Here is a 72,089-nt window from a genome sequence, read left to right as displayed (position 1 = left end):
GTACGTGCCCACATTACGCCTTTCAGGAATAGTGCCGCACTTATGACCGTCCGTAAATTTTGAGCCTGCGTCCCGTCACATTCCAAATTGCAAACCTGTTCCATCGATCAAAACCTAAACGGTTTCCCACTTAGGAGCGTATTAGTACTCGGTTATAAATACTACTATTCCAAGATGACTGCACATTCCTCCTCAACTCCTCATCCACAAAACAAACAAGTCATTCATCATCGTTCCCTTGTGTCTGCCATGGCTAGCGTGAGTTCTGGGTCGAGAGATTGCCACCAGGGATATGCGAGCATGGAAGCGGAAGCACGTGAGATGTCCCGCCTCGCCGCGAACGCAGCCGGCATGTCCCGCTGCACGGGCGTAGCAGCACAGAGGTCCTGCCGCGCCGCCGAAGCAACACGGAGGTCCCGTCGCGCCGTCGATGCAGCAGACTGGTCCGGCCGCACTGCGGAAGCAGAAGAGATGTCCCGCCGTGCCGCGAATGCAGCAGAGATGTCCTCCCGCGCCACGGCGGCCTGGGATAATGTCTCGCAGGCAGGCGAGGACTCTTACAGGCGCATGCATGCGATCGTCCGTAGCCAGATGGATCAGATCTCCGGCTGGGCGAGGTTGCAGGACGACATGAAAGCCTCTTTTGAACAGGCTACCTGCGTCATCCGGCAACTAAATGAGAGCAATGCGAAGCTCCGGGCCGAGCGCGACCTGCTGAGGGCGAAGATCGTCGGAAGTGCGGAGCAGCAGGAGGAGACCACTGCCTTTTGGAAGAGGACCGGTGTCATCGTTGAGAAACTTATGGACGAGAATGCCATGCCGCGCATCGAGCGCAGAAGGCTGGTCGAGGAATCTGTGGATGCTCTCAAGAAGCATCTTGAGGACAAGAAAGAGCTAATCGCCGCTCGCCGCGGAGACTAGTTCCCGCGGCCTGCAGCAATGCATCAAGAAAGTAGAGATCAGTGAGCCAGATCGTTGTCTTCCTTCTTCTTTTGCCCTTGTGTATTTCGGGCGTTGCTGCATGTGGCTTTTTTTAATTATGTTCCTAAATATGTAAGACAATTATTATCCACTGGCATCGTCCTTATATTCATCATGCTTGCTATAAGTCGCAGTCGATGCTATATAGGTCCGTCGGATCTTACATCAAGATCCGTGCAAAACTTTCTTTTTAGATTTTCATTTTTCTCTCTTAAATCTCAGTCTAGTGAGACATATAGCCACGCCGTAGAACAGGGGCTCGGGCGCCATTAATGGAGATGTTGGGAGGGAGGTGCACGGCGGGTAGCGGTCAAAGGGTTCTCCTCCCGATGAGCACTCGCAGGGGTCTGATCGCACGCCTCCCGTACTCAAATAGCTACCCCGCACGGCACCTCCTAGCCAATAAAAAAAGGGACGCGTGGCGGCACGTAATTGGTAAGTAGAACGCCCACGGTTTCAATAATACTTGTGTTTCTGATTTCTAACGTGACAACACTTGTTCCAAAATGACTTTGTTGATTGTTAATGTGTGCGCCTTCGCAAATTGGACAGAAAAATTACCACAGCATGTTGGTGCCATGTCATGACACCATGCCAAGTTTCATGATTTTCAGGCATGTTTTGGATTTACAGGAATTAAAAAACCAAGTTTCTCAATCTTTCCGGCCGAGCTACGAAGCCCAGATGTTTCACTTTCATTCCCATTTCTTGCATGGGACCTAGAAATTCAGCCAAGGACACACATGTGATTTTACAACCAACTTTGGTGCACTGGAGCATGTGCTTGTAGTTCAAATTTGTATTATGCACATTAAATGCCCAGAAACCCAATTAATGTATAAAAAAGGCCAAACAAACCCCGAAAAATTCCAAAATTAAACACAACACTCCTGTTGTTCTGTGTTGACACTAGAATTTTTTTAAAAGCAATACGAGGCAACAGATATCGTTTCGTCCCCAAAGGTGGCACGTTCCGTACCGAAACCATCACGCTTGTTGTGAGAAGCTCTGGTTTGTGAGAAGCTTATACCCAAACCTGTCCCCAAATGGGACAAATTTTTTACCACGGCATGTTGATGCCGCTCCATGATACCATGCCAAGTTTCATGAATTTCAGACGAGTTTTGGATTTACTAGATTTTAAAAACCAGGTATCTCAACGTTTTGCCGGCAATCACCAGTGCCCTGGTGTTTGAAATTCATTCCCATTTCTTGCATGGGACCTAAGCATGCACCCAAGGACACATATTTGATTTCTCAACCAATTTATATGCACTGGAGCATGCGCATGTATTTCAAATTTGAATTATGCACATTGAATGCCCAGAAACCCAATTAATGTATAAAAAAGGCCAAACGAACCCCGAAAAATTCCAAAATTAAACACAACACTCCTATTGTTCTATGTTGACACTAGAAATTTTTTGAAAGCAATAAGAGGCAACGGATATCGTTCCATCCCCAAAGGTGGCACGTTCCATACCGAAACCATCACCCTTGTTGTGAGAAGCTCTGGTTTGTGAGAAGCTTATACCCAAACCTGCCCCAAATGGGACAAATTTTTTACCACGGCATGTTGATGCCGCTCCATGATAGCATGCCAAGTTTCATGAATTTCAGACGAGTTATGGATTTACTAGAATTTAAAAACCAGGTATCTCAATGTTTTGCCGGCAATCAACAGTGCCCTGGTGTTTGAAATTCATTCCCTTTTCTTGCATGGGACCTAAGCATGCACCCAAGGACACAGATTTGATTTTTCAACCAATTTATATGCACTGGAGCATGTGCATGTATTTCAAATTTGAATTATGCACATTAAATGCCTAGAAACCCAATTAATGTATAAAAAAGGCCAAATGAACCCCGAAAAATTCCAAAATTAAACACAACACTCCTGTTGTTCTATGTTGACACTAGAATTTTTTTTGAAAGCAATAAGAGGCAACAGATATCGTTCCGTCCCCAAAGGTGGCACGTTCCCTATCGAAACCATCATGCTTGTTGTGAGAAGCTCTAGTTTGTGAGAAGCTTATACCCAAACCTGCCCCAAATGGGACAAATTTTTTACCACGACATGTTGATGCCGCTCCATGATAGCATGCCAAGTTTCATGAATTTCAGACGAGTTTTGGATTTAGTAGAATTTAAAATCCAGGTATCTCAACGTTTTGCCGGCAATCAACAGTGCCCTAGTGTTTGAATTTCATTCCCATTTCTAGCATGTGACCTAGAAAGTCACCCAAGGACACGGATTTGATTTTTCAACCAACTTTGGTGCACTGGAGCATGTGCATGTAGTTCAAATTTGAATAATGGACATTAAATGCCCAGAAACTCAATTAATGTATAAAAAAGGCCAAAGGAACCCCGAAGAATTCCAAAATTAAACACAACACTCCTGTTGTTCTATGTTGACACTAGAATTTTTTTGAAAGCAATAAGAGGCAACGGATATAGTTCTGTCCCCAAAGGTGGCACGTTCCCTACCGAAACCATCACGCTTGTTGTGAGAAGCTCTGGTTTGTGAGAAGCTTATACCCAAACCTGCCCCAAATGAGACAATTTTTTTACCACGGCATGTTGATGCCGCTCCATGATAGCATGCCAAGTTTCATGAATTTCAGATGAGTTTTGGATTTACTAGAATTTAAAAACTAGGCATCTCAACGTTTTGCCGGCAATCAACAGTGCCCTGGTGTTTGAATTTCATTCCCATTTCTTGCATGGGACCTAGAAATTCACCCAAGGACACATATGTGATTTTGCAACCAACTTTAGTGCACTGGAGCATGTGCTTGTAGTTCAAATTTGAATTATGCACATTAAATACCCAGAAACCCAATTAATGTATAAAAAAAGGCCAAACGAACCCCGAAAAATTCCAAAATTAAACACAACACTCCCGTTGTTCTATGTTGACACTAGAAATTTTTTGAAAGCAATAAGACGCAACTGCTATCGTTCCGTCCCCAAAGGTGGCACGTTCCTACCGAAACCATCACGCGTGTTGTGAGAAGCTCTGGAAGTTAAAAAACAGGTATCTCAACGTTTTGCCGGCAATCAGCAGTGCCCTGGTGTTTGAAATTCATTCCCTTTTCTTGCATGGGACCTGAGCATGCACATAGATTTGATTTTTCAACTAATTTATATGCACTGGAGCATGTGCATGTATTGCAAATTTGAATTATGCACATAAAATGCCTAGAAAACCCAGTAAATGTTTAAAAATGTCCAAACGAACCCCGAAAAATTCCAAAACTTAACACAACCCTCCTGTTGTTCTATGTTGGCACTAGAAATTTTTTGAAAGCAATAAGAGGCAACAGATATCGTTCCGTCCCCAAAGGTGGCACGTTCCCTATCGAAACCATCACGCTTGTTGTGAGAAGCTCTGGTTTGTGAGAAGCTTATACCCAAACCTGTCCCAAATGGGACAGAATTATTTACCATGGCATGTTGATGCCGCTCCATGATAGCATGCCAAGTTTCATGAATTTCAAACGAGTTTTGGATTTACTAGAATTCAAAAACCAGGTATCTCAATGTTTTGCCGGCAATCAACAGTGCCCTGGTGTTTGAAATTCATTCCCTTTTCTTGCATGGGACCTAAGCATGCACCTAAGGACACCAATTTATATGCACTGGAGCATGTGCATGTATTTCAAATTTGAATTATGCACATTAAATGCCAAGAAACCCAATTAATGTATAAAAAAGGCCAAACGAACCCCAAAAATTCCAAAATTAAACACAACACTCCTGTTGTTCTATGTTGACACTAGAATATTTTTGAAAGCAATAAGAGGCAACGGATATCGTTCCGTCCCCAAAGGTGGCACGTTCCGTACCGAAACCAACACGCTTGTTGTGAGAAGCTCTAGTTTGTGAGAAGCTTATACCCAAACCTACCCCAAATGGGACAATTTTTTTACCACGGCATGTTGATGCCGCTCCATGATAGCATGCCAATTTTCATGAATTTCAGACGAGTTTTGGATTTACTAGAATTTAAAAACAAGGCATCTCAACGTTTTGCCGGCAATCAACAGTGCCCTGGTGTTTGAATTTCATTTCCATTTCTTGCATGGGACCTAGAAATTCACCCAAGGACACACATGTGATTTCTCAACCAACTTTGGTGCACTGGAGCATGTGCTTGTAGTTCAAATTTGAATTATGGAAATTAAATGCCCAGAAACCCAATTAATGTATAAAAAAGGCCAAACGAACTCCGAAAAATTCCAAAATTAAACACAACACTCCTGTTGTTCTATGTTGACACTAGATTTTTTTTGAAAGCAATAAGAGGCAACGGATATCGTTTCATCCCCAAAGGAGGCACGTTCCGTACCGAAACCATCACACTTGTTGTGAGAAGCTATGGTCTGTGAGAAGCTTATACCCAAACCTGTCCTCAAATGGGAATTTTTTTACTACGACATGTTGATGCCGCTCCATGATACCATGCCAAGTTTCATGAATTTCAGGCGAGTTTTGGATTTACTAGAATTTAAAAACCAGGTATCTCAACATTTTACCGGCAATCACCAGTGCCCTGGTGTTTGAAATTCATTCCCATTTCTTGCATGGGACCTAAGCATGAACCCAAGGACACATATTTGATTTTTCAACCTATTTATATGCACCGGATCATGTGCATGTAGTTTAATTTTGAATTGTGCACCTGAAATGGCTAGAAAACCAGTTTAATGTATAAAATGTCCAAACGAACCCTGAATAATTCCAATTCTTTTACGACACACATATAGTTTCATGTTCACTGCAGATAAAAGGTCTAGCAATTCAAACACCGTCCATTGCCGCTGTGACCCCTTTATGTAATTCAAATCAAGATGAAAAATCAAGTAGATCCCACACAGCTTATTGTCACCAACAATGTGAGATGTAGTACAAAATATCCTGGAGCACCGTCGGTGTATAGTACGCCGACGGCTTACGCGAGAAGGTGCGTCAGCTACAGTCCACAGCCGGCGTGTCGAGCACACTAGCTCGCTCCCCAAATACTCCCGCCTCTGCATCCCTCGCAATCTCGAAAATATTACTGCCTCGTAATCTCGAAAATATCTACCGCCTGGAAGGTTTTAATGTTTGATAGCACACGATTAGTATGTGCGGACCGTGTGCGATGTCTGTTACTCCCGCTCTTCTTCAGTCCCTTGATTCAAATTTTCAGTAGCCCCGGCATTTTACTCCCGCCTCTGCATCCCTCGCAATCTCAAAAATATCTGCTCGCCCTTGATCCAAATTTTCAGTAGCCCCGCCTTGTTACTTCCGCCTAGTAAAATTTTCAGTTGCCGCAGTATTTCCTCAAACACCACCTTGCCCCCCCGCCCCCTCCACACACACCACAGAGTCCCCAAAACCTCCGCTCACACAGACACACACAACCCTCGAAACCATTGGTAGGTCACCGCCATCGCCGGCGCCTCCATCGTCAACCTCTGCATGTGTGCTGGGGAGCTCAAGGAGCCAATGGCCAAAAAGAGGTTTATCGCGGCCTTTTTTCCTGACACCGGCAAGGTGGCCGCCGAGGTGTCCCCGTTTCCTCCGCAGGCTTGATCCGCCGTTGCCGGTCCCCCGATCAGCCCGTCGCCGCGCCCCTACGCCGGTTCGAGGACTTCCCCGTCCTCCGTCGGACCCTGCAGCCGACGAGGTCCTACCTCGGGGTCCGGCAGCGGCGGTGGGGGACGTGGGTTGCCGAGATTACAGATCAGGAGACCCACACCCGCCAGTGGCTCGGTAGGTTCCACACGGGCGAGCTCGCGGCCATGGAGTACAACCGCTGGCAGGTCCGCTACCACGGCGTGACGGCTAGGCTCAATTTCCCCTTCAGCACACGGCCGAGCTCGCGTCCATGGAGTATGACCGCTGGCAGGTCCGCTACCACGGCGTGACGGCTAGGCTCAATTTCCCCTTCGGCACATGTTCGGTCGACCTTGTTCCGCCGGAGCCAGGGGTGGTGAGCTCGGCTATGGCGCCGGAGGACCGCAAGGGATGGGAGCGCCTCGAGGCCGAGGCCGCCGACGAGGCCTACATGCAAGAGCTCCGCCAGCAGCATCCAGAGCTAGTGGAGGCGGAGCGGGCGATCTTTGCCGGCGCGGAGGGCGGCGAGGTTATCGCGCTCTCCTCCGATGACGAGGTCAAAGGCGGCGATGACGGCGGCACGGAGGGCGGCGAGGTTATCGCGCTCTCCTCGGATGACGAGGTCGAAGGCGGCGGCAGCGCGGAGGGCATCGAGGTGGGCCCCGAGGACGAGGAGATCGATGTCGACGAGTGGAGGAGTGCCTTCCCCAACGACCCCGACAACGGCACCGACCCGGACCCGGCTCGCGGCACACTGTACATGACGAGGAAGGATTGACTCGACCTCTACTTTGACCGAAAGTAGTTTAGCTTAGTTTAAATTTATGTTTTATGTTCAGTTATGCAAAACTATCTATGTTTATGTTTGAATGCATGCTACTTTCGGTTGAACCTGCTTTGAACTTGATCAAATTGAAGCTTACAATGTTAATTTTAGGGGATCGATTAGAAAAGGCCAAAAATTGCTGGAGTGTATATATATATATATATATATATATATTCACTAAGGGTTTTAGTCCTTTAACTTTTAAAGGATCGGCTAGAGATGGCCTTATGACTTGTTTATTTCAGTTCTTCACAATGTGATACTCTATATATGCAACTATTTGCCGTGCAGTTCAATTTCATCAATAACAGTTTCAACAATACCACTATGAATTACGATATTTGGTTGCTGTTAAGGATATTGCAGTTAACATGCCTTTTTGTTTTTTTAACAATAACTAGTGTACTTTAGACCCGCACAATACCAGTTTGAATGACTATTTGCTTATTTTTAAATGTTATGCCTGATGCAGTTAACACACCTTTCCACTTCTTGTTTTGCTTAACTAGCGTGCTTAAGCCTGCACATGAAGCTATCATTTATAGATTATGTTGTCTACCATGGATATATTTGGTTGATGTTTATCCTGTTGTGCTTAACATGCCTTTATATGTACTCTTGCAGGACAATATTGAGAACAGTGTTGTTTTCCATTGAGGTTATTTTCATCGCATTGCTTATATGTACTCACTGTTCAGGATATCGGTAGCTGGTACCATATAGCCTGGGGCTGATAAGGGATTAATCGTCGAATCGGACATTTCACTGAATATATCTATAACCCATTTATCAGTAGGTTAACTAGGGCCATATTTAATATATCTGAGGCTACATAGCAACATACATTGTATTGAATGACTAAATATGCAATCCCAGGCTACATAGCAACAAGGAAGAGTGTTACCTTAATGTTCTGATGATGTCTAGATATACATGTAATAAAATCTTATATAATGGGATGGAGGGAGTGTTGTACTACATCATTTTTCAATTGTTGTTTAGCTTCTAATATTAACTTGGTGCTTTTAGGTACATATATCATTGCCAAAGTTCCACACTTCGACCCTTTCTGGGGCAATGAGATATTCATGAACCATCATCAAGTGAGGAAACTGATAAAGATTGTTACTAAAATGGGTCCAAAGACGTCAATCGAACTATTTGTTTACACTTTATGCAAGACAACAGTGAACTGCAGGATGGTAAGTAAGAACCATGTAGCCTTCTTTTTACTGCCCGTAATGAGTTGTGTTAGATGACAATGTCTGAATCTTTTTTCCTTTGCAGTGGACCCTGAAGCAGTTTACTCAAGATTACCTCTCAAACTACATGATTGGCGGCCGACCATCATAAGGGGCTGGACTAGAGTCCTGCATGCCTTCTGCATCCAGGAGAGCACAAGAGGCCCATTCCGCTTCACCTTGTTCAGCAACCGGAATGTTTGTCGCCTCTTTCTTTACCATCTGTAATACTACAAGTATAGAACCCTGGTTCATCATTCTTTATTTGGTGCTTATGTAATTCTTAAACATATGTACCTGTGAATCAAATAATGCATTGGTTGTTTGAACCTGATGGATATGAATAAAGCTAAAGCCTACTTTCAAGTTTAAATTAGGTACAATTTTAAATAGGAGCAATTAAATTAGGGCGAAATTACGGTGTGCAGGTCATTACGGCGCACACAGTTAATAAAGCACAGCGTGTGCGATATACATCATAATCCGACACGGTTCATAGAGAGGAAACATGTGTAACAATGCACACAGTTGCCATTTGCAAAGCGTGTGTGATGCCAGACAATATCGCATATGGTGCGGGAAAACTAAATGTGTGTGATTGTCTACCTATCGTACACGGTTTATAATCATGAAGTGTTTGTGATGTGCCAGGCATCGTAAAACTCCCGTGCCTGGAATCTGCCTGGAAAACTCCCGTGCCTGGAATCTGCCTGGATTTAGGTAGAACCACAAAACTCCGACTGTGATGGCAATGCGAGCACAAACGACTAGCAAGGATGAAGCTTTTGGGATATTCGATATATCGGAAACGGTTATATAGGGACAACTGTATGCATCAAGGCTCCCTATCCCCGACGGTTTCTAGGTCGTGTGGGAAGGACCCCCCTATCACCGTCACTCACTAGGCGACGGTTCCAAATGCCGTTGTAGAAAGGGGTTAAAAACCGTTTGTATAGCACCGACGCGTACTAGTGATAGAACTTTTATCATAGACTTCTCATGAATAAGTAACAATTCATCACAACATCGAAGTATAAAGCATAAACTCTATTGGAAACCAACAAACTATGTTCTCAGTGAACTTTGCAACTACAATTCATTATCTTTCCAGGAAGGGTCATGTATCAGAGCCTTTCAACAAGTCCACATACTCAACCATCATATAGTCTTCTATGATTGCTAACAGTCACCGCATACACATGAGCAAAACGTTTCAACCAGACACATAGAAAGATAGGGGCTTATAGTTTTGCCTCCCAACGTATTCACCTCATGGGTGATGTCAACAATAATAACTCATGCTACCCATATCCAACTGGATATATGTGCCTAGATCTTTCCTCACCACATGATGCTTGCCAAAAGAGAAAATAAAAAAAAGGAATAGAAAGAAGAACTTGACTCTTGCATAAAAGTAAATACATAAAAGTAAAAGATAGGCCCTTCGCAGAGGGAAGCAGAGGTTGCCATGCGCTTTTTGTTTGTACGCTCAATCCCTTAGTGCAAAAGAACGTCACATTATATTGCCCCTTGTGATAGCAATCTTTATTATGCAGTCTGTCGCTTTTATTCTTTGCCATCACAAGTTCGTACAACGCTCAATTTTCTCTTACACTAATTGATCTAACATTTTTAGAAGCAATTTTTATTGCCTTATTGCACCGATGACAACTTACTTGAAGGATCTTACTCAATCCTTAGGTAGGTATGGTGGACTCTTGAAAATAAGATTTGGGTTTAAGGGTTTTGGATGCACAAGTAATATCTCTACTTGGTGCGGAATTTTTGGATAGAAAAGATGGGGGGCAAGCACCACATGTTAAAGGATCTATGACAATATAACTTCTATGTGAATATGAGCAAACATAAATCATTACGTTGTCTTCCTTGTCCAACGTCAACAATTTTGGCATATAATATTGGGGGCTCACAATCACAAAAGATTTCCAAGATAGTATATTTGCATGTGAATCTTCTCTTCCCTTATTAATTCTTTCATGAATTGCATCATTGACCAATGCTATGTTTGTCAATCTCTAGTAAAATTTTCTACTTATACTTTTCCTTATGTGGTGTCATTACTTACCATAAGATTAGCATATGATCTTTTTCATTTATTTCCTTTCCTTTTATTGAAACAAGAAAGTAAAGAAAGCAAAACTCAAACTAAACTTTATTATATATCTCGCACACGATTACAAAGATAGATCGCTAAGCAAACTCTCGAAGAGAAAGGATCGAACTAAACTTTTATTCATCTAAAGCAAAAGATAACTATGGATCGAACTAAGATAAGTAAAGGCAAAAGATAGTGGGGGTGATACGATACCAGGGCACCTCCCCCAAGCTTGGCGAAAGCCAAGGGGAGTGCCCATACCCGATACTCAATTTTCTTTGGGTGATGAAGAAGAAGGTGGTGGTGATGAAGTGGTAGCGATCCTGTCCTCGGGTTTCCATGGCACAGGCTCACCATCATAAGAAGAGGAGTGAGTCTCGCGGGTCCTGCAACTGGCAGCCAAACTCATACCTTTAAACCTTGCTTCATATTCAAAGACTTGGTTTTGAAGTTCGTAGATCTGGCTCTGGAGGAAGTTGATTTGCTCGTTGAAGGAGAAGACAATGTGCTTCATGGACTTGCCATCCACCTTGAGATCACGGGTGTAGTCCGCGATCATTAGGTGATTGGCATTGAGTCCACGTTCCACCATCCCCTTGCACCGGAAGACTTCCTGCTCCATAGCTTCAAGCCTGGCCTCCACGGATCCAATCCCCTTGGGGCCTTGCACATCACGGATGTGGAGCACCCCTCACGCATCTGGATAGCTTGAGGGTGCTGCATCACCTCCCGCAAATATGGGTTGATGACGTTCTCGAAGAACTTGTCCTTGGAGGAGCTTGAAGCGACAATGGTGGATCAGATATGTCGGAAAACAACAAGGAAAATAAAACATGAGATTTCTCCGTGATACGATGGTCAATAGGTTCGGGGGGTATATAAAGATTTTTTATCTTGGGAAACAAGCATACGGAAGAAAACCGGAGTCCAGAAGGTACCCGAGGTGGGCACAACCCACCTGGGCGTCTTGTGCCCACCAGGGTCACCTTCATGGTAGTTTCTTAGTTTCCTAATTTTTTTATTCCAAAACTGACAAAAAATATTTTTGCGGATTTTTTGGAGTCCGTTTACTTACCGTATCACATACCTCCTCTTTTTCACGATTCCGGAGTGTTCCGGAAAGTTTCTTTTATGTGTTCTTCCGGTGTCATAGTTTGGATAATATTGCTTTCAACATTAATGGGCATACCTGAGATATAATGTTTTATTCGTTGCCCATTAACAACCTTCGGGTTAGTACCTTTGGCATTATTCATTTTGATAGCTCCAGATCGATAAACCTCCTCAATAACATAGGGTCCTTCCAATTTGGAGAGGAGTTTTCCTGCAAAGAATCTGAAACGAGAGTTGTACAAAATAACATATTCTTCAACCTTGAACTCACGCTTTTGGATTCTTTTATCATGCCATCTTTTAACTTTTTCTTTAAATAACTTGGCATTTTCATAAGCTTGGGTTCTCCATTCATCTAGTGAGCTAATATCAAATAACCTCTTCTCACCAGCAAGTTTGAAATCATAGGTGAGTTCTTTAATTGCCCAATATGCTTTATGTTCTAACTCAAGAGGCAAATGACAAGCTTTTTCATAAACCATTTTAGTAGGAGACATACCCATAGGACTTTTATATGTTGTTCTATAAGCCCAAAGTGCATCATCTAATTTCTTAGACCAGTTCTTCCGGGACCTATTGACAGTCCTTTGTAAAATTAATTTTATTTCTCTATTGCTAAGTTAAACTTGACCACTAGACTGAGGATGATAGGGTGATGCAATTCTATGGTTAACATCATACTTGGCAAGTATTTTACGGAAAGCACCATGAATAAAGTGTGAACCACCATCAGTCATTAAATATCTAGGGACTCCAAACCTTGGGAACATAACTTCCTTAAGCATTTTAATAGAGGTGTTGTGATCAACACTACTAGTTGGAATAGCTTCTACCCACTTAGTAACATAATCAACAGCAACCAAAATATGAGTATACCCATTAGAGGAAGGAAAAGTTCCCATGTAATCAGATCCCCAAACATCAAATGGTTCAACACCAAGTGAATAATTCATAGGCATTTCTTGACGCTTACCGATATTACCTATTCTTTGACATTCATCACAAGATGAGACAAACTTACGAGCATCCTTGAAGAGAGTAGGCCAATAAAATCCAGATTGCAATACCTTGTGAGCAGTTCTCTCTCCCGCATGTTGTCCTCCATAAGCTTCAGAGTGACATTTTCGTAGGATTTGTCCATGTTCATGCTCAGGTACACAATGTCTAATAATACCATCTACTCCTTTATAAAGATGTGGGTCATCCCAAAAGTAGTGTCTTAAATCACAGAAGAATTTTTTCTTTTGTTGGTATGTAAAGCTAGATGGTATGTATTTAGCAAAAATATAATTAGCATAGTCAGCATACCAAGGTGTACCATTAGAAAAATTTATTGCAGCTAATTGCTCATCAGGAAAACTATCATTAATAGGTTGTGGGTCATCAAGATTATTTTCAAGCCTAGACAAGTTATCAGCCAAGGGTTCTCATCTCCCTTTCTATCAGTGATATGCAAATCAAATTCTTGTAGCAAGAGAACCCACCTAATGAGTCTAGGTTTAGCATCTTTATTTTCCATAAGATATTTTATAGTAGCATGATCAGTGTGAACAATCACTTTAGAATCAACAATGTAAGATCTGAATTTATCACAAGCAAACACCACTGCTAAGAATTCTTTTTCAGTAGTAGCATAATTTCGTTGAGCACTGTCTAGAGTTTTACTAGCATAATGAATAACATTTAATTTCTTATCAACTCTTTGTCCTAGAACAGCACCAACAGCATAATCACTAGCATCACACATAATTTCAAAAGGCAAGTTCCAATCAGGTGGTTGAACAAAAGGTGCAGAAATTAAGGCTTTCTTGAGTGTTTCAAAGGCATCTAAGCAATCATCATAAAAAACAAATGGAATATCCTTTTGCAAAAGATTTGTAAGAGGCCTAGAAATTTTAGAGAAGTCTTTGATAAATCTCCTATAGAAACCAGCATGACCAAGGAAACTACGAATACCTTTGATATCTTTAGGACATGGCATTTTCTCGATTGCATCAACCTTAGCTTTGTCCACGTCAATACCTCTTTCAGAATTTTTTTGGCCCAAAACAATACCTTCGTTAACCATAAAGTGGCACTTCTCCCAATTCAAGACAAGATTTGTTTGCTCACATCTCTGCAGAACTCGATCAAGATTGCTTAAACAATCATCAAAAGACTTCCCATAAACAGAAAAGTCATCCATGAAAACTTCAACAATCTTTTCACAAAAGTCAGAGAATATAGCAGTCATACATCTTTGAAAGGTAGCAGGTGCGTTACATAAACCAAAAGGCATACATCTATAAGCATAAGTTCCAAAAGGGCAAGTAAAAGTGGTCTTTTCTTGATTAGGTTGAGAAACAGGTATTTGTGAAAAACCAGAATATCCTTCAAGGAAGCAAAAATGTGTGTGCTTAGATAATCTTTCTAGCATTTGATCAATAAAAGGCAGAGGGTAATGATCTTTTCTAGTTGCTTTGTTTAATTTTCTAAAATCAATTACCATTCTATAGCCTATAACAATTCTTTGTGGAATAAGTTCATTCTTATCATTAGGAACAACAGTAATACCTTCTTTCTTAGGGACACAATGAACAGGACTTACCCATCTACTATCAGCTATAGGATAGATTATACCTGCTTCCAGAAGTTCCGTTCTTACCACTATTTTCATCTTAGGATTTAACCGACGTTGGTGATCAACAACGGGTTTAGCATCAGGTCCATATTAATCTTGTGCTGACATAGAGTGGGACAAATGCCCTTAAGATCATCAAGAGTATATCCAATAGCAGCTCGGTGCTTCCTCAGAACTTTCAATAATCTTTCTTCTTCATGTTCTGAAAGGTTAGCACTAATAATAACAGGATAAATCTTTTTCTCATCGAGATAAGCAAATTTTCAAAGTGTCTGGGAATTGTTCGAATTCAAACACAGGATCATCTTTAGGTGGAGGAGGACCTCCTAGAGTTTCAATAGGCAAATTGTGTTTAAGCAGAGGACGTTGTTCAAACAAAATCTTATCTGTTTCACTTCTTTCATGCATTTGCATATCATTTTCATGGTCTAGCAAATATTGTTCTAAAGGATCAGTAGGAGGCACAACAATAGAAGCAAGACCAATAATTTCATCTTTACTAGGCAATTCTTTTTTATGAGGTTTTCTACTAAACTTGGAAAAATTAAATTCATGAGACTCATCACCAAAGCTAACACCGACAGTTTGTTTCTCACAATCTGTTTTAGAATTAACGGTGTTCTAGAAAGGCCTACCAAAGATAATGGGACAAAAGTCGTCTTGTGGGGAACCAAGAACAAGAAAATCAGTAGGGTATTTTATTTTCCCACACAAGACTTCAATCCCAAGTGGTGTGATGGTGTTTCTATTAGCAAGTTTAATAGTAACATCTATGTCTTCTATTTTAGTGGGTGCTATATCATTCATAATTTCCAGATATAAGGTAAAAGGAATAGCACTCACGCTAGCACCTATGTCACATAAACCATGATAACAGTGATCTCCTATTTTAACTAAGACAACAGGCATGCCAACAACAGGTCTATGTTTATCTTTTTCATCGGGTTTGGCAATTCTAGCTGCTTCATCACAGAAGTAAATAACATGCCCATCTATATTTTCAACCAAGAGATCCTTAACCATAGCAACACTAGGTTCTACCTTGATTTGTTCAGCTGGTTTAGGTGTTCTAATATAACTTTTATTGACCACAGTTGAAACTTTAGCATGTTCCTTTATCCTAACAGGGAAAGGTGGGTTTTCAATATAAGCAGTAGGAACAACTGGATCAACATTATAGATTATAGTTTCTTCTTTACTATTACTAGTCCTTTAATTTCTTCTTTAATAGGTGGGTCATATTTGAACCACTTCTCTTTAGGGAGATCAACATGAGTAGCAAAATATTCACAAAAGGAAGCTACTATCTCAGAGTCAAGTCCATATTTAGTGCTAAACTTTTGAAAAGCATCGGTATTCATAAAAGATTTAACACAATCATACTTAAGCTTAATACCTGACTCTTTACCTTCGTCGAGTTCCCAATCTTCAGAGTTGTGTTGAATTCTTTCCAAAAGATCCCACCGTAATTCAATAGTCTTCTTCATAAAGGAACCAGTACAAGAAGTCTCAAGCATGGATCGATCATCATGAGAAATACGAGCATAAAAATTATGAATGATAATTTCCTTCGAGAGCTCATGATTGGTGCATGAATATAACATTGACTTAAGCCTCCCCCAAGCTAGAGCGATACTTTCTCCTTCACGAGGCTAAAAATTATATATATAATTCCGATCACGATGAACTAGATGCATAGGATATTTTTTTGGTGAAACTCCAATTTCAATCAATTCCAATTCCAAGATCCAATATCATCACATAGCCTATACCACGCCAATTCTTTTCCCTTCCAAGATAAAGGGAAAACATTATTCTTAACTTCATCTCTGGGTAAACCTGCATGCTTAAACAATCCACAAATTTCTTCCACATATATCAAGTGTATATCACGATGTTCGGTTCCATCTCCTGCATAAGGATTAGCTAGCAGTTGTTCTATCATACCCGAAGGAATTTCATATTCAATATTTTCAGTAGGTGTGGTGGGTTGAGGGGTGACTAATTGTGGTTCCGGTTGAGGTGAAGATACCCCGAACAAACCCCTCAAAGGATTGTTTTCCTTAGTAACAAGTAACAGTAAATTTCAGCACGTTGTAATAATTTTTTCTTACCAATTTCCACTTACCAAGAGTGCTTCACTCCCCGGCAACGGTGCCAGAAAAGAGCCTTGATGACCCACAAGAATAGGGGATCAATCGTAGTCCTTTCGATAAGTAAGAGTGTCGAACGCAACAAGGAGCAGAAGGAAATGACAAGTGGTTTTCAGCAAGGTAATGTGTGCAAGCACTGAAATTGTAAGTAACGAGTAGTTTGATAGCAAGATAATTTGTAACGAGCAAGTAACGATAATAGTAACAAAAGTGCAGCAAGGTAGCCCAATCCTTTTGAGGCAAAGGACATGCCAAAACGGTCTCTTATGATAAGCAAAGCATTCTTGAGGGTACACGGGAATTTCATCTAGTCACTTTCATCATGTTAGTCTGATTGTGTTCGCTACTTTGATAATTTGATATGTGGGTGGATCAGCGCTTAGGTGTTGTTCTTACCTGAACAAACCTCCTACTTATGGTTAACCCCCTCGCAAGCGTCCGCAACTACGAGAAAAGTATTAAGAATAAATTCTAACCATAGCATTAAACTTTTGGATACAATCGGTCCCTTACGGAATAGCGCATGAACTAGGGTTTAAGCTTCTGTCACTCTCACAACTCATCATCTAATAACTACTCCATAATGCATTCCATTAGGCCCAAATATGGTGAAGTGTCATGTAGTCGACGTTCACATGACACCACTATGGGAATCACAACATACATACCATCAAAATATCGAACACATATAAAACTCACGTGATTACTTGCAACAAGATTTCTCCTGTGACCTCAAGAACAAAAGTAACTACTCACAAATGATAATCATGCTCAACATCAGAGGGGTATTAAATAGCATATTGGATCTGAACATATAATATTCCACCAAATAAACCATATAGTAATCAACTACAAGATCTAATCAACACTACTAGTCACCCACAAGTACCAATCTATAGTTCTGGTACAAAGATTGAACACAAGAGATGAACTAGGGTTTGAGAGGAGATGGTGTTGTTGAATATGTTGATGGAGATTGCCACCCCGCAAGATGGGAGAGTTGTTGGTGATGATGATGACGATGATTTCCCCCTCTAGGAGGGAAGTTCCCCCGGCGGAATAGCTCCGCCGGAGGGCAAAAGTGCTCCTGCCCAAGTTCCGCCTCGAGACGGCGGCGCTTCATCCCGAAAGTCCTCCTCTTATTTTTTTCAAGGCCAAAATGACTTACCAGAAGATGGGCATCGGAGGTGGGCTGGGCTGAGCACAACCCACCAGGGCGCGCCTGGGGGCCCAAGCGTGCCCTGGTGTCTTGTGCTCACCAGGTGGCCCCCTCCGGTTGTTATTTGCTGTAGTATTTCTTATTTATTGTATAAAAATTCCCCGTGAAGTTTTAGCGCATTTGGAGTTGTGCAGAATAGGTAGCCTGATGTAGCTTTTTCAGGTCCAGATTTCCAGCTGCCGGAATTCTCCCTCTTTGTGTGAACCTTGCATATTATGAGCGAAAAGGCATTAGAATTACTCCTAAAAGCATTATTATGCATAAAAACATTATAAATAACAGTAGGTAAACATGATGCAAAATGGACGTATCAGTTGCTCCTCAACAACCCTTCCTTCTTGCCCATTGGCTTGCGCGTTGGTTGGCTCCGAGACTGGGATTTCTCCCTGTCCACGGGTCACCCAAACCAAACAGAGCCGCCACCCTATCCCGCATAACCCGCAAGCTTCTCGCTGCATCCGGCGAGCTTCGGGCAATTATCAACGCACGCTCCCTCCATCCATCCAGCTCCACCAAATCCACACCAACACAGCCGACTACCATCAGCTGAGAAATCGAGATCGACGAAAAGCATTGGGAAGAACAAAGGCACTTTGAAAGGGGGACAACCAAGGAGGGAAGAACCGGAGATTGAAGAACAAGGGGAGACAGGAAAGGAACTGCAGGGGGCAGAGGAAGATGATGGGATTGCCTAGACGCTGGAATCAGGGAAGAAGATGGAAAGAACTGTTGGGGAACGTAGTAATTCAAAAAATTCCCTACGATCACGCAAGATCTATCTAGGAGAAGCATCGCAACGAGCGGGGAGAGTCTGTCCACGTACCCTCGTAGACCGAAAGCGGAAGCGTTTAGTAACACAGTTGATGTAGTCGAACGTCTTCACGATCCAACCGATCCAAGTACCGAACGTACGACACCTCCATGTTCAGCACACGTTCAACACGATGACGTCCCTCGAGCTCTTGATCCAGCAGAGGTTTGGGGGAGAGTTTCGTCAGCACGACGGCATGGCGACGGTGTTGATGAAGTTACCGGCGCAGGTGTCGGTGTCAAAACCGGCCGATCTCGGGTATGGGGTCTCGAACTGTGCGTCTGAGGATCAAAGGTAACAGGATATGGGGGACACGACGTTTACCTAGGTTCAGGCCCTCTTAATGGAGGTAATACCCTACTTCCTGCTTGATTGACTTTGATGAGTATAGGGGTTACAAGAGTTGATCTACTTCGAGATCGTAATGGCTAAACCCTAGATGTCTAGCCTGTATGATTTGTGATTACCCTTGCCTCTACGGACTAAACCCTCCGGTTTATATAGACACCGGAGGGGCCTAGGGTTGTACAGAGTCGGTTTACAGAGAAAGGAAACTTGATATCCGAACGCCAAGCTTTCCATCCACGCAAAGGAGAGTCCCATCCGGACACGGGGGAAGGCCTTCTATCTTGTCTCTTCACGGCCCATCAGTCCGGCCCATGTCACATAGCCCGTACGCCTGGGGACCCCCTAATCCAGAACTCCCTCAGTAGGCCCTGAACCAGGCTTCAATGACGATGTGTCCGGCGCGCAGATTGTATTCGACATTGCAAGGCGGGTTCCTCCTCCGAATGCTTCAAACCTGTTGAACAAGAGAACTATATCCGGCTCCGCATAACAGTTACAACCTGGAACCACAAGGGCGAAATACTTAAACAAAATAAGGCATGTCCACTGACAGCTTTTTCGGCGAGACGTCACGTCTGGCCTTATTATTATCTTGAACCGTTTTGTGGCCTCCTGCTGCGTGTTTCGAGGCGCGGCCTCCATTGACACGTCTTGTCAAAGTAGAGATCGTGTCCCCTTACTGCGGGATTCTCATCAATACGGGTTTGGGTAATCCAACCGTGCCGTCCGCACGACCCCTTGGGAATAGGCGAGTTTTAAGGCTCGTGAGGGGGCGCTTGATATTAACTGCCTTTATAAGGGGATAAGGACCCATCTTTTTACCCCACGCCTTCTTCTTCCTCAGCCTTTCCGTCCCTGAGCTCCAGTGCCCAAGTTTCAATCCTTTCCGCCCCCACCAAACACTCCAGCCATGTCCGGATCCGGCGCGCAGGGCAAGTGGATGGCTTCCTCTATTACGGAGAGGAACGTCAAGGAACTCCGGGAAGCGGGCTACTTGGCCGCGGACATCGCACATCGGCTTCCAGCCAAAAAGCAGACCATCCCTACTCCGTAGCCCAATGAGAGGGTAGTGTTCATCCCCCACTTTCTCCGCGGACTAGGGTTTCCCCTCCATCCTTTCGTCTACGGCCTCATGTTCTATTACGGGCTAGATTTCCATGATCTAGCCCCAAATTCCTTCCTCAACATTTCGGCGTTCATTGTCGTGTGTGAAGCATTCCTCCGCATCCCCCCACTTCGGCCTATGGCTCAAGGTCTTCAATGTGAAGCCGAAAGTGGTCGATGGTCAACACACGGAATGTGGCGGCGCCATGGTGAGCAAGCTCCCCAACGTCACCTGGCCAAAGGAGGCCTTCATGGAGACCGTGAAGGGATGGCAACAGGAGTGGTTCTACATCACGGAACCTCGTGATGCCACATGGGCCGCCACTCCTGAGTTCAAATCTGGGCCTCCGATGCGGCTTGCATCATGGATTAACAAAGGCCTGGATTGGGCGTTGTCCGACGAGGTGACGACGCTACAAAAGCGCATCAAGAGTATGATAGAGAAGGACACCAGTCTCGCCGACGTGATCCAGGTGATGCTTTTTCGCCGGATTCTCCCTTGCCAGCACCGGACTCTCCATATGTGGGAGTTCAATCCGGCCGGCCCTCGGACCCTGCAGTGATTCTTTGGCACGACGCACGAAGAGATCTGGAAGCTGCTTTTCAAGGCCCAGAAGTCGTGGCCGGAGATGACCGAAGACATCGGCCTCGACCGCGCTCATCCGGCCGCTCCAGTAAGTTTTATGATTTCCGAATATAACTTCGATTTGTAAACCCAAGGGGTATGCTGAGCTCTCCATTCTTCCCTCAGGGCTGGACAAAGAAGGCAGAGCGGATTCGATGTCCGGCTCCGTTACCCGAGGACCCAGCCATTCCCTGCTAACGAAGATGCTGGTCCCGGCGCCGTACCAGGCGCCGGAGAAGAATGCCAAGAAGAAGGGCTAGGAGGCCAAAAGTGGCCTTCGCCGTAAAGGTGCTTCGGACACGGTGTCTGGAGATACTGAAGCTCTCTCCTCTCATGAGGGAGATGAGGATGAAGAGGAGGAAGAAGAGAGCAACTCTCCTCTCAAGGAGGAGAAGAAGAAGTGGGCGGCCTCCGCTGATCCAGAGGCGTCCAAAAGGGGGGAGATATCCCACTCGGATGACTCAGATTCGCATGCCGAGGCCATCCCTCAGTGGCGCCCCAGGGCGAAGCCCCTAGCCGAATCGTAAGTATTCAAAGATACCACACACATGTCCGGCCTTTTGCAAATTGTAGGATAACGTATTATTTGCGTATTTCAGTCCGGCCCGTGATCTTCCCCAACAATCATCGTCTTTGGGGAACTCTTTGGCGCCGGAGATGATGGAGAGCGAGACGCCTCCGCGAACCTCTCCACCACATGCCGCAGATGACACTGAAGTGTTGTCCCAAAGGGCCTCTCCGGGCCAGGGAGGGGTGCGGAAGGCCGCTGAAACGGCGCCAGAGGGTAATGCCTCGGCTGCCGAAAACATGGGGGACACAACCCCCATGGAGACTGATGACGGGGGCCTGGACCAGTCCAGCTCCTAGCCGAATGCGACTCCGGAAACCCACAAGGCTCCGAAATCGGGCGAGCAGCCCCCTTTAAAGGAGGGGGGGAGCTCCGACTCCACCGATGACCTCCATCAATCCGGAGGCGCCGAACGTATTGAGGGAAGCACTTCAACGTGCTTCTGTCATGGGGGAGCACCGTACCTTGATGGGTACGGTGCCTGAGAAGGTTCAGTCTGCCAAAAGCGGACTGAATGGAGCTTTCAATGGCCTGCTAACAGGTTTTGAGGTATGTGATACAATGCTCTCAGCCGCTTTTCATATTGGAAAAATATGCCTGTATATAGAGAGTAGCCCCTGAGACTCTGTTCGGCTCTTCTAAAAAAGCGGGCCGGACAAAGGATCAAATATTCGCCGGAGATAACACGCTTATCTATTTTTGATAAACAGGCTTCACTGTTAGCGGCAGCAGCCAAGGACGCTGAAGTTTCCGAACTCCAGCAGAAACTGAAGCTGGCTGATGATGAGATCGGCCGTATTAACAAACGGTTCGATGAGGCCCAAGGTATGCTTTTAAAAGACCTCGTCCAAGCTTGAATTGTGATGCAAACTTAGAGTTTATGCTCATGTGCTGCTATGTGTTATGATTGTAGGTAATGCTACAGAGGTCGAGACCCTCAAGAATGCCCTTGCTGAAGCCAAGGAGGAGGCGAGGTCAAGCAAAGCAGCCGCAGACGAAGCGGCTGCAGATTTAAAGGCCGAACAGGACGCCCGCCGCCAATATGAGGAGAGGGTGACCGAAGTGGAGCAAGCGCTCCAGGATGCCGCCAACAAGTGTGAGTCCTTGGAGGAGAGTAATAAAGCCCAAGGGGCCAAACTCGCCAAGGCTCTTCAAGAGGAAAAGGAGGCGCGGACCGAGTCCCGGGTGGCTCGCGAGGAGATCAAGCAAGCCGGACAGATAGCGGCTGGAGCCTTTTCTTTTACAGAGTATATTTGGTGGTCGAAGATACGCTTTGCTGAATCGACTATGGAGTGCTCCAGACGCCTTTGCGGATCTCCCGAGGAGTGCTGTCGACGCCGCCCAGTATTTCCGGGCCCAAGAAGGGAACGCGACGGAGAAGCTCTTCTGGTCGCAGTACTTGGCGCCGGAGCGGCCAGTGCTGCTGAACAACCAGATGATGCAGCTGGCGGAGCTGCATAGGATGTCCGGTTTGGCCATGAAGGAGATCATAGTCCGGTTATGGCCAGCCGAACCTATTCCGAGCAGCTACTTCGGCCTGGTCAAGCGGCTCGGTGACGCCTTGCCCCGATTTGACGCTGTCAGGCGCTCGATGTGCATAGAAGGTGCGCGAATGGCTTTTGCCCGTGTCAAGATGCACTGGGCAAAGATGAAGGCTGCCGTCCTAGCGGTTGAGGGTCCGCCTGGAGGCAAGGACCACCGCAAGCCGGAGCGCTATTTCGAAGATGTCCTGGAAGGTGCCCGCTTGACAGAGGGCCAGTGCTCAAAGGACATCATGTTCGAATAAATGTATCCAACTGCTCGGACGATGTATTATAAACCAAGGCCTTGTAATATATTTATGGTTTTAGCTGAACTATTTTCCTCCTGTGCGGCTGTTTTTATCACTGAGATTTTTCCAGTCGTCGGCTTCAGCCCCCACGTAGATACTACGGGGTGTTCGGGATAGCACATAACCACACTTGACCCAACGTCTTGGTCCGTGAAGGAGGTGTTAGTGCGGCGAACCAGGCAATCGGACTATGCGGCTTTATCATTCTCACTTAGCCATAGGAGTTTGACAATGGGACTGTGAGATAGCCCCTGGTGCGTGTGCGGCTATCCGAACTTGGATGCATTAAGCACATGACTGGAAAGAGCCAGACCTTCATGTAATATGGATGAAATCACTAGAGATTTAGTAGGTCGCCGAATTGCTGACCAGCTCTCGCCGCATCATGACAGTTAGTTTTCGACTTTCACCACTGAGGTGTTTGACCGGACGAACCTGAAAAACAATCGCAGTAGTTCTCCCTTTACTACCTTAGCCGAACAAGCGGAACGTAAGGTGGTAATCACAGGAGCCGGGCAACCCAACTACTGACCAAAGACATGATTCGGAGGCGATGCATATAGTGCCATATTCGGGACGCCAAAGCATACTATAAAAGTGTTTGTACTTATTTTGTTTGAAAATATAAGTGGCCGGATAAAGCCCCTGGCGATCTGAATCGTGCCGAGGTATAAGCAACAATCTGACGTAAAGAGGGAATACAGATTAGGAAATAAGCCGATACCGAACAGGGTTGGGCGAAACTGTTTCCGTTATAGTCTGATTGATACGTCAAAACGTATTTTCACAGAGGATGCGATAAGCATCTAGGCTATTTTACATGCCGAACACAAGGGAAAGCAATATACATGTCCTAAAAAGGGGAAAATGATCTTGAAGATCCTTTGGATATTCTGCCGCACGTCTGCGCTGCTTGTCGCCTTGATGTGTGATCCTTTGAGAGGATAAACGATTGAGCATACATAAGGGGCCTGGAAAAAGGGCCCTTGGTACCATCAAAAAGTGATGTGGGTTGTAAAGAACCTGAAAAATAAGAAGAAGAAAAGAAAAGGATATGAAGGTCCGCATAGGGTCGAGCCGTATTGTGGACCTTGCTTTTGGTGTGCCTCCGTCCTTGCCCATGGTATTTTTAGTGCGTAGTTATGTACGCGCGGTACGTATGCTGTTATGAAGTTCGGGTTTTGACGGAGGCAGGATTGCTAATCTAGCTCTGGACGAGCCGGACTGTCAGTTTGTAGGGTAGACTGGACTCGTTTGACACTGTTCGGGGGCTTGGCTGCCGATGTAATATTCGTCTTAATGAGGCCACCCTGTACTTCGGCTGCAAGAGCCGCGATATGCTCCTCAGTACGGAGGGAGCGCTCCATGTTCCCATTGACTATTATGACGCCGCGTGGTCCGGGCATCTTGAGCTTTAGATAAGCATAGTGCAGGACTGCATTGAAGCGGGGAAACGCGATTCATCCAAGCAGTGCGTGATAGCCACTGCGGAAAGGGACGATGTCCAAAATCAAGTCTTCGCTTCGGAAGTTATCTGGTGAGCCGAAGACTACTTCCAGCGTTATGGACCCTGTGCAGCATGCCTCTACGCCGGGTATCACTCCTTTAAAGGTGGTTTTAGTGGGCTTGATCCTTGATGGGTCAATGCCCATTTTGCGGACAGTGTCCTGATAGAGCAGGTTAAGACTGCTACCGCCGTCCATACGGACTCACGTGAGATGGAATCCATCGATAATTGGATCGAGGACCAATGCTGCCGAACCTCCATGACGGATACTGGTCGGATGGTCTCTCGATCAAAGGTGATCGGGCAAGCCGACCATGGGTTGAATTTCGGGGTGACTGGCTCTATGGCGTAAACGTCCATGAGTGCGCGCTTGCGCTCCCTGAGGGAGTCCTGGATTAGGGGGTCCTCGGATAGCCGGACTATATACTTTAGCCGGACTGTTGGGCTATGAAGATACAAGATTGAACACTTCGTCCCGTGTCCGGATGGGACTCTCCTTGGCGGGGAAGGCAATCTTGACGAATACGGATATGTAGATCTCCTCCCTTGTAACCGACTCTGTGTAACCCTAGCCCCCTCCGTGTCTATATAAACCGGAGGGCTTAGTCCATAGGACAAGAACAACAATCATACCATAGGCTAGCTTATAGGGTTTAGCCTCTACGATCTCGTGGTAGATCAACTCTTGTAATACTCATATCATCAAGATCAATCAAGCAGGAAGTAGGGTATTACCTCCATCGAGAGGGCCCGAACCTGGGTAAACATCGTGTCCCCCGCCTCCTGTTACCATCCACCTTAGATGCACAGTTCGGGACTCCCTACCCGAGATCCGCCGGTTTTGACACCGACATTGGTGCTTTCATTGAGAGTTCCACTGTGCCGTCACCATAAGGCTTGATGGCTCCTTCGATCATCGGCAACGATGCGATCCAGGGCGAGGTTTTCCTCCCCGGACAGATCTTCGTATTCGGCGGCTTCGCACTGCGGGCCAACTCGCTTGGCCATCTGGAGCAGATCAAGAGCTACGCCCCTGGCCGTCAGGTCAGGTTTGGATGTTTAAACTACACTGCCGACATCCGCGGAGACTTGATCTTTGACGGATTCGAGCCCATGTCAGGTGCGCCGCACAGTCACGACGAGCACGACTTAGCCCTGCCGTCGGACGGTGTTCGGGAGATCACACCTGTGGCTACTCCGGCCCTAGATCCGGAGTCGATTGCACCATCCCAGGACGGGTGGATGGACCCCGCCTTGGAGGCCACACACTCAGCGGCGATAGAGCCGAATGCTGACTTCACCTCCTATGAGACCTGTGTTGCCGGACACTTGGATTCGTCCCCGGCCACGGGCTCCGAACCGCCTGCGTCCGTGCCTATCGAATCGGATTGGGCACCGATCATGGAGTTTTCCTCCGCGGATATCTTTCAGCACTCGCCCCTGGGTGACGTGCTAAATTCATTAAAGTCTCTCTCCTTGTCAGGAGACCCTTGGCCGAACTATGTCCGGCTTGAGTGTGAAGCGGATGACGAAATTCGTTCCCCACCCACCACCCAATTAATAGCCACTGTCGACGACCTAACCGACATGCTCGACTTCGGCTCTGAAGACATCGACGGTATGGACAACGATGTAGGAGACGAAGAGGAACCACCGCCCACAGGGCGCTGGACTGCCACTTCATCACATGATATATACATGGTGGATACACCGAAAGAAAACAATGACGAGGAATGGAAGGATGCAGCGAAGGATAGTTCCCTCGAGAAGCAATCAAAGCGGCGGCGTAGGCGCCGCTCCAAATCCCGCCTCGGCAAAAACAGCGATAACAACGCAAGAACGGATAATACCCCGGTTGACTCCAGAGGAAATGACGACCACATGGACCCAGCGACAGAGAAGGATGAGCCAGCGGACGGCGAACACAGTACGGAGCCGCTGTCTGATCAGGGCGACGCCTAGCGTCAAGCTAATCAACCTGTCTCCGGAGAGGAGAACAGTCCGGACGACGATGCACACATCATCCCGGAAGGGCGCTTGGAGCAAGAGAACCTCCATAGAAGGCTTATCGCCACCGCGAGGAGTCTGAAGAAGCAGAAGCAAAGGCTTAAAGCCGCGCAAAATACACTCAACAGAGATGGAACAAAGTGCTCGACACTGCAGAAAAGTACGGTGGCATACGCCACACGAAGAGCTATCCAAAGCGCAAGCTGCTGCCTGAATTCGATGACGAGGCCTTAGAGCCTACACAGCGGAAAATAAAACGGCCGATCAGCCGGATCGACCACCTCATGGCCGTGATAGGGCGGCTAACGATGCCGCACATAAGTCAGCACACGATTTACGTGAGGACTTGCGCCAAAAACCCGGTATGACCAGGTCCATCTATGGATCTAGGAAGCACGCTCCGGCACAGAATCAAAACCGAACACTACAACCGTCAGAATGCCGTGAGACATCCAAATATAGGGGTGCCGCGCACCCCCTATGCTTCACCGATGAGGTACTGGATCACGAATTTCCAGAGGGATTCAAACCCGTGAACATAGAGGCATACGACGGAACAACAGACCCTGGGGTCTGGATTGAGGACTTTATCCTTCATATCCACATGACTCGCGGAGATGACCTCCACGCCATCAAATATTTGCCCCTCAAGTTGAAAGGACCAGCTCGGCACTGGCTGAAGAGCCTCCCCGAAAACTCAATTGGAAGTTGGGAAGAGCTTGAGGATGCTTTTAGGGCTAATTTTCAAGGGACTTATGTCCGACCTCCGGATGCAGATGATTTAAGTCATATAATTCAACAGCCCGGAGAGTCAGCCCGAAAGCTTTGGAACAGATTTCTCACTAAGAAGAATCAAATTGTCGACTGCCCGGACGCCGAAGCCTTAGCGGCTTTCAAACACAGTGTCCGGGACGAATGGCTCGCCAGACACCTCGGCCAGGAAAAATTGAGGACAATGGCAGCCCTAACAAGCCTTATGACCCGCTTTTGCGCGGGTAAAGATAGTTGGCTGGCCCGCAGCGGCACCAGCGACCCAAGCACATCCGAAGTCAGGGATGGCAATGGAAAACCACGACGCAACAAAAGCAGGCGTCGAAACAATGAAGACAGCCCAGACAACACGGCGGTGAACGCCGGATTCAGGGGCTCACGATCCGGTCAACGGAAAAAGCCATTCAAAGGAAGCAGAGATGGACCGTCCAGCCTAAACAAGATTCTAGACAAGTTATGTCAGATTCATGGCACCTCCGAAAAACCTGCAAATCACACCCATAGAGAATGCTGGGTCTTCAAGCAGGCCGGCAAGCTAAACGCCGAACACAAGGGGAGGGAGACGCCAAGTGAAGACGAGGATGAGCCTCGATAGCAACACACTGGGGGACAGAAAAAATTCCCACCAGAGGTCAAAACAGTGAACATGGTTCACGTAACAAAAAGGAGGAGCAAACACGCACTCCGAGACATATGCGCCGTAGAGCCCGTCACCCCAAGTTCAACCCTTGGTCGGCCTGTCCGATCACTTTTGATCGCAGGGATCACCCGACTAGTATCCGGCCCGGAGGATCGGCTGGCTTGGTGCTAGACCCAATAATTAACGGATACCATCTCACCCGAGTCCTTATGGACGGTGGCAGTAGTCTTAATCTGATATATCAGGACACAGTCCGCAAAATGGGGATAGACCCGACAAGAATTAGCCCAAGTAATACTACCTTTAAAGGAGTAATACCAGGCCCAGAGGCCCGTTGTACGGGCTCTCTAGTACTAGAGGTTGTATTCGGTTCTCCCGACAACTTCCGAAGTGAAAAGTTAACCTTCGACATCTCTCCATTCCGAAGTGGCTATCAAGCACTACTCGGAAGAACAACTTTTGCTTGTTTTAATGCAGTACCGCATTATGCTTCTCTCAAGCTTAAGATGCCCGGTCCATGTGGCATCATCACAATTAGCGGAAATGTTGAGCGTTCCTTATGCGCGGAAGAACGTGTGGCGGCTTTAGCAGTCGAACACTAAACAGCCTCTCCAACCAGAATAAATGATAGGTCGTCAAGACCACGGACACGGCTAGACGAGTCCGGTGCACCACTAGCTGTAACAACTTAGATAAACCTCAGATTGGTTTGACGGATACACCCCCATAGGCGGTACCAGGGGCTTCCCGCATGTAAAAAGGACTACAGTTCGGCTTGGCCCTACTTATCTTGAATTTTAATGGTTTATGAAGAATAACCAATTTTTCCCACGACAACTTTCACCTAAGTTCTTCTCTTTTACAGATGATAATCGTGCTCCACCCTTCCAGGATACGGCACAACGGAGACACAGGCGCAGACATGCAGCAGGGCCCCCCCTACGTAAACCTTTTTTACTGTCTCTTGTTGCTTCACATCCTCCAGATACTCAGCATAACCGAGAGGGATGCTGACGTTATTGGCATTTTGCCACGTCAGAATGATGCACGTACCTGGACACTCAGGGTTCATTATCAAGGGCGTTACTCAGCCCGGTATATGTTGTAAAGACCGAATACCTTAGGGAGTGTTCGGCGTCGCGAGTTTGGCCTTATATGCATCAGCTCCGAATCATATCTTTGGTCAAATGTTGGGTTTGCCCGGCTCCTGTGTTTTGCTACCTTACGTTCCGCTCTATCGGCTAAGGTGGCACTAGGAGAACTGCTGTGATTGTGCCCTGGTTCATCCGGATGAGCACCTCAGTTGAGAAAGCCGAAAACTGACTGTCATGATAAAGCGCGAGACTGGTCAACCACTCGATGACTTAGCGGAATCTTCGGGATTCCTCCGCATTAACGAAGGGCCGTTTCCCGGTCATGTATGTACTCACCCCGTATTCGGATGAGCGCGGAAGTACCAGGGGCTATATAGTAGCCCCACCGTCAAACTCCTATGGCTAAGTGAAAGTGTTAAAGCAATATAGTCCGATTGCCTTGTTCGCCGCGCTATCACCTCCTTAATGGACCAAGACATTGGATCAAGTGTGAATATGCGTTTTTGCGAATGCCCCCGCGTTATATGCGTGGGGGCTGAAGCCGACGACTGCAAACTTTCAGGTTATATACATATATACATAAACGGCCGCACAGGAGGCATCATAATACTTTCAGGCAAAAGTATAAACACAGCCTTTATAATTTAAATAGCATTGTTTTTACAATCGGGATACATGTCACCCGAACATGATACTCTTCGAGCACTGAGCCTCTATTACACGAGCGCCTTCTAGGACTTCTTCAAAATAGTGCTCGGCCGGGACCTGGCCTACGACCGGGCCTCGGCTTGCAATAGCGGTGGCCTCCATCTCCGCCCAGTATGTCTTAACACGGGCAACAGCCATCCGCGCACCCTCTATGCACGCCGACCTCTTTATAGCGTCGATTTGCGGAACAGCGCCAAGGAATCGTTGCACTAGACCCAAATAACTATTCGGCATTGGTCCCTCCGGCCAAAGGTGATCCATGACTGACCTCATAGCAAGTCCGGACAACCTATGGAGCTCGGCCCACTCAGCCATTTGTTCATTTAACAGCAGCGGACGCGTTGGAGTACTAAACTGCGACCAGAACAACCTTTCCACTTCATGATCTTTCTGATCTTTGAAAAACTTGGTCGCATCAGCGACACTCGCTGCCAAATCCAAGTACGCGTCTGCAGAACTCCATAATTTATCCAGAGGGGCATACTTCGGGTCTCCAAACCTCGTCCGCAACAAAAAGGGCTTCCCAGCCGCGATATCTCTGGCTTGACGGAGTTCCTCCTTCACCGCTCTAATTTTAGAGCGGGTTTCCTTGGCCGCTTCCATGGCTTCCTTCAGGTCCGCCGCCTTCGCTTGGCTTTCCTTTTAAAGAAGCTCATACCGGCCGGTGGCATCTTTCAGCTCAACAGCCATCTTAGCCATTTTTTCTTCGCTCCGGCGACGAGCAGCCTGTTCGGCTTTTAACTCTTCGGCCGCCTTTAGGGCCGCCGCATCACTTCTCCTGGCCTGTTCCTTGGCTTGGGCAAGTTCCGCCCGAAGGGTCTCCACGGCGGAAGCTCCATCTGCAGTCACCGCATATTATAGATACCAGCATAATGCTCCTCTTAAAAATCTGTTGACCACAGGAGAAAATACATACCCTGTGCCTCGTCAATCCGCTTGTTTACAAGCACGATGTCGGCATCTGCCGCATCAAGCTGCCGCCTCAGTTCAGTAAACTCACTAGTCCGGCCAGCAATCGGACCCTTAGCCGCCTGCATATGAATGCAACATGGTCATTACCTGGGACTATGATCCTCTGTTTGCCGTCTTCGGACAGCAACCAGAGTCTCAGGGGCTACTATCTACATAGGGCACACCTAGCGTGCGCGGTACCGTCAAAAATATACATATTACTTTGCGTACCTCAAAACCTCTCAGCAGGCTCATAAAAGCTTCATGCAACCCACTTTCGGCGGATGAAATCCTCTCAACCACCGTACCCATTAAAGTACGATGCGCCTCTGAGATAGCCGCTTGCTCCAGAAGACCCATCAGTGCGTCCGGTCGCACACCGGACGGTCCCGTACTCTTTCTGTTGCTCCCCTTAGGAGCCGAATACTCCGGACTTCGGGTGGCCGAAGGGTTGCCTTCCAGCCTTGGCGGATCTGGAGAAATCCTTCGTGACGACACCTCAGGGTCGTCTGCCTCATGATGCGGGGAGACAGGGGGAGGCGTTTCGCTCTCCATCATCTCCGGAAGAAGATCCCCCGAAGACGAACTCTGTTGAGAAGGGCTATGATCCGAACTACAAGACATACGTTTTGGTTATTGTCCTCAGAGATGAAGCAGGATATATTTATCAAAAGCACTTTTGTTTACTTACAGCTCGGTGGAGGGCTGGTCCCCTTGCGGGCACTATGCGGTAAGAATGCCCTTCGGGGCAGGGCCCCCTGGCGAAGGTTTCTTCCCTCGTTTGGAAACCCCCGCCTCCAAGTCTTCCAAGGCGGTCCTTTTCCTTCCTTGGGGAGAGGGAATTTTAGGTTCGTCTCCCCGGTTATCCTCCTTCGCGGAGACACTAATTCCCCCGGTTTGGATGAGCAATGAGTGAGGCCCGCTTTCGGCTTCTTTATTCCTCCCTTTATCTTCCTCGGATAGCACTTGATAAGGTGCAGGCTTAAGCATCCTGGCTAGTACAGGATCCGGTGAGCATTCGGGAAGGGGGGCTGAACACCTGATCATCTTCGCGTTTTTTATCCAGTCCTGGTCAAAGAGCGACTTTTTTAGAACGATGTTGTGACAAATAAAAGACAGCATGTTCGGCCGCGGAATTACTTACGTGGGTATCTGGACGATTGCAGCTCAGGCCCGCATCCTCGGTGGTGTCCGGACACTTTATTTGTGATCTGAAGAACAATCCATACATCTCTTCGAGCGTCATGCCGAAGAATTGCTGAATAGTTCGCGGTCCTTCCGGGTTGAACTCCCACATACGGACAGGTCGACGTTTGCAAGGCAGGACTCGACGAACTAGCATGACTTGCATTACCTTGACAAGGATGACATCTCTCTCGAGGAGATCTCGGATGCGACTCTACAATATCGGCACATCATTTACTGGTCCCCAGTCCAACCCCTTGTTGACCCATGACGCCAGTTGTGGCGGGGGGCCCGAGCGGAAGGCAGGGGCGGCTATGCACTTAGTGCCCCGGGGAGCTGTGATGTAAAACCACTCCCGTTGCCATAAGCTGGACACCTCCGGGAAGGAACCCTTTGGCCATGGAGCATCGGCGCCTTTGCTTATTATGGCACCTCCGCATTGTGTGTCGCCCATTAATCATCTTCGACTTCACATTAAAGGTCTTGAGCCATAAGCCGAAGTGTGGGGTGACGTGTAGGAAGGCCTCACACACGACGATAAACGACGAGATGTGAAGAATTGAATCCGGAGCCAGATCATGGAAATCGAGCCCGTAATAGAACATAAGCCCTCTAAAAAAGGGATCAAGACTAAAGCCAAGCCCTCGGAGGAAGTGGGAAACAAATACGACACTCTCGTTAGGTTCGGGAGTAGGGATGACCTGCCCTTGAGCAGGCAGCCTATGCGAGATTTCGCCGGTCAGGTACCTGGCTTCTCTTAGCTTCTTAATGTCCTCCTCTGTGACAGAGGAGGCCATCCACCGGCCTTGGAGGTTGGATCCGGACATGATTGGAGGTCCGAAGCACTTTGCCTGAGCCTTGGGTGTTGGAACTCAAGGTGGGGGAAGGGAAGAATCGAGCGCGAGAAGAAAGGGACAGGCCTTGGTCCCTTTATAAAGAGGATGAATATCAAGCGTCCTCCGCATGGCCGTTTGGAACTTGCCTAAAATCGTGGAGTCATACCAACAGGCATGATTGGGTTACCCATACCCGTATTGATGAGAATCCCGTGATAAGGGGAACACGATCTCTACTTCGACAAGACGTGCCAAGAAAACTGCCTCGCAATATGTGTAGTAGCTGGTTGAGAAAAACGGTTCGAATAAAGACCGGGCCGTGGTGTGATGTCATGCTGTAGAATGTGTCAGCAGATTAGATTTGTGGAAATATTATTCTCTCTATGGTGGTATGTGGAATTTGTTTTGCAGAGCCGGACACTATCCTTGTGTTCAAAATCTTCTATGGAGTATTCGGAGGAGGAACCCGCCTTGCAATGCCGAAGACAACCTACGCGCCGGACTCATCGTCATTGAAGCCTGCTTCAGGGGCTACTGAGGGAGTCCTGGATTAGGGGGTCCTCGGATAGCCGGACTATATACTTTAGCCGGACTATTGGGCTATGAAGATACAAGATTGAAGACTTCCTCCCGTGTCCGGATGGGACTCTCCTTGGCGTGGAAGGCAAGCTTGGCGAATACGGATATGTAGATCTCCTCCCTTGTAACCGACTCTGTGTAACCCTAGCCCCCTCCGGTGTCTATGTAAACCGGAGGTCTTAGTCCATAGGACAAGAACAACAATCATACCATAGGCTAGCTTATAGGGTTTAGCCTCTACGATCTCGTGGTAGATCAACTCTTGTAATACTCATATCATCAAGATCAATCAAGCAGGAAGTAGGGTATTACCTCCATTGAGAGGGCCCGAACCTGGGTAAACATCATGTCCCCCGCCTCCTGTTACCATCCGCATTAGACGCATAGTTCGGGACCCCCTACCCGAGATCCGCCAGTTTTGACACCGACACTCCCGCTTGGGGATATGAGTGACATAGATCATACTCACTGTTTTTACCTCGGGGGAAATTTGTTTTGCCCCCTTGTGTTTGATGGGCGAGGCTCATCATCATCCTTGCTAGGCGGCCCTTTCCCCTTATGTTCGGTGTTTATCTTACCGGCCTGTTTAAAGACCCAACAATTTCTGTTGGTATGATTGGCAGGCTTGTCTGGGGTGCCGTGGATCTGGCAAGGCCGATCTAGTATTCGGTCCAAACTGGGTGGACCATCTTTGTTTCCTTTGAATGGCTTCTTCCGCTGACTGGGTTTACAGCCACTGAATCCGGCGTTGACCGCCGTGTCTTCGGTATCTTCATTGTTGCTTCGACGCTTGTGTTTATTGCGTCGTGGCCTGCCGTTGCCGTCTCTGGCCTCGGAGGTGCCAGGGTCGCTGGTGCTGTTGCTTCTACTAGCCAGCCAGCTATCTTCTCCCACGCAAAAGCGGGTCATAAGTGCGGTAAGGGCTGCCATGGACTTTGGTTTTTCTTGGCCGAGGTGTCAGCCAAGCCACTCGTCCTGGACGCTGTGTTTGAAGGCTGCGAGGGCTTCGGCGTCCGGACAGTCGACGATTTGGTTATTTTTAATTAAGAACCTGGTCCAGAGGTTCCGGGCTGACTCTCCGGGTTGCTGGACTATGTAACTAACGTCATCGGCATCTGGAGGCCGGACGTAGGTACCTTGGAAGTTGTCTCTAAAGGCATCTTCCAAATCTTCCCAGCTACCAATAGAATTTTCTGGGAGGCTGTTTAACCAGTGTCGTGCTGGTCCCTTTAATTTTAGGGGGAGGTACTTGATAGCATGGAGATCGTCACCGCGAGCCATGTGGATGTGGAGAAGAAAATCCTCAATCCATACTACGGGATCTGTCGTTCCATCATATGATTCAATGTTCATGGGTTTAAACCCTTCTGGGAACTGATGCTCCATTACCTCAGCGGTGAAGCATAAGGGGTGTGCGGCGCCTCTGTATCGAGCGATGTCGCAACGCAGTTCGAATGATGTCCGTATGCGGTTTTCGGCCCGGGTGCAGTTATGCCTATCGCGCGGGCCCTGATGGCCGTCGTCTTGTGTTGGGGCACGCCCCCTTGATCCATAGATTGATCTGACTTGGCCTGCTCTATTGTCTAGGTCCTGTCATAAGTCGTAGGTGTATCCTCGGGTCGCTGTCTCTATGCCTTTACGGCGAGGTGGTGCGGGTTGGTTTTCGGCATGAGTAGCCTTTCTGTCCCGTCCGCGCGGTGGTCGGTCAGGCTCGTCAGCAGGTTTATACTTTGGCGGTATTGGCTCAAGGGCCTCGTCGTCAAATTGTGGTAGTAGCTTGCGCTTCGGGTAGCTCTTTGTTGGGAGTTCGAGACTGTATTCTCCGGCTGCTAGGACTTTAATCCATCTGTCATTGAGCGTATCTTGTTCGGCCTGAAGCTGCCGCTGTTTCTTTTTTAGGCTTCTCGCTGTTGCGATTAGCTGGCGCTTAAAGCGCTCTTGCTCAAGGGGTTCCTCGGGCACGATGAAGTCTTCGTCGCCGAGGCTCACATCATCCTCGGAGATTGGCCGATAGTTACTATCCTCCGAGTCCTCGTTTCCGACCGGATCGTCGGGGTTAACCTGCCCCTCCTCACAATCATCCTGTTCGGATGTTGGCTCGACGGGGGCTTCGTGGTCTTCGGCGTTCTCCGGAGTATTATTGTCTCCGGTGCCTGTACTGCTGTCTTTTTCGTGATGCAATTTTGAGCGGCGCCGCTGACGTCGATGCTTTGGTGGTGCCTCAGTAGGTTTGTCCTCAACCGGATCCTTCCTGCCTTCGTCGTCGTCCTCTTTGGGTGTATCCACCATTTACACGTCGTATGTGGAGGTGGTCGTCCAACGTCCGGTAAACGGCGGGTCCTGGCCTTGTCCATCTCCGACATTGTTGTCCGTGCTGTCGATGTCTTCGGAGGCGTAATCCAGCATGTCAGTTAAGTCTTCGACAGTGGCTATGAAGTGGGTGGTGGGTGGGACGTAAAATTCTCTACTCTCAGCCCCTAGTTCGGGCTGGGCATAATTTGGAGGCAATCCTTCTGTAATGGCGAGGGACCGCATCAAGTCTAGAGCCTCGTCTAAAGGCGAGGGTTGGACGGGGAGACGAGAGTTCGCGGGGCTGGCCAGGGCGAAAGCCTCCTGGCCCTGCCTACTTGGCGCGGACTTCGAGAGTTCGGATCTGGAGTCCGGGGCGAGTCTGGCCTTTCAATGATAGGGGGAACTTGGATTGATTCCGAGTTCGCCGTGGACACAATCGCCTCTGAATCCTCGATAATGCGGTCTGCAACAGAGAGTCCGGTGGGCTCCGCACTCCCATCTTCGGACCTGACGGTTTGCTCCGGATCTAAGGCCGGAGCGATGGTCGGGGCCGCGAACCCTTCAAAGATCAAGTCTCCTCGGATATCAGCGACATAGTTTAGATTCCCGAAACTGATCTGGTGACCAGGGGCGTAGCTGTCGATCTGCTCAAGGTGGCCAATCGAGTTGGCACGCAATGGGAAGCCACCGAATACGAAAATTTGGCCGGGGAGGAAAGTCTCCCCCGAAACAGCATGATTGTAGATGATCGATCGAGCTATCGAACCTTCTGTCGACGGCATAGTGGAACTCTCAACGAAAGCACCAATGCCGGTGTCAAAACCGGCCGATCTCGGGTAGGGGGTCCCGAACTGTGCGTCTGAGGATCGAAGGTAACAGGAGACGGGGGACATGATGTTTACCCAGGTTTGGGCCCTCTTAATGGAGGTAATACCCTACTTCATGCTTGACTGACTTTGATGAGTATAGGGGTTACAAGAGTTGATCTACCTCGAGATCATAATGGCTAAACCCTGGATGTCTATCCTGTATGATTTGTGATTACCCTTGCCTCTACGGACTAAACCCTCTGGTTTATATAGACATCGGAGGGGCCTAGGGTTATACAGAGTCGGTTTACAGAGAAAGGAAACTTCATATCTGAACGCCAAGCTTGCCATCCACACAAAGGAGAGTCCCATACAGACACGGGGGAAGGCCTTCTACCTTGTATCTTCCCGGCCCATCAGTCCGGCCCATGTCACATAGCCCGTACGCTCGGGGACCCCCTAATCCAGGACTCCCTCGGCAGGGCTTCATCTAAGCACTACGACGATATGACCGAGGTGTTAAACTATGGAGGGGGGCACCGCACACGGCTAAGAGATTGTCTGTTTTCCTTTGGGGTGCCCCTGCCCCCGTAGGAGAGGAGGAGGCCGGCGGCAAAGGAGGGCGCGCCATAGGGGGAGTCCAACTAGGATTCCCAATCCTAGTTGGAGTCCCCTTCCTTTCCAAGATGGGGAGAGAGGGAAGGAGGAGGAGAGGGAGAAGGAAAGAGGGGGGCGCCGCCCCCTCCCTAGTCCAATTCGGACTTGCCATGGGGGGGCACAGCCACCCCTTGCGGCCCTCCTCTATTTTCCACTAAGGCCGATGAAGGCCCAATACTTCCCCGGGTGGTTTCGGTAACCTCCCGGCACTCCGAAAAATACCCGAATCACTCCGGAACCATTCCGGTGTCCGAATGTAACCTTCCAATATATCAACCTTTACCTCTCAACCATTTCGAGACTCCTCGTCATGTCCGTGATCTCATCCGAGACTCCGAACAATCTTCGGTCATCAAATCACATGACTCATAATACAAATCGTCATCGAACGTTAAGCATGCGGATCCTACGGGTTCGAGAACTATGTAGACATGACCGAGACACATCTCCGGTCAATAACCAATAGCGGAACATGGATGCTCAAATTGGCTCATACATATTCTACGAAGATCTTTATCAGTCAAACCGCATAACAACATACGTTGTTCACTTTGTCATCGGTATGTTACTTGTCCGAGATTCGATCGTCGGTATCATCATACCTAGTTCAATCTCGTTACCGGCAAGTCTCTTTACTCGTTCCGTAATGCATCATCCCGTAACTAACTCATTAGTCACATTGCTTGCAAGGCTTATAGTGATGTGCATTACCGAGAGGGCCCAGAGATACCTCTCCAATACACGGAGTGACAAATCCTATTCTTGATCCAGGCCAACCCAACAAACACCTTCGGAGACACCTGTAGATCATCTTTATAATCACCCAGTTACATTGTGACGTTTGATAGCACACAAGGTGTTCCTCCGGTATTCGGGAGTTGCATAATCTCATAGTCAGAGGAACATGTATAAGTCATGAAGAAAGCAATAGCAATAAAACTAAACGATCATTATGCTAAGCTAACGGATGGGTCTTGTCCGTCACATCATTCTCTAATGATGTGATCCCGTTCATCAAATGACAACACATGTTTATGGTTAGGAAACTTAACCATCTTTGATTAACGAGCTAGTCAAGTAGAGGCATACTAGGGACACTCTGTTTGTCTATGTATTTACACATGTACTAAGTTTCCAGTTAATACAATTCTAGCATGAATAATAAAAATTTATCATGATATAAGGAAATATAAATAACAACATTATTATTGCCTCTAGGGCATATTTCCTTCAAGAACAAGGGGAGGGAACGACAGAATCACCAAAATCGCCATCCGGCAGACACTATAGCAAGAGCGGCACCGCTTTAGCAGGTGAACAACTACGTACTAGGAGTTGTTGTTGGACTTGAGCTCCGCCGAGTCGGCAAGGATGCGTTTGGTAGCCAGCCAGGCCCGTGCAGAAAGAAAATGGCTCGAGGCATTCACTGTCGGACCTGCATAGCACGAATATTAAAGCACCTCTAGGTTGCATCCAGAGGAAGCCCGAGCGGTGCGACCCTAGGCACGTGGGCGTGGGCGGTTGCACGCGTGAATGCGGTCCCGAGAAGTCGTGTTGTTTCCCGACGCTTAGTCATAAATTACCTTCACCTCCCTTCCTCACTGCTCTCTCCCCTCTTCCCCACTCACACCTGCGGCGGCGACCACCAAAGCGACAATGAGAATCGATTGAAGACGGCGGCTACCACCAGAGCGATTGCAGGCCTCCACCGGAGTGCATCGGCCATGGCGGTAAGTCCTCGCCCTTTCCGTAGATTTACTGCTTTTGACTTGGGCTAGATTAGCTTTGAGCACGCAATTGGAGAGCTAAGGAGGGGATTGAACACAAGGGGGTGGAGGATTGCCATCCATCGATTCTGCATCGACGACTTCTAGGGTTCATAGGTTATTTTTTGATTACATCAGGGGTGGGGATTAGGGTACAAACTTTCTAGCCACGGAAACCCTGGAGTCGCGTCGAGCGGCGGGGGGAGGGGGGTGTAGCCATATTCTTTTCTTCCTCATCGTCTTTGTCAAGAACGATGGGTCTTGCACGGTCGCTTGCCGTCGGCGCCCTAGCCACCATCTGCACCTCGTCATTGTCGGCCTTAGGCGACCCGAACGTCCTACTCCAGTACGCCATGGCACGCTGGTCTTGAGGCGCCTTGTACTGCCCGTACTTGGCCCATCTTGCCCGCTGTCCAGCGTGGCCGGTGAATGATTCATGGCCCAACGTATGATGTCCATTGACATTGCGCCCTTGGCTGGGTCCGGAATCAGCGTCTTCAGGTCGTCCGACGCAGCCTTCTTTATCACAACATCGGCCTCCTTGTGCATGTCATCGATGTTGCTGAAGTTCAAGCACACTTCCATGGTATGCTCGAACTTCTTGCGGTCACCGAGTGATCACCCAAGGAAGAAGGCTCTTCATCCAATGCCCCAGGGGAAAAGGTTGGGGTTGGAGTTGGAGTTCATGGCGAGGGAGAGGTGGTGAAACAGAGAGGTGAAAGAGGAGAGGTGGTGAAACAAAGGGGGTTTGAGTGCGGTGCTGAGTTAGTAGGGTGAGTTAATATAGGAGCGTTAGACCGATATGAATGAATGATGACCATTAAACTGCGTGATGTTCATAATGCAGATGGACAGGGGCAAGGAGGTCGTGCCGCCATTGGTCGAAGTGCCGGTGCAGGATCACCCAAGCGCCAAGCGAAGGAACTATGTTCACTACCATCAGGAGTCAGGACAAAGCCACTTCTGCAAGGTTATCCTTGCTCCAAAGCTGGAGAGTCTGCCATTGCCTCTGGAGTTCACGAAGTACTTCCCCGCCGTCCCTACAGAGTTCAAGCTCAAGACCAACACCGACTGCGCATGGAGGGTGACGGTGAGGATGGTCGACGGCAGGGTCACTCTTGACAGGGTTGGGCCACCTTCGCCGCCGTTCACCGGGTCATGATCGGGTACATGCTTCAAGCTGCTGACCCCCGACACCATGAAGGTGATTGTCTTCAACGACGACGGCGTGGAGGTGGTCACCAAGTGCAAGGAGCACGACAACGCCTTTGTGGTGACCGCCTGAGCTCCTCTTGCCTGTTCCTTGTTGGTTATTGGTTTAAGACTTGGGTTTCGTTTAAAACTTATCGTACTATGTTGGCTTAAAACTTGTAATGCATGGTTAAGACTTGTGTTTGTGTCTAAGTTTATTCTGTCTAGTTTAGTTCCTTTCATGTGTGCCTCTGGTAAGGCCAACTTCAGCGCGTGACCCCATCCCGTCCGGCCCCGTCCGTTTGGAGCAAAACGGACAGACTCCACGTCCTAGCGCGCGACGGCCGGGACCCATCTTGTCCGTTTTGTGTCTGGCCCGACCCATTTCGAGCGCAAACATGCGCCCGGTTTGGGTCCAGGCGGACAGCAAACGGACGCGCCGCTCGTCCGCATCGGGGCCACGTGGCAGGCGGCCACCTACCTCCCATCGCGTAATATAAATGCGCACGCGCGGTCGGCCCCACTTGTCATCCACCTAGGCGCGCAGGTAGGCATCCTTCTTAAATGGGAAGCCGTGGACCGGTCATAGTCCATGCTCCCACTCCGGTCGCTGCTGCCTCCTCGAAACCCGACACCCAAACCCTAGCTCTCCCTTCCCCTTCCTCGAGCTCGCCGGCCACCGACAGCCATGGTGTGGTGGAGTACCGGCCGCAAGGGGGCACACGACCACGAGGCTGACTCGTCCTCTGGCGGCCACCGCCGCCGCGTGAAAGCTGAGCCTGCATCACCCCCACGGAGGGCCCCCGCGCCTCCCGTATTCACCATCGCCCCTACGACTGCCGGCGAGCGCAACCGGCACTACATCCATGCGGATGTTTGCCGTCATTATTGGGAGACAAGGACGCCGTTCCCTTGGAGCGACATTCACCTGCCCAATAACTGGCATCTGTCTGCGGATCGGGTGCCGATTCTGCAGGTCCCGACGAGCGGCCGTGCCCGCCGCGAGGAGATCGAACGCCGCCGCTGCCTCCTGCCAGACGACTTGTTCTACGACCCCAGACGACCTGTTCTATGACAGAGGAGGAGAAGGCCCGGCTCCTTCAACGTGTCATGGAAGACTCCATGAACACGCACGATGAGCGCCAATGGGAGGGCTTGGACACCATGATTGCCCTCTCTGCGGCCGACGGCGTGGCCGTGCCGGAGCTGGAGATGAGGGAGGAGGTGCGCCAGGAGCAGCCTGTCGCCGCGTTCCACCCGGGCCTGGTGGGCCAGCGGTGGAGCAGGTCGTGCACGGCCGCGGACATGGCCGACGGCGTGGGGGCCGTGAACTGGTGCCCTACGCCGCCGCGGTCACCGGAGCGCGAGACTTCGCCACGGGGTGAGGTGGTGCAGGCGCCTCCCACCTTCCAGGGACCGGCCCACCTCTGGATGCCGCCGCCCTACATCGACCTCACTGGCGACGAGAACGACAACGACGACGCGTGAGGAGACGGCGACGGGCACGGCAGCAGCGCGCGGGGCGACGCTTTTCTTTTGTATTTTTATGTTAATTATGTTTATGTTAAGAACTGTGGAACGAGGCCGTTGGGGCCGTGAAGACTGTTTAATTGTACGTTTTTATGTTTGCGTTTATTTTAATTTTTTTGGCATTTCTTTTAGTTTTTGCGATTTTTTATATCACGTCCACCTCGGACATAATATGGGGTGCGGCCACGCGTTGGGCGCACCAACACGGCAACACTCCCAGACAGACATGGGCGACCCCATTGTTGCCCCAAACGGACGAAAGCAAGTCAAAACAGACGTCCTTTTGGGGTCGTGCGTTGGAGTTGGCCTAACCTCACCACATCGAGGAGGGGGTTATCACACAACTGTCCTGAATGTAACCAAATAATCGAATTTGTGTTTCCCCTCAAACAAGTCCGCAACCAAACAGCAGGCCTTCCGTTTCGGCACATACAGGCTAGCAGGGATGCAGACAACCAATCAACATGCGAATGTTCAGCCAGACCCAGTTAAAACAAATATAAAAAGACGAGACCAATCCTGGCTAGACTAGTCTGTTGGAATTTTTTTATAGAAGAAAACTCCGTGAGCACCAAATGCTTAAGCCAGACTTGAATCTTGATGAGCTGGCTGGGAACTCTCGCGCCTTGCCAACTAAGCTACGCTCAATATGCAAAATGCCAAAAACGATGCATGTAACCAAACGCATATTAAGTCACCCGCCTGCCCGTCGACTCGCCAAGCCGTGGCTCTCTGTCGTCAAGTCAAAGTGGATGCACCAAACAAAGTGCTAGTACGTACTACTGGAACTGTGTCTAACTTGGTGTTCTGCTGCTGCATATGGTGCAGTGCATCGTGTGACCTCTTTGAAGATGCTCGTCACGGCGCGGGGGGAGGGGGGGCGTGGGCGTGGCACCCCGAACAATGCGCGCGGCTCTTCGGTTTTCTCAAGCATGAACGCGTGATGGACCACGCCAGAGGTGACGAACCGCTTGACCGCAGGAGGAGTTCCTGGAGCACACCGCCGTGGCAATCTCTCGGTCGTGCAGCTGGGGGAGTTCGTCACACGACGCGTACGTCCTGCCCTTGGGGGAATCTCTAGGCTGGCCCCGACGGCGAGGTCGAGCCGGATATGGGCGGCGATGGCGACCTGCGGGGGCCCTGGACCGGTGCATCTCGCCCTCGCTGTACTCGGCGCTTGCGAGTTGGGGAAGCGTCTGCTTGTGGCAGCGAGCAACAGACCCAACAGTATGCGGGCGGCGAGAAGCAGCAGTAATCGGCGCTTGAGAGTTGGGGAAGCGCCTGCTTGTGGCGAGGAGCAACTAAAGAATCTGTACGGGCCGGCGACAAGCAATACTCGGCGTTGGGGAGCTGTGGAAGCGGAGGCCTGTAGGTTGTGGCCCCAAGCAGCAACAGCGGCACGCAAATTTGACAAAATTTTGACCTTGAACGTAATCAAATTATAGAATGAACTGTCCGTGAAACTATTTCACGGTGGGCGGCTGACCTTTTTGTGGGCGCCACACCTTACGGTGCAGCGCCTAACTCGGGGGCGTTACACCTCTGTTCACCGTGGCAGCCCATGGGCCCGCACCCAACAGTGCAACGCCTCCGAGCTAGGCGCCACACGTGTAATGTGCGGCGCCTAGCGCTCGGGCGCTGCACTGTGACTTATCCAGCCACGGCGGCTCTCTCCTTCCCCACCCACCCCATTGCATCACCGGTTACAGAAAAACAGAAGAAGCCACGTCGGCGGCCCTCTCCTCTCCCCCTCTCAATCCCCTCTCCCAAATTCTTCAGATCTGACGATTTGGTCCGTGGATTCCTTCACCAATCCATCCTAGAAGGTATTCTCCTCCGATCCCCTTCTTTCTATCCATATAATGTATGCTATTTTGAAGATTTTGGGGAACCCTTGTTTGCTTTGATTAGATTAGAATGTTGCATGTATTAGATACCTAATTTTGCAACCCTAGTTTAGTTGATTTTATTGAAAAGATATGGTTTGGATACATAGGTTGACATGTTATTTCTATGGAAAAGATATTTGTATTGAATCTTGCATGAAGTAGGCCTAGTTTAGTTTATTTGTGTTGAAATTATATTCGTATTGACAAGAATGCTTTGAATACATATGCTTTAAATTTTGCATATAGTAGGCGTACTTTAGTTTATTTGTATTCAAAAGATAATCATGTTGACAAGAAAGCTTTGTTTCAAATTATTAGGATGGTTTGGCTTCTCGATGATCACTGGGACAAACAACACCGGTCGTACGTTATGTCGGTGGAGCAGCGGGTAATAATGAAAGTGGCCGGTGTTATGAATTTCGTGTTTATTTTTCAAACACAAATGCCCCATATGTAATTTTATGATTTGTTTGTTTGTAGGAGCTTGCACCTCTGAAACTTCGGTCTCATGGGGTCAACCTTGGGTGGATGCGCTATGATGAGCGATACACATCGTATGTAAGGGAGACAGGACTTCTCCCTTTCGTTCAGTTGGTCAGCCGATCGACGCCACCCAACAATGCTGCAGCAATCACCGCGCTTATTGATCATGGGAGGCCGGAGACACACACTTTCCATCTTCGGACCGGGAAGATGACCGTGACGCTCCAGGATATTGCTATGATCACCGGTCTTCGTATCGATGAGAATCCTCTATGTATGAACACCGATTCTGATGGGTGGCGCACGCAGATGCATGCCCTTATCGGTATGGTTCCTCCGGAGCCTCGGGAACCAGAAGCAGAAGACAAGAAGAAGGAAAGAGTCGCCGCCGGTACTCCTTTCACGTGGATTACATTGCACTTTGGTACTTGCCCTGAGGAAGCTAATGAGGACACGGTCAAGACATATGCTCGTGTCTACATGTGGTACGTGATATCCAAGACTATGTTTGCTGATGGCACATGCAAGAATGCTCCATGGATGTGGCTGAAGGCGTTGACCGTCTTCGATAGCAAATGGAGTTGGGGTTCGGCTGTCGGGGGGATGGACCCCGGGCAGGCAACGGAACCCGGATCCTCTTCAAAAACAACGGGGCTGGCACCGCCCCTCAATACCGGCACGCGCTTGGCCGGGTCGCTCGACTCGGCCAAGCCCCGCAAGACGGCCAGACTTGCCGACCCGGCGAGACACGTTGACTCGGCCTCAACAACTGGCGCAAGACAGCCGAATCCGGCACGACCAAAGCCTCCTCAACGAGCCAGCGCCACCCATGGCGTGCAACGCAATCCAGCCACGGGTCAACTCCCGTCCCATCCAGGCCGTATGATGGGGACGAGACTTATATCAACGATGACTGAGGCAACAGTGCCCCGCCCATGCCTCTGGTCAGCAGGAACGAGGCAACAGTGCCCCTCACCTACCCGCTGACCGGTGCCGGCGTGGCTACAGTTCCCCCGCCCTCACCGCTGACGAGAGCAAGCGGCAACCTGACGGAGAGCACTGTACGCGACTCGACTCGGCCACGCCCTGACGATCGACAAGACGGCACACAGTCCCCCTAGGCATGCGGGGCCCGCACCTAGGGGAACCCGACGAACCACAAGCCCTCGGCGGGACCCAGCCCGAGACCTCGGACACCGACAATACGGACCCACCGACTTGTAACATTACCATTGTACCCCGGGGGGTTGGACTATAAAAGCCCCCAGGAGCCCTCATGCATACGGGCAACTCTTACACGCGAGCAAACAGGAGGACTAGCCAAGAAACAGCACCACCGGAGAGAAGGAGCAACCCAAGCCTTGGCCAGCTTCCTTCCTCCTCCATACAGCTCCAGGAGCAACCTTGTACTATCGATCATCCAACTACACTCGGTAGCTCCGGAGAGCCCCGAACCTGGGTATGTCCGGCACCCCGCGCCCGCTCATGCCAACCTCGCCTCTGGAGCCCACCAGTGCCCTCGAGCCTGCTCCTCTCTTTAGCCATCCCTTGGCATCTGCCGTGCGCCCACCACGACAGTTGGCGCCCACCGTGGGGCAGCTCGAGGAGCTGGCCGGGAGCATGCTTCAGACGGGGCTCTTCTCCTACACCGACGAGTCCGTCGCGCTGGCGGACGACGTCGTCGGCGCGCTTGCCACCTCCTTCGCCGCGCTGCGCATCTCCGATGCGTTCGCGGCCGACGAGTACCCCAGCGAGGTGCTCAGCTACTCCGACTCTCCCCTCTCCCTCGCTGGCGGCATTTCCGCCGGGGCAATGGACGTCCTTGTGGAGGTTTTCGTCACCGGCGACGGCGCCTCCTCCTCGTCGAGCAAGACAAGGAAGGCTGCCGAAGCTAGGGCCGCAGCGGATCGGATCGAGCCGTCCGATCCGTTGCGCGCCGCGATGCAGAGCCTTTGCATCCCCATCGGCACCGACGTCGACGCCACCAACGTCGCTGAGGCCCGGACCCAGCTTGAGGAAAGACACCAGCAGATGCTGGACCTATCTGAGACGCTCGCCGCCACCCAGCGTCGCCTGGACGCCGCTCAGCTGGAGCGCGACGCCGCCTATGGATTGACGCCCGCCGCGGCCGAGCCAAGACGGGTCGCCGATGTACGTGCCCGGGGAGGAGCGATCGGCCGGGCCCTCGGCGCCGTCCCGACCGTCTACGAGACCCCAACGAAGAACATGCGCGCTGCCCAGGCAGCCGCAGTCGGCCTGGACCAGCTCCCGGGTGAGGAGCTGAGAGAGCGCATCGGGCGGATGCGTGAACTCCTCCACGCCGCCAACACCCAGCAGGGCCGCCTCAACCAGCTCGCCAAGCCGGCGGGATCCGGCTCCGCCAGCCTTGGCGGGCCCGGCGAACTCCTGCACACCGCTTCCTCGCCACCCAGCGAGGCGCACTCTGGCCGAGCCCGGACTCGGCGCTACCCGGCCGCTACAGCCGCCGGCGGATTGGGCGACGAGCCCGTCCCAGAGACTCAGCGCGGACCTGGCCAGCAAGGCCGGTGTCCGGCTCCAACCGACCCGCCCCCCCGTGACCTGGCCGCAAGTCGACTCGGCCCGCGCGCCATCGATGACGCCGACGCTTGCCACTGCCTCGATCAACTCGCTCGCTCCCTGGAGGTGGAGGAGAGCGGCGCTATCGGGCCGGCGTGCTTCGGCCCGCGCATCCGGGAGGAGCCCTTCCCCAAAGGATTCATGCTCCCCCGCGACACCCCCAAGTACAACGGGACGGTGAAGCCAGAAGACTGGCTCACCGACTACACCACGGCCATTGGCATCACCGGTGCCAATCGTCGTGTCGCCGTGCGCTACGCACCGCTCATGCTCCAAGGGTCGGCCCGCACGTGGTTGAACAGCCTGCCGATGGGCAGCATCAACACGTGGGTGGACTTCGAGGAAGCCTTCGTCCGCAACTTCACGGGGACCTACAAGAGACCGGCCGCCCTAGCCAGCTCGCCATGTGCGTGCAAGGGCCTACGGAGAACGATCGCGAGCACCTCGCACGCTGGACCGAACTCCGGAACAGCTGCGAGGGCGTCCATGAAGTCCAGGCGATCCGGTACTTCGTCAGCGGGTGCCGACACGGCACCCTCCTCAAGCACAAGCTCCTACGCTCCGAGCCAGCCACCATGGTCGCGCTCATGGTGACGGCGGACAAGTACGCCAACGCTGACTCCGTCATGAAGATCCAGGTGGCGCTGGATGAAGCCGGCAAGGCGAAGCCGGTTCCCCCTCCGAAGCCGGCCGGCAAAAGCAGTCGACAGCAGCATCACCAGAACAATAAGCGCAAGGCCGACCAACCGGCCGCGTCACGACAGTCGGCTCGTCGCGGCCACCGAGGCCGCGGCGGACCAGGCGGCGAAGCGCCGGCAAACCGGCAAGACGGCATGGCAACCCGCCATGAGCTTCGAACAGATGCTCGACGCCTCCTGCAAGCACCACAGCGGTGCGAGACCCTCCACGCACACGCTTCGGCAGTGTGCCATCACCAAGCGCATCATGAGGGGCGACGTCCCGCCTCCCCGGGTCCGGCTCCAGGCGCGGGACAACCGCCTCCGCCTCCGCCGCAGCCTCTAGCTGGCAGCGCGATGCGCGACGACGACTACCCAGACCAAAGCGCGGCCTACGTCGTCTTCACCAGCCTCGGTGACGACAAGCGCAGCGAGCGCCTCCTTCGGCAGGAGGTGAACACCGTCGTCCCGGCCAAGCCGGAGTTCATGCATTGGTCGGATCGCCCGATCACCTGGACCCGGGAGGATCACCCGGCAGTCATGCCGAGTCCGGGTGGTTACGCCCTCATCCTCAACCCCACCATCGTCGCGCGGCGCACATGCAAGTTCTCCCGAGTCCTCATCGACGGCGGTAGCAGCATCAACATCCTCTACCACGACACGATGACCAAGCTCGGCCTCAAGGCCGAGGACCTGGAGCCCACCCGGACGATTTTCCACGGCATCGTGCCCGGCCTCTCCTGCTCCCCCATTGGCCGGGTCCGGCTAGATGTCGTGTTCGGTGACAGCAGCCACTTCCGGCGCGAACCGATCTGGTTCGAGGTGGTGGACCTGTGCAGCGCGTATCACGCGTTCCTGGGCCGGCCCGCGCTCGCCAAGTTCATGGCGGTTCCCCACTACGCGTACCTGAAGATGAAGATGCCGGGTCCCAAGGGCCTCATCACCATCACCGGCGATTACCGCAAGTCCCTGAAGTGCGCCCGAGATGGCGCCAAGTTGGCCGAGTCGCTGGTCATTGCCGAGGAGCGGCGCCAGCTCGACCGGATCGTCGCCCTGGCAGGCGAGGCCTCCGCCGCGTCGATCCCGACCCCGGACCCGACGGACGAGGCCGCCTTCAAGCCCTCCAAGGAGACCAAGAAAGTGAAGCTCAACCCAGAAGACCCCAGCTGCAGCAAGTACGTTGTCATAGGTGCCCGCCTCGACAGCAAATAGGAAGGCGAGCTCTTCGACTTCCTCCGCGAGAATCAGGATATCTTCGCATGGACCCCCAAGGACATGCCGGGTATCCCGAGGAACTACGCCGAGCACAAACTTCACGTCCGCAAGGATGCCAAGCCTGTCCGTCAACCCCTACGATGTTTTTCCGAAGAGAAGAGAAGAACCATTGGTGAAGAGGTCGCCAAGCTTTTGGCGGCCGGCTTCATAATGGAAGTGTTTCACCCCGAGTGAGTCCTCGTCCTGAAGAAGAACAAGACCTGGCGTATGTGTATCGGCTACACCAGCCTCAACAAGGCATGACCCAAGGATCCGTTCGCCCTCCCGCGGATCGACCAAGTCATCGACTCGACCGCCGGGTGTGACCTCCTGTCCTTCCCGGACGCTTACTCCGGCTACCACCAGATCAAGCTGGACCCGGCCGATACCCTGAAGACGTCCTTCATCACGCCCTTTGGGGCGTATTGCTCCATCACCATATCGTTCGGCTTGAAGAACGCCGGCGCCACCTTCCAGCACTGCATGCAGAAATGCCTGCTGACGCAACTCGGCCGCAATATCCACGTGTACGTGGACGACATCGTGGTGAAGACCAAGCAGCACCTCACGCTCCTCGACGATTTGAAGGAAGCCTTCGCCAACCTCCGCGAATACAAGGTCAAGCTTAACCCGGAAAAATGCGTCTTCGGCATCCCGGCCGGAAAGGTACTCGGCTTCCTCGTCTCGGAACGCGGCATTGAGGCGAACCCGGAGAAGATCAAGGCCATCGAGCGCATGCGCAAGCCGGCTCGGCTGCGCAATGTCCAGAAGTTCACCGGATGCTTGGCCTCGGTCAGCCGGTTTCTAAGCCGACTGGGCGAGAGGGCGCTACCCCTGTACCAGCTGATGAAGAAGACGAGCCCGTTCGAATGGAACGGCAAGGCCGACTAGGCCTTCCAAGACCTCAAGCGCATGCTCTCCACTGCACCAGTCCTAGCCGCGCCGACCGACAAGGAGCTGCTGTTGCTCTACATAGCCGCGACCTCGCGAGCGGTCAGCACGGTGCTGGTGGTTGAGCGACCAGAGAAGGGCAAGATCCAAGCCGTCCAGCACCCAGTCTACTACCTGAGCGAGGTGCTCTCCATCTCCAAGCAGAACTACCCGCACTACCAGAAGATGTGTTACGACGTGTACTTCACCGCCAAGAAGCTGAAGCAGTATTTCCAAGAGCATGTCGTCACCATGGTCAGCACGGCGCCTATCGAAGAAATCATCGGGTGCCGGGATGCCTCTGGCCGGGTCGCCAAGTGGGCGATCCAACTAGCCGGCCACACCATCCTCTACGAGCCCCGCACCATGATCAAGTCTCAAGCCCTGGCTGACTTCCTTGTCGACTGGACCGAGACCCAGTACTTGCCGCCGCCTCCCGACTCGACGCATTGGCGCATGCACTTCGACGGGTCCAATATGCGACTCAGCTTGGGGTCCGGCATCGTACTGTCGTCCCCAAAGGGCGACCGGCTCCGCTACGCGCTCCAGATCCACTTCGCCGCCTCCAACAACGTCGCCGAGTATGAAGCCCTTGTGCACGGCCTCCGGCTTGCCAAGGAACTCAGCATCCGGCGCATCCTGTGCTACGGCGACTCGGACCTGGTGGTGCAGCAATCCTCCGGCGAATGGGACGCCCGCGACTCCAACATGGCAAGCTACCGCTTCCTCGTCCAGAAGCTGTCCGGATGCTTCGAGGGCTGCGAGTTCCTCCACATCCCGTGCGCGGAGAACGAAGCAGCCGACACGCTCGCCAAGATCGCCTCGTCACGACAAGCCATCCTGTTCGACGTCTCCATCGAGCACCTGCGCAAGCCGTCCGTCAAGCCATCGCTGGACTCCGAGTCCATCCACGTTCCAGACGACCCGGCCGCACCTCAACCCGGCCCGGGGACAGCTGAACCCGACCCGGGGGCTGCTCAGCTTGACCCGGCCACCATCGTCCCGGACCCAGCCGTCGCCAACCCCGACTCGGGGGCTGCTCAACCCGGCTCGGGGGCTGCCGACTCGGAACCCACCCTGGTGGCCGTCCTCAACGTGGTCGCGGCTCCATCTTGGGCCCCCCCAATATCAGAATTTTTGGAGAACGGGGTTCTCCCCATGGACGAGACCGAAGCTCGGCAAGTGCTGCGCCGGGCGTCCGCCTACAGCATCATCAACAACGAGCTCGTCAAGCGCAGCTCCACCGGCGTGTTCCAGCGCTGCGTCGAGCAGGAACGGGGCATCGACATCCTCCTCGACATACATCAGGGCGAGTGTGGGCACCACGCTGCATCACGATCCCTGGTGGCCAAGGTGTTCGCCACGGTTTCTACTGGCCCACGGCCCTCCAAGATGCCGAGTCGCTCGTCCTCAAATGTGAGGGATGCCAGCGCTTCAGCAAACGCAGCCACCAGCCGGCGTCAGCACTCCGCACCATACCGATCGCCTGGCCCTTCGCGGTCTGGGGACTCGACATGGTGGGACCCTTCAAAACCGCTCGAGGCGGCATGACGCACTTGCTGGTGGCAGTGGACAAATTCACCAAGTGGATCGAGGCAAGACGAATCAAGAAACTGGACGGGCCAACAGCCGTCCGGTTCATCAAGGGCATAGCGGTGCGCTACGGCATGCCGAACAGCATCATCACCGACAACGGCACCAACTTCGCCAAGGGCGCGCTCGAGCAATATTGCTCCGTCTCCGGCATCCGCCTCGACCTGGCCTCCGTTGCGCATCTGCAGTCCAACGGGCAGGTCGAGCGGGCCAATGAACTCATCCTGTCCGGCGTCAAGCCACGACTCGTCGAGCCACTCATCCGCTCACCCGGCAGGTGGCTTGACGAGTTGCCAGCCGTTCTCTAGAGTCTACGCACCGCGCCGAATCGGTCGACCGGGTTCACCCCGTTCTTCCTCATCAACGGAGCCGAAGCCGTCATCCCGACCGACGTTGAATTCAACTCGCCGCGCGTCGCGATGTACACCGGAGCCGAAGCCAGAGAGGCCCGCGAAGATGGCGTCGACCTGCTCGAAGAAGCACGCCTCCTGGCGCTCAGTCGCTCGGCCATTTACCAGCAAGGCCTGAGGCACTACCACGGCAAGAAGATCAAGCCCATCGCATTCCGCGAGGGCGACCTCGTCCTCCGACTCGTCCAAGAGCAGGCAGGCCAGCACAAGCTGTCCCCTCCATGGGAGGGCCCATTCATCGTGAGCAGGGTCTTGCGCGATCGCAACGCCTACTACCTCATCGACGCAGGCAAGTCAAGGAAGCGCAAGAAGGACACCGCCGGTGAAGAAACGACCCGGCCGTGGAACGCGGAACTCCTCCGCCCGTTTTACAGTTAGCCGCATGAGCGTATGTATCGTCGCCTTTTGTAAACGCATGAAACTATGGGGTCCCCAAACGAGACTCGGGGGCTGCCTTTTGTCGACCTTTTATTGTGTCCATATTTTCTTGCATCACTATACCATTAAACCCGGCCACCGGTCCGACTCGCTCGACCCGGGGGCTCGGGGGCTGGCCGGCTCGGTCGCCACCCCGCCGCCTTACTTGGTGATTCCTGATATTTAGGATGCCACGGTCCCCCACTTCGCCCTAAAGCCACAGATCCAGCTTTGGCTGTCGGCTGGTAAGCACAACGGGTCAAAGCTCCTTTACGCTTCATAAACTAAGTCAAAGGCTGCCGGGTCGATCGACCCGTCCCACCATTCCTCAAACGAACAACCGCACGACCGGCTGCTCTGTCGGGAATCGTAGCATAATTTTAAAATTTTCCTACGCTCACCAAGATGCATCTATGGAGTATACTAGCAACAAGGGGAAAGGAGTGCATCTACATACCCTTGTAGATTGCGAGCGGAAGCGTTCCAATGAACGTGGATGACGGAGTCGTACTCGTCGTGATCCAAATCACCGATGACCGAGTGCCGAACGGACGGCACCTCCGCGTTCAACACACGTAAGGTGCAGCGACGTCTCCTCCTTCTTGATCCAGCAAGGGGGAAGGAGAGGTTGATGGAGATCCAGCAGCACGACGGCGTGGTGGTGGATGTAGCGGGATGCCAGCAGGGCTTCGCCGAGCTTCTACGAGAGAGAGAGGTGTAGCAGGGGAGGAGGGAGGTGCCCAAGGATGTTTTGTTGCTGCCCTCCCTCCCCCCTTTATATAGGCCCCCTGGGAGGGGGGGGGGCGCCGGCCAAACCCCATCTAGATGGGGGGGCGGCGGCCAAGGGGATGCCTTGCGCCCCAAGGCAAGTGGGGCGCCCCCCACCCTAGGGTTTCCAACCCTAGGCGCAGGGGCGAGGCCCATGGGGGGGCGCCCAGCCCACTAGGGGCTGGTTCCCTTCCCACTTCAGCCCACGGGGCCCTCCGGGATAGGTGGCCCCACCCGGTGGACCCCCGGGACCCTTCCGGTGGTCCCGGTACAATACCGGTAACCCCCCGAAACTTTCCCGGTGGCCGAAACTTGACTTCCTATATATAATTCTTTACCTCCGGACCATTCCGGAACTCCTCGTGACGTCCGGGATCTCATCCGGGACTCCGAACAACTTTCAGGTTTCCGCATACTCATATCTCTTCAACCCTAGCGTCACCGAACCTTAAGTGTGTAGACCCTACGGGTTCGGGAGACATGTAGACATGACCGAGACGCCTCTCCGATCAATAACCAACAGCGGGATCTGGATACCCATGTTGGCTCCCACATGTTCCACGATGCTCTCATCGGATGAACCACGATGTCGAGGATTCAATCAATCCCGTATGCAATTCCCTTTGTCAATCGGTATGTTACTTGCCCGAGATTCGATCGTCGGTATCCCAATACCTTGTTCAATCTCGTTACTGGCAAGTCTCTTTATCGTATTGCAATGCATGATCCCGTGACTAACGCCTTAGTCACATTGAGCTCATTATGATGATGCATTACCGAGTGGGCCCAGAGATACCTCTCCGTCACACGGAGTGACAAATCCCAGTCTCGATCCGAGCCAACCCAACAGACACTTTCGGAGATACCCGTAGTGCACCTTTATAGTCACCCAGTTACGTTGTGACGTTTGGCACACCCAAAGCACTCCTACGGTGTCCGGGAGTTGCACGATCTCATGGTCTAAGGAAAAGATACTTGACATTGGAAAAGCTCTAGCAAACGAAACTACACGATCTTTTATGCTATGCTTAGGATTGGGTCTTGTCCATCACATCATTCTCCTAATGATGTGATCCCGTTATCAATGACATCCAATGTCCATAGTCAGGAAACCATGACTATCTGTTGATCAACGAGCTAGTCAACTAGAGGCTTACTAGGGACACGTTGTGGTCTATGTATTCACACATGTATTACGATTTCCGGACAATACAATTACAGCATGAACAATAGACAATTACCATGAACAAAGAAATATAATAATAACCATTTATTATTGCCTCTAGGGCATATTTCCAACAGTCTCCCACTTGCACTAGAGTCAATAATCTAGTTACATTGTGATGAATCGAACACCCATTGCGTCCTGGTGTTGATCATGTTTTGCTCTAGGGAGAGGTTTAGTCAACGGATCTGCTACATTCAGGTCCGTATGTACTTTACAAATATCTATGTCTCCATTTTGAACACTTTCACGAATGGAGTTGAAGCGACGCTTGATATGCCTGGTCTTCCTGTGAAACCTGGGCTCCTTCGCAAGGGCAATAGCTCCAGTGTTTTCACAGAAGAGAGTCATCGGGCCCGACGCATTGGGAATCACCCCTAGGTCGGTAATGAACTCCTTCATCCAGACTGCTTCCTGTCCTGCCTCCGAGGCCGCCATGTACTCCGCTTCACATGTAGATCCCGCCACGACGCTTTGCTTGCAACTGCACCAGCTTACTGCTCCTCCATTCAAAATATACACGTATCCGGTTTGTGACTTCGAGTCATCCAGATCTGTGTCGAAGCTAGCGTCGACGTAACCCGTTACGACGAGCTCTTCGTCACCTCCATAAACGAGAAACATATCCTTAGTCCTCTTCAGGTACTTCAGGATATTCTTGACCGCTGTCCAGTGTTCCATGCCGGGATTACTTTGGTACCTTCCTACCAAACTCACGGCAAGGTTTACATCAGGTCTGGTACACAGCATGGCATACATAATAGACCCTATGGCCGAGGCATAGGGGATGACACTCATCTTTTCTCTATCTTCTGCCGTGGTCGGGCATTGAGCCGTGCTCAATTGCACACCTTGCAATACAGGCAAGAACCCCTTCTTGGACTGATCCATATTGAACTTCTTCAATATCTTGTCAAGGTATGTACTCTGTGAAAGACCAATGAGGCGTCTCGATCTATCTCTATAGATCTTGATGCCTAATATATAAGCAGCTTCTCCAAGGTCCTTCATTGAAAAACACTTATTCAAATAGGCCTTTATACTTTCCAAGAATTCTATATCATTTCCCATCAATAGTATGTCATCCACATATAATATGAGAAATGCTACAGAGCTCCCACTCACTTTCTTGTAAACACAGGCTTCTCCATAAGTCTGTGTAAACCCAAACGCTTTGATCATCTCATCAAAGCGAATGTTCCAACTCCGAGATGCTTGCACCAGCCCATAGATTGAGCGCTGGAGCTTGCATACTTTGTTAGCATTCTTAGGATCGACAAAACCTTCCGGCTGCATCATATACAATTCTTCCTTAAGGAAGCCGTTAAGGAATGCCGTTTTGACGTCCATCTGCCATATCTCATAATCATAGTATGCGGCAATTGCTCACATGATTCGGACGGACTTCAGCTTCGCTACGGGTGAGAAAGTCTCATCGTAGTCAACCCCTTGAACTTGTCGATAACCCTTAGCGACAAGTCGAGCTTTGTAGATGGTCACATTACCATCTGCGTCCGTCTTCTTCTTAAAGATCCATTTGTTTTCTATGGCTCGCCGATCATCGGGCAAGTCAGTCAAAGTCCATACTTCGTTTTCATACATGGATCCTATCTTGGATTTCATGGCTTCTAGCCATTTGTCGGAATCCGGGCCCGCCATCGCTTCTTCATAGTTCGAAGGTTCACCGTTGTCTAACAACATGATTTCCAGGACAGGGTTGCCGTACCACTCTGGTGCGGAATGTGTCCTTGTGGACCTACGAAGTTCAGTAGTAACTTGATCCGAAGCTTCATGATCATCATCATTAACTTCCTCCCCAGTCGGTGTAGGCACCACAGAAACATTTTTCCGCGCTGCGCTACTTTCCGGTTCGGAAGGGGTGACTATCACCTCATCAAGTTCCACTTTCCTCCCACTCAATTCTTTCGAGAGAAACTCCTTCTCCAGAAAGGACCTGTTCTTGGCAACGAAGATCTTGCCTTCGGATCTGAGGTAGAAGGTATACCCAATAGTTTCCTTAGGGTATCCTATGAAGACGCATTTCTCCGACTTGGGTTCGAGCTTTTCAGGTTGAAGTTTCTTGACATAAGCATCGCATCCCCAAACTTTTAGAAACGACAGCTTAGGTTTCTTCCCAAACCATAATTCATACGGTGTCGTCTCAACGGATTTAGACGGAGCCCTATTTAAAGTGAATGCGGCAGTCTCTAAAGCATAGCCCCAAAATGAGAGTGGTAAATCGGTAAGAGACATCATAGATCGCACCATATCCAATAGAGTGCGATTACGACGTTCGGACACACCATTTCTCTGAGGTGTTCCAGGCGGCGTGAGTTGTGAAACTATTCCACATTTCTTTAAGTGTGTACCAAATTCGTGACTTCAATATTCTCCACCACGATCTGATCGTAAGAATTTTATTTTTCTGACACGTTGATTCTCAACTTCACTCTGAAATTCCTTGAACTTTTCAAAGGTTTCAGACTTGTGTTTCATTAGGTAGACATACCCATATCTACTTAAATCATCAGTGAGAGTGAGAACATAACGATATCCTCCGCGAGCCTCAACACTCATTGGACCGCACACATCGGTATGTATGATTTCCAATAAGTTGGTTGCTCGCTCCATTGTTCCGGAGAACGGAGTCTTGGTCATCTTACCCATGAGGCATGGTTCGCACGTGTCAAATGATTCGTAATCAAGAGACTCCAAAAGTCCATCTGCATGGAGCTTCTTCATGCGCTTGACACCAATGTGACCAAGGCGGCAGTGCCACAGATATGTGGGACTATCGTTATCAACTTTACATCTTTTGGTATTCACACTATGAACATGTGTAACATCACGTTCGAGATTCATCAAGAATAAACCATTGACCAGCGGGGCATGACCATAAAACATATCTCTCAAATAAATAGAACAACCATTATTCTCGGATTTAAATGAGTAGCCATCTCGAATTAAACGAGATCCAGATACAATGTTCATGCTCAAAGCTGGCACTAAATAACAATTATTGAGGTTTAAAACTAATCCCGTGGGTAGATGCAGAGGTAGCGTGCCGACGGCGATCACATCGACCTTGGAACCATTCCCGACGCGCATCGTCACCTCGTCCTTCGCCAGTCTCCGTTTATTCCGTAGTTCCTGTTTTGAGTTACAAATATGAGCAACCGCACCGGTATCAAATACCCAGGAGCTACTAGAGTACTGGTAAGGTACACATCAATTACATGTATATCACATATACCTTTGGTGTTGCCGGCCTTCTTTTCCGCTAAGTATTTGGGGCAGTTCCGCTTCCAGTGACCACTTCCCTTGCAATAAATGCACTCAGTTTCAGGCTTGGGTCCATTCTTTGACTTCTTCCCAATAACTGGTTTACCGGGCGCGGCAACTCCCTTGCCGTCCTTCTTGAAGTTCTTCTTACCCTTGCCCTTCTTGAACTTAGTGGTTTTATTCACCATCAACACTTGATGTTCTTTTCTGATCTCCACCTCCACTGATTTCAGCATTGAATATATCTCAGGAATGGTTTTTTCCATCCCCTGCATATTGAAGTTCATCACAAAGCTCTTGTAGCTTGGTGGAAGCGACTGAAGGATTCTGTCAATGACCGCGTCATCCGGGAGATTAACTCCCAGCTGAGTCAAGCGGTTGTGCAACCCAGACATTCTGAGTATGTGCTCACTTACAGAACTATTTTCCTCCATTTTACAGCTGAAGAACTTGTCGGAGACTTCATATCTCTCGACCCGGGCATGAGCTTGGAAAACCAATTTCAGCTCCTCGAACATCTCATATGCTCCATGTTTCTCAAAACGCTTTTGGAGACCCGGTTCTAAGCTGTAAAGCATGCCGCACTGAACGAGGGAGTAATCATCAGCACGCTGCTGCCAAGCGTTCATAACGTCTTGGTTTTCTGGGATTGGTGCTTCACCTACCGGTGCTTCTAGGACATAATCTTTCTTGGCTACTATGAGGATGATCCTCAGGTTCCGGTCCCAGTCCGTATAGTTGCTGCCATCATCTTTCAGCTTGGTTTTCTCTAGGAACGCATTGAAATTGAGGACAACGTTGGCCATTTGATCTGCAAGACATAGTGTAAAGATTTTAGACTAAGTTCATGATAATTAAGTTCATATAATCAAATTATTCAATGAACTCCCACTCAGATAGACATCCCTCTAGTCATCTAAGTGAAACATGATCCGAGTTAACTAGGCCGTGTCCGATCATCACGTGAGACGGACTAGTCAAGATCGGTGAACATCTCCATGTTGATCGTATCTTCTATACGACTCATGCTCGACCTTTCGGTCCTCCGTGTTCCGAGGCCATGTCTGTACATGCTAGGCTCGTCAAGTAAACCTAAGTGTATTGCGTGTGTTCCGAGGCCATGTCTGTACATGCTAGGCTCGTCAACACCCGTTGTATGTGAATGTTAGAATCTATCACACCCGATCATCACGTGGTGCTTCGAAAGAACGAACCTTCGCAACGGTGCACAGTTAGGGGGAACACTTTTCTTGAAATTATCATAAGGGATCATCTTACTTACTACCGTCGTTCTAAGCAAATAAGATGCAAAAACATGATAAACATCACATGCAATCAAATAGTGACATGATATGGCCAATATCATTATGCTCCTTTGATCTCCATCTTCGGGGCACCATGATCATCTTCGTCACCGGCATGACACCATGATCTCCATCATCATGATCTCCATCATTGTGTCTTCATGAAGTCGTCACGCCAACGATTACTTCTACTTCTATGGCTAACGCGTTTAGCAACAAAGTAAAGTAATTTACATGGCGTTTATTCAATGACACGCAGGTCATACAAAATAATAAAGACAACTCCTATGGCTCCTGCCGGTTGTCATACTCATCGACATGCAAGTCGTGATTCCTATTACAAGAATATGATCAATCTCATACATCACATATATCATTCATCACATCTTCTGGCCATATCATATCACATATATCACTTGCTGCAAAAACAAGTTAGACGTCCTCTAATTGTTGTTGCAAGTTTTTATGTGGTTTGTAGGTTTCTAGCAAAAACGTTTCTTACCTACGTATGACCACAACGTGATTTGCCAATTTCTATTTACCCTTCATAAGGACCCTTTTCATCGAATCCGTTCCGACTAAAGTAGGAGAGACAGACACCCGCTAGCCACCTTATGCAACTAGTGCATGTCAGTCGGTGGAACCTGTCTCACGTAAGCGTACGTGTAAGGTCGGTCCGGGCCGCTTCATCCTACAATGCCGCCGAAACAAGATACGACTAGTAGCGGAAAGAAGAATTGGCAACATCAACGCCCACAACTGCTTTGTGTTCTACTCGTGCATAGTAACTACGCATAAACCTGGCTCTGATACCACTGTCGGGAATCGTAGCATAATTTTAAAATTTTCCTACGCTCACCAAGATGCATCTATGGAGTATACTAGCAACGAGGGGAAAGGAGTGCATCTACATACCCTTGTAGATCGCGAGCGGAAGCGTTCCAATGAACGTGGATGACGGAGTCGTACTCGCCGTGATCCAAATCACCGATGACCGAGTGCCGAACGGACGGCACCTCCGCGTTCAACACACGTACGGTGCAGCGACGTCTCCTCCTTCTTGATCCAGCAAGGGGGAAGGAGAGGTTGATGGAGATCCAGCAGCACGACGGCGTGGTGGTGGATGTAGCGGGATGCCGGCAGGGCTTCGCCGAGCTTCTACGAGAGAGAGAGGTGTAGCAGGGGAGGAGGGAGGCGCCCAAGGATGTTTTGTTGCTGCCCTCCCTCCCTCCTTTATATAGGCTCCCTGGGAGGGGGGCGCCAGCCAAACCCCATCTAGATGGGGGGGGCGGCGGCCAAGGGGATGCCTTGCCCCCCAAGGCAAGTGGGGCGCCCCCCCACCCTAGGGTTTCCAACCCTAGGCGCAGGGGGGAGGCCCATGGGGGGGAGCCCAGCCCACTAGGGCTGGTTCCCTTCCCACTTCAGCCCACGGGGCCCTCCGGGATAGGTGGCCCCACCCGGTGGACCCCCGGGACCCTTCCGGTGGTCCCGGTACAATATTGGTAACCCCCCGAAACTTTCCCGGTGGCCGAAACCTTGACTTCCTATATATAATTCTTTACCTCCGGACCATTCCGGAACTCCTCGTAACGTCCGGGATCTCATCCGGGACTCCGAACAACTTTCGGGTTTCCGCATACTCATATCTCTTCAACCCTAGCGTCACCGAACCTTAAGTGTGTAGACCCTACGGGTTCGGGAGACATGTAGACATGACCGAGACGCCTCTCCGATCAATAACCAACAGCGGGATCTGGATACCCATGTTGGCTCCCACATGTTCCACGATGCTCTCATCGGATGAACCACGATGTCGAGGATTCAATCAATCCCGTATGCAATTCCCTTTGTCAATCGGTATGTTACTTGCCCGAGATTCGATCGTCGGTATCCCAATACCTTGTTCAATCTCGTTACTGGCAAGTCTCTTTATCGTACCGCAATGCATGATCCCGTGACTAACGCCTTAGTCACATTGAGCTCATTATGATGATGCATTACCGAGTGGGCCCAGAGATACCTCTCCGTCACACGGAGTGACAAATCCCAGTCTCGATCCGAGCCAACCCAACAGACACTTTCGGAGATACCCGTAGTGCACCTTTATAGTCACCCAGTTACGTTGTGACGTTTGGCACACCCAAAGCACTCCTACGGTGTCCGGGAGTTGCACGATCTCATGGTCTAAGGAAAAGATACTTGACATTGGAAAAGCTCTAGCAAACGAAACTACACGATCTTTTATGCTATGCTTAGGATTGGGTCTTGTCCATCACATCATTCTCCTAATGATGTGATCCCGTTATCAATGACATCCAATGTCCATAGTCAGGAAACCATGACTATCTGTTGATCAACGAGCTAGTCAACTAGAGGCTTACTAGGGACACGTTGTGGTCTATGTATTCACACATGTATTACGATTTCCGGACAATACAATTACAGCATGAACAATAGACAATTACCATGAACAAAGAAATATAATAATAACCATTTATTATTGCCTCTAGGGCATATTTCCAACATGCTCGCCAACCGGCTTCGCCGGATCGCCACCAGCCGGCCCAGTGGGTGTTTCGCTCGCGCTCAACATTTCGAGGGACCCAAGTCCTGCGCGCTCCTCTCAAAGAACTGAACTCCCTGTCACGGACCGGAGCCTCGGCCGTCCAACTCGCGGGGGGGGGGGGGGGCGTTTGAGAAAGGAAAAGCGCATGAAATCGGTCCAAAAAACGGAAGGCAAAAAGCAAAAGCACCCACGACATCTACACAAGTACTTAAGAAAAGGCCCACGGCCCGAGTTCATTACACCCTAAAAAAACCCCCAGTGGATGGGTGGACCTGCTATTTAACAAATTCTACACAAAGTGTCTCAGGCATCTCCAGCGCCGCGTCACGACGTCGGCGGCCCTCCCCTGGCGGCCTCTGGGTCCAGCGAGGTGCCGGTGTCCTCCTCAGCACCCGCATCGCGGTAGACGCCCGTCTCCTCCGAGCTCCCCTCCGGATCGTGGAAGAGCAAGCCGTAGTCGTCGCCGTCCACGACCCCACTGTCTTCCGTCCGCTCCGGATGGAACTCGTCGTGGAAGGCGAACTCGGCGATGTAGCTGGCCCGGGAGGCGATCCGGCCGGCTTGCTCTTGCAAGAGGTGCTCCGAACCGGCCCGCTGGCCCATCAACGCGTCCAGCTGCAGGTCCGGATGCCAGGACAGCGCGAACCGAAGCGCCATCTCAGCACCGGCACGAGCGGCAGAGACGCGCCACTCGCCAACCCGGTCCGGCCCCATCTCCAACCAACGCGCCAGGCGCGAGAAGCTGCTCGGCTAGACGGAGTCCGGCCATAGGGCCGCCGTCATCGCGGTGCCGGCCTGGGACAACCGCCCCAGCTATGTTCCCAGGACCTGCAGGCGGGCCTCACCGGCGGCGATGATGTCCGGGAAGGTCCAGGCCACCCGCGGATCCGTCCCGGACCCAACGACGCCGGTCGGGTCGCGCTGATAGCGGACGGCCTCCTCCGCCAGCCGCTGCATCTCGGGGAAGGCCCCTGCCGCAAAGGAAGAAGCGAGTTAGAAGAAGAACAACAAGGAAGAAAGGCCGGGTGCAGACCCGGCAAACGACAAGAAAAAGCACTTACTAGAGAAGGACTCTTCCAGGTGCTGCGCCTCAAGCAACATACCACGCCGCTCCCGCTCGATGGGGCGGTCGCGCTCCTCGAGCACCTTCTCCAGATCGGCCGCCTTGGCAAGGGCCGCCTTCAGCTCGGCGTCCTTGGCTTCGGTCGCCTTCTCGGCCGCCTCGCGGCGACGGGCCTCGTCCTGACGGGCCCCCTCAGCCGTGGTGACCTGCCCCCGCAGGCGATCCACCTCGGCCTGGAGCCGGCCCTTGTCGTCGGCCAGCTGGCTGCGCTGCTGGTCCGCCTCCACCAGGGCCTGCTGCGCCTCGGCCACCTTGGCGGCTTCCGCCTTAAGGAGCCCCACCTCGGCCTCGAGGCGGCTCTTGTGACCCGCCAGCTGCTCGTGCAGCCGGTTGGCCTCGTCGAGAGACCGCCGAGCCGCGGCCGCCTCCGCCCTCGCCTGCGCCGCCTCGACGCTAAGACGGCCGGTGTCGGCAACGAGCCGATCGTAGTGATGACCTGCCCGGAGCAGACGAGTCCGCCAGGATAGCACCTCGGCTGCGAAAAAGAAGGACTCAGCAGAAGAAAAAAGCAAGACTTAAGATTTGGCCCAACTGTTACATAGTTGGCCCGAATCTCGGGGGCTACACCCAGTGGGTGCGCTAGCGCGCCCCCACTAGAAAAGAGCACAAGAATACCTGCGGCAACGCGGAGCTCCTCCTCCTTGGCGGCAAGCTGCTCCCTGAGCTCCTGGTGCTTGCTCAGGAGACGATTGAAGGCGGCGACCCGGAAGCCGTCGAGATGCTGAAGAAAGCAGAAATCAGAACAAGGCCAACACTCTAAAGATTCGATCCAACTACTACGTAGTTGGCCCGAACCTTGGGGGCTACACCCAGTGGGTGCGCTGGCGCGCCCCCACAAAGAAGAAATTACAAGAAGACTTACCAGAACGGCGCGCTCCAGGTCGCGCGTCCGCTCCACCTTGGCCTGGGCGAAGGCCTCGAGCCGTTCCGTCCGGCCTCGCAGGCGGCGACTGACGGCGTCCAACGCCGCCTCCTCTTGGGTCTGAAGCCTGAAGACAACGGCGCCCCCGCTCCGCGCCGGCTGCGGCACGGCAGCTCCGCGCCCTCCCTGCCGAGGCACCAAGGCGTACTCCCCGCTGGCCGCTCGCGACGCGGCCAGCACCTCCTCCGACGACCCGGGTGCCGGGACGCCCTGCGTCGCGATCTCTGACCCGGACGCCGGGACGCCCTGCATCACCATCTCCGGCCCAGCTGCCTGGGTGGCCTCCGGCACCGAGGCCCGCGGTGCGTCCTCCAAAACCGGCGGCGCCTCCGCCGCCGCCGCCCGCAGCGTCTCTTCCAAGACGACGACGCCGCCTCCACCACCATCAGCCCCCGCTCGCTCGACCACGTCGGCCCGCGGCGGGGTGTCATCCTCCACCTCCACGACCACCCGGTCGGGGGTCACCACCTCAGCCCGGCCTCCACGGCCGCGCTCCCTCACCGACGACGGCTCAAAGACTGTCGCCGCCACCACCGTGCCCTCCGGCATCTCATGCCAGGCCGGCTCCGCGCCGGGTCGCGCCCATGCCGCCGCCGCATCGGTCCAAGCACGGACCGACGGCGCCTCCAGCTCCGCCTCGGCCCGGTTCCTGTCCCGCCAGGCCAAGGCTTCGGCGTCGTTCGGATCCAGGCCGAGGTTCGAGTCGGCCCGTCCCTCCACCTCGGCCTGGTCGGGGAGGTCGGACCGGCTCCTGCAGAATGCGACCCCTTCGGCGGTCGCGGCTTCCGCCGCCGCCCTCGCCAGCGTGATTGGCGACCTGGAGAAGAAGGCAGAATGAGCAGAAAAGAAACATGACTAGCTCAAGAAAAAAAAACTGAGCGCAAACGAGAGACGAAGCTTACCCCGCCAAGACTGGGACCGGGGTTGGCCTCCCGTGCCCGCCGTCGCGCTTCCTCTTGGCCGGCCTCCCGGCCCCGGCCGGGTCCGCCGTGCGCTTCGGGGCCCAGGGTCGCGGCGCGACGCTGTCTTTCCCATGAGGGCAGCTCGGCGCCACCCCGTGCGAGGACCCCGCTCCGCCCGCGTCGCCGCCTCCCCCGCCCAACGCCACTACACCGACAACTGGCGTCAGCACCGACCATTCTGTGCCACGATCAGCAATTCAAGACACATGAAGAAAAACATGAGACTTACCCGCGCGACGCCCAGCGCCAGTGTCAGACTCGGCCACCTCCTCCCCGCCGTGAGCCGCGGGCTCCTCTGGCGCCACCGGCGCCACCTGCGACAGGGCCCGGGCGTAAGGATGCCGAATCGCGTCCAGAAGTACCCCCCGTGTCGCGTCAGGACGGATGAGAAGGTGCGCGGCAGCAAAGTAAGGAGACTAGACACTCACCTGCGGCGCCGGGTTCGATTGGCTGTACGGCACCTTGCCGAACCGCCAGTCCTCCCCAAGGTTGGCCTTGGAGATGTCATTTACGCCGCGCGTGACCTGCTCCGCGGACATCCGTGTCGACCCCATGCGGTTGGGGTCTTGAAGGCCGACCATCTCGCCGATGAGGCAGGAGCGCCCTTGAAGCGGAAGGACCCGGCGCATGATGAACGCGCCAAGGAGGTCGGTGCCGGTGAGCCCCTCCTGCGTCCTCATCACCGTCACCCACTCGCAGAGGTTGACGATCTCCTGCGACAGGCGCCTGTGCGAGTAGCCCCAGTTCGTCTTCGCCCGCGGCGGTGCGATGGCGAAGGCCGGAAGGTTGATGCGGTCCGCGCCAAGGTTGCGGACGTAGAAGAAGGAGTTCTGCCACTTCTTGGCAGAATCCTCCAGTGGGATCTTGGGGAAATCCGCCCCCGACCGCTTCGAGATGACGGCGGCGCCGCAATCGGCGAACTCCCCGGCCGATGGGCCCTGCTGCTTCAAGGAGAAGAAGCGCACCCAGATGTCGATCGTCGGCTGGACCCCCCAGGTACCCCTTGCAGAGGGTGACGAAGCCGGAGAGCTGGACGATGGCGCCGGCGCCAAGATGATGCGGCCGGAGCCCGAAGAACTCCAGGAACGCGCGGAAGAAGGCGCTCGCCGGTAGCCCGAACCCGTGCTCGAAGTGCGTGAGGAAGACCACACGCTCCTACCCCTCGGGCCGAGGCCTCTGCTCGCCACGCGACAGGCGGACGCCGACGTCCATCTCCCGCGGCAGGCGCCGCGTCGCCCGGAGTTGGGTGATGTCCTCAGAGGTGACGTTCGAACCCATCCAGGAGCCCGATGGCAGCGACATGATCGAAGAAGAGGAAGGAAGATGGACGGCAAAGGAGTTCTGGTCGGAGCAGAGGGCGCCGCAGTGCGTCAGTTGCAAAGAGCGGAGCAAGAGCAAAGGGACAGGAGGGCGCGAGCGAGAATAATGTCCGCCGCCCCCTGCCCCCCAATTTATAACCCTCAGTTTGAACGTGGGGAAGTGGGATTGTCTGCATGCGCCCGTCCCACTACCCCGCAATAAGTGCGCACGTACACGCGCAGTAACTGCCCGGGGAAGAGCAACCGGCCCCCGGACGCCGCAATAAATCCGCGCGCTTGGGCCGAGGGCGCGCGGCGGTGGGCCCCAGCCCATCACCCGGTCCCGTCACGCGCGTGGCCTGTCAGGCCCCTCCGACTTCCGGGCACCACATGGCGCCCGCGCAGAGCCCGAGGGATTGCCCCAAGATTCGGTGGACTTCTCGGTCCCCGCCACGGCCGGGATGCCACGACCCGGTTTCCGAGAAAACTGGCACACAGTGGGTGTTGCCAGACCCACCTGACGCTCGCAGAATCCACCTTGCTTAAGGGGGAAACTGCGAAGGCCCAGTCATCCGAAGACGGCGGACCTTCACAGCTTCGGGGACTACTGTCGGGGGGATGGACCCCGGGCAGGCAACGGAACCCGGATCCTCTTCAAAAACAACGGGGCTGGCACCGCCCCTCAATACCGGTATGCGCTTGGCCGGGTCGCTCGACTCGGCCAAGCCCCGCAAGCCGGCCAGACTTGCCGACCCGGCAAGACACGTCGACTCGGCCTCAACAACTGGCGCAAGACAGCCGAACCCGGCACGGCCAAAGCCTCCTCAACAAGCCAGCGCCACCCATGGCGTGCAACGCAATCCAGCCACGGGTCAACTCCCGTCCCATCTAGGCCGTATGATGGGGACGAGACTTCAATCAACGATGATCGAGGCAACAGTGCCCCGCCCATGCCTCTGGTCAGTAGGAACGAGGCAACAGTGCCCCTCACCTACCCGCTGACCGGTGCCGGCGTGGCTACAGTGCCCCCGCCCTCACCGCTGAGGAGAGCAAGTGGCAACCTGACGGAGAACACTGTACGCGACTCGACTCGGCCACGCCCTGACGATCGACAAGACGGCACACAGTCCCCCTAGGCATGCGGGGCCCGCACCTAGGGGAACCTGACGAACCACAAGCCCTCGGCGGGACCCAGCCCGGGACCCCGGACACCGACAATACGGACCCACCGACTTGTAACATTACCATTGTACCCCGGGGTGTTGGACTATAAAACCCCCCAGGAGCCCTCATGCATACGGGCAACTCTTACACGCGAGAAAACAAGAGGACTAACCAAGAAACAGCAACACCGGAGATAAGGAGCAGCCCAAGCCTTGGCCAACTTCCTTCCTCCTCCATACAGCTCCAGGAGCAACCTTGTACTATCGATCATCCAACTACACTCGGCAGGACTAGGGGTATTATCTCTCCGGAGAGCCCCGAACCTGGGTATGTCCGGCGCCCCGCGCCCGCTCATGCCAACCTCGCCTCTGGAGCCCACCAGTGCCCTCGAGCCTCCTCCTCTCTTTAGCCATCCCTTGGCATCTGCCGTGCGCCCACCACGACATCGGCGACACTGGCTTACTTGGCACACAACTCACTACGTGCCAAGTGAGACCTCCTTTCCATGGTCTTGCACGCACAATCCACTGACATATTTCATCTTCACATGCACATGCAACCGTGTAGCGCACATTGACGTCCGAGTTCACCACCTTGTGTGGACGATAATGCGTAACCGAGTAGTTGTCGAGCCACATCTTCAATTCCAACAAGGTTTCGAACTTAGACCCTTTAGCAATCCGGTTCTTGTCGTCTCCCAAATGACGGTGAGAGCTTGGCCTAGCCCCAAGAGATATACATTGGCCACCATCTACCACGGCTTCATCTGCGAGACTAACATCCTTGAACAATATAGTCCGATGATCCCGACCGAATACCTTCTCGAAAAGCTTCGGCCTCCTTCACCGTGAACGCCTCCGCATCAACTTGTTCATCGGGACCATCGTCATCCGAGTCCGATGCATATGCACGGGAAAAAGGGATGGAATGGTCCATTGTCTCTTGCAAATGATATTTGTCGAGATCACCCACATTGTTGTCATGGAGATCAATTTCATTGTCATCGTCCGCATAGTCATCATTGTCCTCTTGCAAAGTTTCATCTTGGTTGTTTGTAAATGGGCTCAATGTTGGCCTCACTTCTTGGGTCAAAAGAGGTTCAACAATTTCATCTCGCTTCAAGGGTGGGGGGCTACTAGCAACCAAAGGGGAGGGGTTCCGGTTCAAGTCCAAATGCAAACTTGAATCAACCTTCTTTGTTGCAAATAACTCAAGAGCCTTGTCTAGTGATTCGGCCACCGTCTCCTTGTATGCAACCCAACGTTGCTCCAAGTTAACACGCATTGTCTTCCAACGGATGTGCATTCCAAAACCAACATTATGCCTTCCCTCCAACTCAACGATATCACTAGGGTCCATCCAATTCAAATCTTTCCTCACTTGTTGCAAGAGCTCCGCATAGCTAGGACTACTATCAAACACCATGTCATGCTCATCCGGGTCCGGCTCAATATTGCCTTTCAAGAAGGCGTCTTTGTCCCCATGATGAACAAACACACATGTTCTTCCCATCCCAATAAGCATTCAAACAACACAATGTAACATTGCTTCCATGAGTAGTAATCCAAGGATTAACACGGAATACAAACCCTAAAATATATATCAAACAACAACCCTAACCCTAACTATAACCCTAACCCTAACCATAACCCTAGCCCTAAACCTAACCCTAGCACCAACATAAGAACACCCATAAGAATAACCCTAACATACTAACAAAGTCTAATCATAGGAAATTGGCAAACAAACATCTCAAATCTCCATGCAAATCTCTAGATCCAAACAAAACTAGGGTTTCCCCAAACTAGCAACAAATGAGCAATTTGATAACATTACTTGGATCAAAACAAGGGGATCGGAAAAGATTACCTTGAGGGAGGGTTTGACTTCGAAATCCACGGACAAATTCTTCATATTTGCAAGATTTGGGAGAGGATTTGAGAGGGGGAGAGAGTGGGAGAGGGGGCAAAGCTCGGGTTGGGGTGTGTGGGGTGGGGGAGTGGGGGAGGGGGCCAGCCAAGTGGCTGGATAAGTCACAGTGCAGCCCGAGCGCTAGGCGCTGCACTTTAAATGTGTGGCGCCTAGCTCGGAGACGCTGCACTGCTGGGTGCGGGCCCAGGGGCTGCCACGGTGGATTGGAGTGCAACGCCCCAGAGGTAGGCGCTGCACCGTAGGGTGTAGCGCCTGCGTGGCGGGCGCTACACAAAAAGGTCATCGGCGTGAAATAGTTTCACGGACAGTTCATTCTGTGATTTGATTTAGTCCAGAGGTCAAAATTGTCAAATTTTCCACAGCGGCAGCCGTCACCGGCCAGCAGCAGTAGCAGTACGGGGCTCCTACGAGACGGGGGTAGCGAGCAGCAGCAACGCCAACCAATTGCGCCGATGATCCAGTTTCAGTTCTTTTTTTAAATGGCGCCGACGAGCGACAGCGGCACTAGCGTGTTTGGTAATCTTAGGATGTGTTTGGTTAAGGTCATCACGTAGAATGTAATGGGTCCATTCCGTTCCAGAGGCCCGTTCCAGTGTTTGGTTCGTCCAAGGGAGAGAAACCCACCGATTCCAGGGAACGGCATATTCCCCCTTTATGTCGAACCGAGTGATTCCTCGAAATCGGGCGGACCACGCGGAACGGCTCGCTCGCTCGCGTGTCTCCGTCTCATCTCTCCCTCACATCTGGCAGGCACCGGGAGGCAGCGCCGGAAGGAGGCAAGCAGCGGCAAGCAGGAAAAGGCAGCGGTGGATTGATTCCAAGTCGTGCTCCTAGCCTCACCGCCGGCAGGAAGCAACAAGCGCCGGCGTCCCCTCCGCTTCTCGTCGGATCCGTCTGTTGGAATTTTGCTAGTAGGCCTTTGGCCCAAAGCCCAACTAAAATTTTGAAATTCTCTTGGCCCATTCATGCACACATGTGAGTGGAGTGAGTGAGGCTAAAGTTTAGTCCCACCTCATAAGTTGAGAGAGAGTTGCACCTCTTTATAAGGTGAGCTCTTCTACCACTTGTATGAAAATGAGAAGAGGAGACCTACATGCGCGCTCCTCCTCCTCGCTCGCCTCGCCATGCCACGCCTCGTCACGACGCGTTGCGGGTTGCGGGATTGAGCCGAGCCGAGGACAGAGCTATGCACGTTGTCTATATTTTTGCTGCTCGGGAAAAATTAATGAGTCATTAATTAATAATTAACGGGCGCGTTAATTACTGAACCGTTTTCGATTCTTTTGGATAGTGACGACTCGGACGTGGGGTTTACTCCCACGACCTACCTGGCCCGCACTATATAGTCAGGCAGACGTCTACCCTAGCCGCCGCCGCTTTGTATGGTTTCTCACCACCGTTCCAGATCATTGCGCTGCCAAGCAAGTCTTCTCCATCCCTCCTTTTGGTGTACACCGGGAGAAGGGATAGCAGGCCTCCAGAACCCTGCCTCTCCTGATCCTGTACGGGAGAGGGGCGATCAGGTTTTTGGGGAGCGCACTCGCGCGACTGCTGGCAGCGACGACTTCGTGAACGACGACTTCTTCCCCGACCTCGGCAACCCCATCCTTGACGACATGGGCGACAACGTCAACTCCGGCGGTGCTGCTCCCGCTGCACCGTATGTGATTCTATCCTTCCTGTTCGAGATCGTGGTAGAATTCATGTTTCTAGTATGTGCCCTAGATGTGATCTGTTCATCTGCTATGCTAGTTCGCATTATTAGTTTAATCTCTGCCAATGCTGTCATGATCTATTTCCCATTTATTCGGATTAAATATCGTAGGAATTTGCTCATATTTCCAACAATCCAAAAACCTGATTATAGGCAATTTACTCCGAGTGGTTTTGTTGCGCATCTCAAGCCGTCTGCCTTTAAAGGGGCGCAATATAAGAGGTGGCGCACGAGAGCAGTCTACTAGTTTCAGACCATGGGCTGCTATGACGCCACCAAGGGCAAGCCTGAGGGCGATCTTAATCCAGCACAGCTGGAAGCTTTTGAGAAGATCGATAGCCTCTTTAAAGGCGCTCTTCTGAGTGTTCTTGATGACTCCATTGTGGCGTATATGTCGTTTGACAACGGCAAGGACATGTGGGCTGCGCTCGAGGCCAAGTTTGGTGCCTCGGACGCCGGCAGCGAGTTGTACGTCATGGAACAATTCTTTGACTACAAGATGACTGATGAGCGCCTTGTTGTACAACAGGCTCATGAGATACAGTCGCTCGCAAAAGAACTTGAGTACTTCAAGTGTGTGTTGCCGGAGGCATCATTGCCAAGCTTCCACCTTCGTGGAACAATTTTGCTACTTCCCTGAAACACAAGAGACATGAGTTTTCCGTTGCGGATCTCATTGGTACTCTTGATGTTGAAGAGAAGGCGAGAGCAAAGGACACACGTGCTCGAGTTGCTGAGGGAGGTTCTAGTGCCCACATGGTACAGAAGAAGAACTTCCAGCCCAACAAGTTCAAAAACAACAAGAACAAAACTCGGGGCAAAGGCAAGTTTGATACAAAGAACAAGCCATCACATTCTACCAACTTCAAGAATAATTCTCATAAGAAGGGGAAGGGACTTTGCCATGTCTGCCGTGATCCTAATCACTGGGCTCCGAAGTGTCCTAACCGTTTTGAGGAGCGCGAACATGACAAGAGCGGCAAGTCCGCTAATGTTGTCATCGGTGATATTGATATGAAGGAATCAGGGTACGGTATTTTCCCTACCATCCTATCAGTATTTCAATCCCCTGATTGGTTAATTGACACCGGTGCCAATGTACATGTTTGTGCTGACGCCTCCATGTTTTCTTCTTACCAGGCCACTGGGACTTCTCCCGTGCTGATGGGGAACGGGTCACATGCCATCGTTCGATGTGTTGGTACGGTCGATCTGAAGTTTACTTCGGGGAAGACCGTGCGTCTGAAGAACGTTCATCATGTGCCGTCCATCAATAAAAATCTTGTCAGCGGTTCCCATTTATGTCGATATGGTTCTAAGTTGGTTTTCGAATCCAATAAAGTTGTAATTTCTAAGTATGGACATTTTGTTGGAAAAGGCTATGAGAGCGGAGGCTTGTTCCGCCTGTCTTTGTCAAATATTTACACTAAAGTTATTAATAATGTTTGCCACAACAATGAGTCTGATATTTGGCATTCACGACTTTGTCACATTAACTTTGGTTGCATGACGCGGCTAGCCAATATGAATTTAATTCCGAAAATCTCTACTATCAAAGGCTCTAAGTGCCAAGTATGTGTGCAGGCTAAGCAACCTCGCAAGTCCCATATGACTGCAGAGGCAAGACTTGGCGCCACTAAAGCTTATACATTCTGATCTTTGTGAGATGAATGGCGTGTTGACAAAAGGTGGAAAGAGATACTTCATGACATTGATTGATGACTCCACTAGATATTGTTATGTGTATCTTCTGAAATCAAAAGATGAGGCTTTGACTTTCTTCAAAAACTATAAAGCTGAGGCAGAGAACCAACTTGATCGAAAAATTAAACGGTTAGGTCCGATCGTGGTGGAGAGTATTTTTCCAATGAATTTGATCTATTTTGTGCGGA

Source organism: Aegilops tauschii, chromosome 1 (genome assembly GCF_002575655.3).
Source record: "Aegilops tauschii subsp. strangulata cultivar AL8/78 chromosome 1, Aet v6.0, whole genome shotgun sequence".
Taxonomy (NCBI): domain Eukaryota; kingdom Viridiplantae; phylum Streptophyta; class Magnoliopsida; order Poales; family Poaceae; genus Aegilops; species Aegilops tauschii.
This window is presented reverse-complemented; position numbering follows the sequence as displayed.